The sequence below is a fragment of the Aethalodelphis obliquidens genome, unplaced genomic scaffold (assembly GCF_003676395.1).
Source record: "Aethalodelphis obliquidens isolate GAN/ISIS:26980383/991018 unplaced genomic scaffold, ASM367639v1 scaffold20, whole genome shotgun sequence".
In the NCBI taxonomy this organism is placed as follows: Eukaryota; Metazoa; Chordata; class Mammalia; order Artiodactyla; family Delphinidae; genus Aethalodelphis; species Aethalodelphis obliquidens.
Window position 1 is genome coordinate 1,649,294 of NW_020837964.1, and position 63,951 is coordinate 1,713,244.

At 51.3% G+C, this 63,951-nt stretch overlaps 2 protein-coding genes across 6 annotated transcripts in view; one reads left to right on the top strand and one right to left on the bottom strand.

Moving 5' to 3' along the window:
- The window catches only part of BANP (BTG3 associated nuclear protein), a 104,583-nt gene extending 82,719 nt beyond the window's left edge, over window positions 1-21,864 (bottom strand). For 2 of the 5 annotated variants that reach the window (XM_027119017.1, XM_027119013.1), the window contains exon 1: window positions 21,715-21,864. The gene's annotated coding sequence lies outside the window, so the exon portion shown is untranslated. Of the gene's footprint in view, window positions 1-2,682; window positions 2,799-21,714 lie in introns of those variants that run through there. The other 3 variants (XM_027119016.1, XM_027119011.1, XM_027119012.1) reach the window with 2 other exon arrangements.
- Window positions 21,865-31,207: 9,343 nt separating this feature from the next.
- CA5A (carbonic anhydrase 5A) lies at window positions 31,208-58,785 on the top strand. Its single transcript, XM_027119018.1, has 7 exons — window positions 31,208-31,368; window positions 33,146-33,343; window positions 46,786-46,904; window positions 49,042-49,137; window positions 49,267-49,329; window positions 54,397-54,552; window positions 58,368-58,785. The coding sequence occupies exons 1-7, from the start codon at window positions 31,212-31,214 to the stop codon at window positions 58,584-58,586; spliced, it is 1,008 nt and encodes a 335-aa protein (XP_026974819.1). The 5' UTR covers window positions 31,208-31,211; the 3' UTR covers window positions 58,587-58,785.
- The last annotated feature ends 5,166 nt before the right edge of the window (window positions 58,786-63,951 follow it).

The window sequence follows — 63,951 nt, forward strand, 5'->3', positions numbered from 1 at the left end:
TCATTAAACCGGGGGGGGGGGGGGGGGGGGGGGGGGAGGGGCGGCGTCAAAAAGGCCCCTATAAATTAAAGGAGACTTCAATGACAACAACAAACAGGCAAAACTATGATTTTCTCTATTTGTATTGTATTTAATAAAGAGGTTTTTCTTAAGGCAAAATTCAAACAAAGTGGAAAACACTTGTTACACATGCACCAAAGAGCTAATTTCCTTCTTTCACAGCAACAGAAAAAAGACCAATAAAGCTAATCAAAAGGAGGATAAGAATGAGAGTAAATTCACAGGGAAAAAAGTCGCAAAGCTTTTAAGCACGAGAAGACACGACCTCTCAATGCAAATTTCAACCAGCCGCTCAGTGTGACAGGCGTGCTAGAGGCCTGTCAGGACGCAGGCGCTCTTGTGCACATTTGATGGGAGCTTAGCTCTGAAGACCAATAGGCAACAGGCATCAAAGTGCTGCTGCCCGGCCCTGACCTTCCCACCAAGGAATCCTCCCAGCACAGAGAGTCACACGTTTGTGCAAATATCTACCCACCAGAGAAACAAAAAACCAAGGCATTGCTTTTAGCAGCAAAAGAATGGATGATGCAACCTGAATGCTCTTTTAAAAAAACAAGTCTGGCACAGCTGAACAATGAGAGACCAGGCAACAGTCTAGAACAGGGGTCCCCAACCCCCAGGCCACGGACTGATACCAGTCTGTGGCCTGTCAGGAACCGGGCCGCACAGCAGGAGGTACGTGGCGGGCGAGCGAGTGAAGCTTCGCCTGCCGCTCCCCATGGCCCCATCACGCACATTACCGCCTGAGCCATTCCCCCCACCATCTGTGCAAAACTTTGTCTTCCATGAAACCGGTCCCTGGTGCCGAAAAGGCTGGGGACTGCTGGTCTAGAAGGACCAGTCAGAGCTCTCTAAGGAACGACTCCCGAGATGCAGTATTACATGAACAAAAATGGGGCAGAATGTGTGCAACACACTTAAAAAAAAAAAAAAAAAGCTAGACATGCACACACTATCCCTGGGGCACGAAGATGAAAGGAAATTATATTTGCCTTTTTTTATCATGTACATTTATCAGCTTTTCAAAAGTAAAAATACTTTTTAAAAATGGTCAGACAACTAAATATTGAGGCGTCCACCGTGAGGAAATCCTCACCTCCGACCTCCCTCATGTGCAGTACGACTCTCAGCCCTGGCACCCGTTCGGCCTCACCCGCAGCCCCAGGACTCAGAGGCAGGCAGGACCTACAGCTGGGAGGGCCCAGCAGGCCTTACCGGGGTTATTCTAAACCTGGGTCCTCTGAAGGTGACCTCTGAGCAGATTAACTGTGGTTGGTACAAAGACCAAAGCCACTAGGGCCATAACTTGGTCTTTTTTCCAAACTAAGAACCAAAGCAAGGATTATTAAAGGGGTACAGTGGACTCCTTCATGAAGGCAGTGGCCCTCAGTTAGATAATACCACCTTTGAATTGATGGATTTAAAACGTTTTAGGGTCACACACTGCTTTCAGGATCTACTTTTTAAAAAATTACAGATCCTTTTCCAGGAAAAAAGCACAGACACAGTCCTGCCAAGTTTCAGCGCCTCATAATTACCAGAGACTGCTGGCTGCCTACCCCAGTACCTGCTCTCCCTGATGCTCAGTGTTACAAGAATCCGAATTCACAGGGCATGGGGCCACCAGAGAGCACAGCCGCTGCTGCAGCACACCGTGGCCACGTGACCCACTCTGGCCAATGGGGTGTGAGCGCAGACGCAGTGCGGGGCAGCTCCTGGACCCTTCCTCCTCCTTGCCCTCCTGCTGCTGGCCTCCTGGACTGCCTGCCTCGGACTTCCTTTACACCAAAGGAAAATCACCAACCACCTGCTCTAAAAACAACACATTTTGGAATCTGCAGCATGCAGCCAGGCTTAACCTCCGTGACTCACCCCATGAGCCATGGGCCACACGTCCCAGGTTAAATACCTGTCTCTCACAAATGGCTGGTGGAAAGTTCTCAGGTGCCCAACTTAAGCTTTTCCTGATTTCTAGAAGCTCCGTGAGTGACTTAAGAAAATACTCCGAGCTCACCATAAAATCCTGACTCCTACCCTCTTCCAAATGAGGACACCACACAATTATCTAAGCTGTTTACTCAAAATGACTCTACTGCCAGGATAAAGAGTCATTTAAAATTCTGCTAACAGTGAACGTTTGAACAGAAAAAAATTAGGGCAACAAGCCCAAGAAAACTGGAACAGAACGATGCATGTGGATGCCAGCTTGGCAAATGAAATTCGCCATTTCTCAGAAATCCTGGAGACAGTCCAGTCTTAATATCGTAAAGGAGCTGGACTGCGATTACTGTTCAATAATGTCTCTAAACAGCAATGACAACAAGCCTGTGAAGAGAGCGTCTTCCAGGGTGCTGGCGGAAAAAGAGCCCACCGACCCAGATCAACCACCCAAGGGCTCAGCCTCAGGGGGCTGGTAGAGTAAATGACCTGAGACACCGCAGTCACTCATGTGAATGGAAAGGTCTCCAGAACACAGTACTAACAGAAAGGCGTATGAGAGGAAAATTGCATGTATGTGTAGTCACGTGTCCGTGTGTGCAAATGCACACGAGATGCTCTGGAACGATACACACTGAACCAAGGTGACACAGGAGGGAAAGGGTACAGATAAAACAACCTGACCTTCATCCTTCATCCTTCTGGACTGCTGAGCTTTGGCTGCGCTGGGTCTTCGTTGCTGTGTGCAGGCTTCCTCTAGTTGCGGCGAGCAGGGCTACTCTTCATTGGGGTGTGTGGGCTTCTCACTGCAATGACTTCTCTTGTTGCGCAGCACAGGCTCTAGGCACACGGGCTTCAGTAGTTGTGGCTCGCGGGCTCTAGAGCGCAGGCTCAGTAGTTGTGGTGCATGGGCTTAGTTGCCCCGCGGCACGTGGGATCTTCCCGGACCAGGGCTTGAACCCGTGTCCCCTGCATTGGCAGGTGGATTCTTAACCACTGCGCCACCAGGGAAGCCCCTGGACTGTTGAACTTTCTATAAGTACGTATTACTTATTGTGCTTATTATTATTGATATTGTTTTTCTAAAACAGAGCAATAAGTACACGGATGAGGCCAAGCACATCAAATCTGGATAAAAATTAGGGAGCCTTCTTCAATCCTGACTTCAATCCACCTCCCAGCCTACAGCATGTGGGCATCCACAGCCACGACTACTCGCGCAGGTACGCCCTGCCGTGCCCTGCCCTGCAGTGCCCCTTCTCCTGGACCATGGGTCAGACTATCCCCTCTCCCTGCGGCTCAGCGCTGGACCTCTTCTCATCCGCACTGAAGTACCATCTATCTGCTGACGGCTCACAATCCACTTCACCTCCGACCTCTCCCAGGAACTCCAGATCTACGTGACAACCGGCCTCCAGGCCACTTCCCCGGAGTGTCTAGTCTCAACGTGAAGGAATCCAAACTGAACTCGTACCTCTCCACAACCAGCCGACACCTCCAGACTTCCCACCCCAGGTGCTCAGGCCAGAACCTTTGGGCCTTGGTTCTCCTCTCTCATCCGACCTATAGGCAGAATCTCCCACTGTCCTCACTCTGGCCTTGTCATTGCACATCTGGACCCACGCACTGGCCCCCACCTGGGTCTCCCTGCTCTGCCTTTGCCCCAGAATTACTGCCAATGTTTAAAAGCTACGGGATCATGTTAAAGCCCATCTCAGCATCACTGTCTGCTCAAAGCCCGTTGAAGGTTCCCCAATCATTCAAGGTGCGTGCCTGGCGCCCAGCACCAGCCAGCCTCTCTCCGCGCCCCTCAGGCTCCTCAGTCCGCCGTCTAAGGAGGCCGCCCCAGCTGGGCAGGCACACGCCAGCTCAGCCCTCACCCTCCGAAGTCCACCTGCCCCTCGGCCAGCCACTCCTCACCCGTCACACCCACCACCAGCACTCACGTCCCTGCTGCCCTTTCCTGCTTTATCACAAAGCCCTTATATCTAACCTACGACCCAGGCTAAACACCCATCTTGTTTAGCATCTGTCTCCCCTGCTGGAAGACGAGCTCCACTGGGCCGGAACTCTCACCATCTTGCTCGCTGCCCGGCTTGGGGCCTGGCACACCATGCACGTCCATGCCGTGGGTCTAGCGGGAGAGTCCAAGGGAGAGTCACCCCCCAGGGCAGAACTATGAAGGGCCGCACATCTGCTGACAAAGCGTGCAGGAAGGGCGGCAGAGTTCTCTACATCTGTGTTTTGATTTCAGTAAGGACTGTACCACAATTAAGTCACAAATCTGTTTAGCTTACAACTGTGAACTTCATGCAAATGACATGTTAGGTTTAACAGTGAAAATACAAGCTGCTCAGGGGTTGTGAGCAACAGACACGAGCAGCTGTTCATCAGCAGAAACACAGAACTATGTAAATATGTTATTTTTCTCTATTAAAAAGAAGCGTTGAAATAAAAAAAACACAGAACTGCACATTTAGTTTTAATTTTGCTCATTTTTAAATATTTCGGACACCTGTAAAATAAAACCACAAGGCCACTGAAACAGGAAAAAAAGAAAAGCCACTGTAATCGAGCACACGACTGAACTTCAGCAGACGTAACCAGGCAAAGCCCCGTGTGCCCACCCTGGGATTTTCTCAGTCACCACCGAACGACATCACACGGGTCATCTCATTAGGGATGTCACAACATATGGGGTTTTTAGGGCAGACACTCTGCACAGAGCTCTTTCTCCCATCAGCCCTTGAACAAGCGCCCCACTGAACCTGTCTGCAGGAGGCTGTCCCTGGGAGGCGCACACTACAGCCACTGTGTGACCTCCGACTCTGCTCTATCAGAACTACTTCCCAGCCGTCAGATCCCTGCAGGCGAGCCGTGTGAAGAGACGCGGCCCAGGTGCCGTGACGTCATGGGTGGAAGCGGGGGCATGCCTAGCTCACCGTGGAGGGGCCTCGGGAGTAGGCCATGCCAGGCTGACCTCCCTTTACAGATGCCAAATACACGGACTAAGACAGTCCTCGGAGGCGCAGGAGCGGCCCCGATGAGTACAAGGGACAGAAGACCCTGAAGACAAGTCTCGGAGAGCAATCGCACAGGAGACAGTGGGAACCGCCAGCACCCAGGCCCAACAGCATCCCCGTCCCACCAGATGGGGATGGGACGGGGCCCCAGCCACCGCCCCGCCTCTGGCACCAGCTTCACGTCCACCTGAGCAGCAAGGCCGAGTCCACACACCATAAAGACCAGAGTAGTAACCTCCACCCCCAGCAGGAAGCGGCCCAGTGGTGCCCAGTTAAAAAGCTCAACTTCCAGAAACAGGGCACCTCCAAGAAAATAAAGATCATTCCATTCAATCAGATCCATCTGGATATAGATGGAGCAATAAAATTAATTAAAAGCCAGTAGGAAGTAAGCAAAGAAATCAACTTTTATTAAACTGAGACATGTGAACAAGACTCAGCTTACTGATTTTCCCCAAGTCAGTGTGGCGTGGCAGGGGGATACTCAAAGGACAAATAGGGAAGAAAGAGAAAACATGACTATAAATGACCAGCCAGGTACTAGATCATCGGAAAGCACTGATTCTGAAGAAAATCCAGGCCACACTGTTTCTTCTTCAAAACAGCCCCCCTAAAAATGTTTAAGTTTGAAATTAGGAAAAGAAGGTCAAACTACCCTCAGATGGCAGGTCCTTCCCCTCTAAAGTTAACATGTTTGATTAAACTGGCCACTTCTATTCACCTTTTCCAAAATATATAAACCTCCTCAAATACAAACCACCAACGCAGGAAACGGAACTGGCCGGATTTAAATTGATCCCACAGCACCACTGTCCTACTTCAAGACACACTGGTCTCAGGACCCCCTTCCCCATCTGAAAGTTAGTGAGCTTGTACTCGTGGACGTGTATCTATCAATATCACCATCTCTGATATTAGAACAGAAAATGTGTGAATACTTTATTCATTTAAAAATTACAAAAATCCATACATTACATATTAACATACAAAACTTTTTTTTACCAAAAATAACTACTAGAGGGGCTTCCCTGGTGGCACAGTGGTTAAGAATCTGCCTGCCAGTGGAGGGGACACAGGTTCGATCCCTGGCCCGGGAAGATCCCACGTGCCGTGGAGTAACTAAGCCCATGCACCACAACTACTGAACCTGCGCTCTAGAGCCCGTGAGCCACAACTACTGAAGCCCGCGCACCTATAGCCCACAAGCCACAACTATGGAGCCTCTGCTCTACAGCCCGCTAGCCACAGCTACTGAGCCCGCGTGCCGCAACTACTAAAGCCCGTGCCACGTGCTCCACAACAAGAGAAGCCACGACAATGAGAAGCCCGCACACTGCAAGGAAGAGTAGCCCCAGCTCGCCACAACTAGAGAAAGCCCGCCTGCAGCAACGAAGACCCAACACAGCCAAAAATAAAAACAAATTAGTTAATTAATTTTTTAAAAATAACTACTAGAGTTTCCAAAACAACAGCAGTAAAATCTTAGCAAGAAGAGACACAGTTTTGCATTTTGACAAGTCTCTTTAATGTCAGACTTACTGGAAAACAACTGGGTTCTCATATCTATTACTGCATGAAAAAGAGGGCAGTGCGTCTGAACAGCCCGTTCAAGATAACTGCGGATATTCCTCTGTAATACAACACCAAACCTCAACAAGGCTTTATTTCTCCCCAAACGTGAGCTGCAATGTGGAATCTAAAACTGTACTGCTGAACTTTTTGTTACTTTATCACTTTAAAATCTGTCTTTAAATGGACATTTACCTGGGTCTGATTTGGTCATTCGGAAAAATACTGGTTCAGTGAGTTATGCAGACCTTCCGAATGTTGTTAATTACAGATTATCTAAAGCAACACATTCCTTAACATCAGCACTGATCTCATCAGAAAAGTCCTGGGGACTTCCCTGGCAGTACAGTAGTTAAGACTCAGCGCTTCCACTGCGGGGGCACGAGTTCGACCCGCGCTCAGGGAACTAGGATCCCGCATGCCGTGCGGCGCAGCCAAAAAAGTAAATTAATTAATTAATTTTTAAAAAGAAAAAGGGGGCTTCCCTGGTGGCACAGTGGTTGGGGGTCTGCCTGCCGATGCGGGGGACACGGGTTTGTGCCCCGGAGTGGCTGGGCCCGTGGTCCGGAGCCTGCGCTCCGCAACGGAAGAGGCCACAACAGTGAGAGGCCTGCGTACCGCAAAAAAAAAAAAAAAAAAAAAAAAAGAAAGAAAAAAGTCTTGAAGTCTTAGGAAGCTGCCAGGTTCACAGTGGCAGATACAAGCTTTCTGAAATTCCAATTCTACTTGGAAGTACAAATTTTACCACTGGCAATAGTGTTAGCTGCTTTCCTTGCAGTGACAGGCTAACTCTGTCCGTTTAGTAAGAAATACTGGTAATGTGTCAATTCTTCCATTATGGTGGTCCATGAAAAAAAGCGGCCAGTTCAGCTAGCAACCCAAGTAACTGCAGAAAGGCCCATCTTCCAGGCAACCTCCCAACTCCAAAACGCAGAAGTGCTTTCCACACACTTCCTGTTTTGTTACAGAGTATTAAAAAGGGGTGCACTCAGGGCTGAGATTTAACAAAATGAATGATTTCTACTGCTGCCCCAAGGACATTCTTAGAGGAGAATGGCTTTTCTGAACTGCACGGCAGTAAGGAATCCAGCAACAATGGTAGCTCGGGGACTCGGTCCAAATGTTAACAGGCAAAAAGAGGCAAATGACCTCTTGACAGTCATGAAAACTATTTTGACCTCAAATACCCACTGGGAATGTCTCAAGGACATCCCTGGGGTCTGTGGACCACAATGACAACCACTGCCTTCAGGAATTATATCTCTAGAAAGAAAGCATAAGAACCATATACACATTAAAATGAATTTCAGATAATGTCTGCTATAAAATGGAAACCATAAAAGCAATTAAAAGCAACTTTTACTTGATTTACCAACTGCCAATGATAAATGTAAATACAGTGCAGAGGCCTGCATATATCTCGCAATAAAAGTTTCAGTTTCTACGTAGATAATGCCCATATTTTAATTCTTCTCTGGTAGCTCCTAAATTGCTTACACTGTGAAGTATTATTCTGATAACATAAAGTACTAAATCTGCCAAAGATGCAGGACTGTAATAATGTACGGGGACTGTAGGCTTAAACACCTTAACCTTACTTCTTAGTTCTTTGACGAGCCTTACTGAGTGTCTATGGACTACGTATACAATTAATATCAACGACCTTACTGCATTTATTCATACATTCTTCAAAAAACAACCCCCGGGCTCTGTGCTAGACACACGCCGAAGGGAGCAGAGCTAGCCCTGCCCACAAGACACTTACTAAGGCAGTAAGTCGGAGCAGTGACACTGGGGGTATCCTGGGGATCGACTGCCTGCCAGGGCTGAGGGCAGACACGGGTGGGGGGCTGCAGCAGCTGCCTGGCTGGGAGGATCAGGGCACGCTGCCCAGAACCGGCGGAGAGCTGAGCAATCGGAGGACGAACGAAGGGGTCAGAGATGCCGGTCTACTGGCCAGACTCTTGAAAAGTCCACGGCATGAAACAAACTGGCAGAGGCTGCGGAGACCTGCCAGTGTAGGGAGGTCCAGGGGCGGGACAGGGAGAGGCAGCCACAAAGAATCTCAGGGGAAACTTGAGTATGGACCGTATCTTCAGTGACTCGGAATCACTGCTCCTGTTTGTAGGTGCAGTTATGTAAAACAATGTCCTTGCTCCCAGGACACAAGTGCTCAAGCACTGAGGGGTGAAATGAGGTGACCTCTGCAACTTACTATCAAACGCAGGAAAAAACAGAAACAACGCAACGTGCCAAAACATCGCCCCGTCGTGCACCTAGATGCAGGGTGTATACCTGTGTGTCCACCAGGCCCCTCTAGGAAGTGCCCCCTAGATTCCAGCGAGGAGGCAGCCAGGATCACAGATTCAGTCAACAAGCTCAGGTGAGCTCGGGGAACCAGCGCCCTGGAGGCGGACACCGTCCCGGCCACGGCCATGTACGACGTAATGGTGGAAAAACAGCCTGTACCACCTCTGCTACGTACCTACAAATCTCAGGCGACTGCAAAATAACTGTTTTAGAAAAAACAAAAATAATAAAACCCTCCAATCCACTCTGCCGCCCGCCAGCTGCCATCACGTCCCTCCAGAGCCAAACTCCTATAGCACATTCTGGAACTCTCGCCCACGCCCGTCCGCAAACACGATCCCTCCCCACACCCTTCAGGCCCCCAAACAAAACACTGGTTTCCAAACTCACCGTCGGACTGGACAAGAGCCCTGTGAACAATTCCCACCGGCCTCCCCGCTCAGCACTTCTCCTCGCTCAGAGCACCCTGGGGTCCTCCTCCTCCCCGGGGTTCACCCCTGGCCCCACCTACGCTGGGCCCTCCAGCGGCACTAGGTCTGAGCCTCACGCCGCGGCCCCCAGAGCCCCTTCTGGGAACCAGAGCCCAGAAGCACGTGTCCTGGGGGCACACGGCAGGCCCTTACAGGGAGTGACACCCATGCGCCCAAATCTCCACTGCCGCCCGGACCCCTCACCAGTGATTTCCCTGGTCCAGTACGTCAAACCACACTATGGCCATTTGACAATAAAATCCGCTCCCGCACTTCCAAAGCTGAACTCTGCCCCCATCCCTACTCTTTCCCAAGAGCACCGCCCAAGGAGATCCCACCAACCCCCCCAGAAAGAACCCTGCAACTCCTCTTTTAACTCTCTCTGCTGTCACCCCCAGCATCTGACCATCACCAGGCCCGGGGGCCCTGCCCACCTGCTCCTTCCCACCCAACTCCTCTCCCACTACACCTGCGCCGCTGGGCTCCGCTTCCTTGAACCCGTGAACCGGCTTCCCTGTCCCTGCCTCTGGTCCCTGGCGATTAGGTGTCATCTCTCTGTAACCCACCCTAAGGTGGAATCCACGGATCTGTCCCTTGGTCCCTCCCAAAGCCACACACGGTGAGGCGGGAAGCCAATCCCCTCCCAGCCATCCTGCAGATGAGTTCCAGGCTCATCCCTCCCAAAGGGCTGTCGTCACAGCGCCCGGCTTGGCATCACATCTAAACTCTACCCGCATTTCAGGCCTCTCCCAATCCGGCTCCTGCCTACCTAGATATGACCTCATTTTATTCACTCACTCACTAGACCAAGGGTTGGCCCCGTGGACCAATTCCAACCCTCCACCTGTACAGCCCATGAACCAAATCAAAAGAAGAACAGTATGTCCTGACATGAAATTACATTAAACTCAAACATCAGTGTTCACAAATAAAGTTTTATTGGAACACAGCCGCAACCAGCTGTCTGCACACTGGCTGGGGCTGCTCGGGGGCTGTCACAGCTTGTCCAGTGACTGACAGCCTCACTCTAATGTAAAAACCTCTGCTCTGTGCGCTGGATCATCATGTCACAAACACCCTGCTGGGCACATGGGAGCGACCCGTGAATCCTGGGCAAGTGAATAAAGAAACGACCTTGAGGTTCACGTGCTCCGTAAGCACAGATTCTCCTGAACTAGTCACTGGCCTGGCAGCTCCTTCAGTCCTTCAGCTACAGGGACAGAAGAGATCTTGGTTGTAATCATCTTCCCGTTATAAAAATAAAAAGGTAAAACATGAAACATTTGGAGACTACAGGCAATGCTCTCTCCTACACTTCACTTCACTTGTTGCTGTGTTTTTTACAGTTAACGTGGAAAACATTCAGAGACGTGAGGACAAATTAGATGACAGGTCAATTTTTTTTTACCTCTACAGAAGAAAGTTACGTCGCAAAGAGCCACAACACATCACGCTGAATTCAGGGTGAAATTTAAAATTTTTAGTCATTTTCCCACTTACATGTGCCCATATAAGAAATATTGGCCCTAAAATTATAAGAATTCAAACTCAACATTGCAAACTGTCTAAAACCATCTGATAGAATTTAAAATTGTCAATAAAATATCACTGAATAACAAATAATCTGCCAAACTTACAACACTATATAGCAACAGAATCTACCACAATTTACTTTCTGAGAAGTGCAGGAGAAAAGTCACCTCCCTGGAGAGAACAAGAGGCTATCTTAAGCCTGATGACTGTCAAGGGCGGCTGCTGGGCCAGCTGTGTGGAGTTCACACTGGAGGATTCCTCACAGTAGAAACACACATTTATCAAGGGTCCTTGCGTTTCTAACAAGTGTATACTTTACAACCATGCCCAAGCTTTTAACTAGCAAGTTGTACTATTTAAATCACCTCTAAGCTCCTGTCCAGTTCTCAAATTCTAAGATTCTGTGATGTAAGTTTATCACAGACAAAACTCTGACTACATGCAAATGTCTATCAATTAAATCTGCCCCATATAAACTGGTAAGCATAAAAAGATACAGGGCCTGGTGGGTGAAGCTGATGATAATAACAGTAATTATAGGCGCTACCATTCATTGGATCCTAAACACATCTTTGCATTATTTCACTGAGTCTTCACAACCTTGGATGTAGGTGCATCCCCGTTTTACAGAGATAGGCCCATCCCCTCACCATAAATATTTATTAAGGCAACATGAGACCGGAGAGCAGGTGGGGTGGCGGTAGGGGTAGGCATGGGGGGCAGGGCCTGGTCACTCGGTAACGCACTTTGCGTCGGGCTAACTAACCCCACTGCCATCCATCACCACATGTTCCCTTTGCCTCCCCTGAGAGCAGGGCTGTGCATCCATCCATCCTTCATTTCCCTCCAGAAACTGCAATCCGTTTAGCACTCATCTGCCCTTCCTGTTTATTCCCAGGAACTGCAAAGCTTGGAGAGGAGGGTGGTCAGCCGTCCAGGGTAAGGATGCCAGTGTCCTAATCATTTTCCACCTGGAAATTTCACAGAAACCAAATAATACTAACAACATGTGCCAAGATGTTAAGGAAAGCTGTACTCCTAGCCAGGAACATAAAAAAAGACGATGAACACCCAGCTCGAGCAGTCATTAAAACAAGTAATGAGGACAGGTGACAGATGCAGGGACCACTCCAGAGGTTTCTGACGCACAACTGACATCAGGCAAACACAGCCGCTCAGAGGCAGGGCCCATAACCAAGGAGAACAAAGTAATCTGATCTACAACAGAAAATGGACAAAAGTGTAAGGAGCCCGCCAAGGACGAGTCGCAGATGCTGGCTGACCCATGCATGGCGCTGGCATGGCTCGGTGGTGGCAGACACAGCCCACGCCACTGTCACCTCGGGGGCCGAGGAACCAAGTTCACAGTCTCCATTTTACTCAAGATCATAATTCTCAATGTGTAATTAAAACTTAGTCATGGGGACTTCCGTGTGGTGCAGTGGTTAAGAAACCGCCTGCCAATGCAGGGGACACAGGTTCAAGCCCTGGTCCGGGAAGATCCCACATGCCGCGGAGCAACTAAGCACGTGCACCACAACTACTGAGCCTGCGCTCCAGAGCCCACGAGCCACAACTACTAGCCTGCGTGCCACAACTACTGAAGCCTGCGCTCCTAGAGCCCATGCTCTGCAACAAGAGAAGCCACCGCACTGAGAGGCCTGCGCACCACAACGAGGAGTAGCCGCCGCTTGCCACAGCTAGAGAAAGCCAGCGCGCAGCAACGAAGACCCAACACAGCCAAAAATAAAGAAATTAACTAATTTTAAAAAAACAAAAAAACTTAGTCACGAAAAACAACATCCTAAAGATTAGAAACTGCACTTAGAACCCCAAAATTACTGGGCCTGATCTAAGACTGATGAAAAGTTCATGCGATTAAAATGTCCATGTAAAGCATGTATTTATAAAGATACTTTAATCTTTTCAAAGCCACATGCGTAGTCAAATGCCTTAATCAGACCAGAATGCCTCCCTCTTACTGCTCCAGAACCCCAGGAAGACGGTCTGAAACGTGATGAGGACTCTGAACTTCAGGCTGCAAATGGGCGAGGAGGCCCAAGTACCACGAACGCCATGTGCCAAGGGCCTCACACATGCTCAGATGTGCGCCCCACACCACCGCGGGAGGGACGCCGTGCGTGGCTACCCTGCACGCAGAGCAGACACTGCCAAGTCTGCCCCAAAGCCAAGCAGCCACAACACTGCTTTGAGTTGCACAGGTCCACCGATATGCAGATGTTTTTCAACAGTAAACATTTCGGTACTGCACAAGCTGCAGCTGGTTGAACCGAAGATGCAGAACCATGGATACGGAGGGCTGACTACAAGTTCTATTCAGATCTGCCACTACGTGCAGGGTTGCTGCCCCTGCCCCCCACACTGTTTAAGGGTCACCTGTACTTTTGTAAATAGATGGGTCCAGCACTGAACAGCAGAAGCCCTTAGGAAATAACCCTTCCCCAGCCCAACAGGACTATGTAGACTGGAGAGTGACCTTAAAGAACTTTTATAAACTTAGCAAATGACACCATGTAAGGTCATACTCATTTCGCATCCACAGCGCTAGCACATCATAAGCCCACCGCGTCCACACGTGCAACCAATAATCTGGGCAGACTTTAAACGCAGCCCGGCATTCTGCCTCTTACCTCTACTGTCAGTCTCTCCCATCCCTCTCCCAAACACAAGAGCAGAAGGAAATGATTATGCAAAGTGATTGCTGTCAACAATAAATACGCAGACTTTTGATGTCACTAAACTTGTAATTTGTAAGGAGTATGGTGCCAATTTATGATAATGTCGGTAAGGGCAAATGTTCTTAGGGAAAAATACATCCAAAGTTAATAAAGGAGTCCCTTTTTCTTTTGCTAAAAATGGACGTTATTGGGATAATTAATAAAATCTGAACTAGATCTGATGCTTAGATAACACAGCTGCATCGATGATAGATTCCTAATTTTGAAAATTGTACTGTGGTTATATAAGAGAAGGTCCTTGTTAATAGGAAACAGCCATTTAAGTGTTTAAGGTTAAAGGGACTTACTTCATAGTTTAAACTGTTCAGGAAAAACAATAGAAAAATATACACACACACAAACACAGAGAGTTGCAAAGAGAAAGGATAAAGCAAATATAAAATATTAGCATCTGAGACTCCAGGACAAGCCTACACCATAATTCTTTGTACTATTCTTGCAACTTCGAAGACTGAAAAAACCCAAATCCAATTCCTATGAAGAGATGCTGAGGCTATTCTTCCAAAGAACGGCAGTGAGGACGGACAGACGCGTTCTCATCTGAAGGTGCTTCGCTGACGCCAATTATACTTCGTGCAGATTTCCCCAAAATACACCCTGCTGACAACCCCAGGCTCCCTGAGTCAGCAGAGGAGCGCAGCCGCTGGCGGTGGAGCGGCCTGCAGGAAAGGGGCCCCGCGGGGGCGCCTCACCACCGCCTCCCTCTCGCCCAATTCCCCTGCTTGACTTCTTTCCCCAGCTTGCATGAGCACTTGCAGCCTCGACTCACACACTACGGTCTGAGGGGCAGGTCCAGCCAGCGGTTAGTTTTTGTAGATAAGTTTTATTGGGAAACAGCCCCGTCTATTCCGGCCTCTCCAAGGGCAGAGCTGAGTGGTTGGGACAGACCCCCAAAGCCAAAAATGTCTACTCATACAGCCCTTGACACAAAGTTTGTTCACTTCTGCCCTGCAGCCGAGCGTTTAACCACATCAGTGGCATCTCCAGACTCTAGAAACTGCCTGGAGACTAAGACGGGGGAAAAGAGACAGGAACTTTTGTTGAAGAGCAGTGATCGTGGCCTCCTGAGAGGCGCTCCAGGATGGGCTGGCTCTGCCGGCTCCACCTCCTGTTGGCCGGAAAGAGCGATTTCTGCTTCAGATTGTAGTGGATCCACAGAAATCCCAAAGAGGCAAAGCAGGCTTCCTGAGCTCTTGAATGATCCCTGGAGAACTCGGGAAGCAAGTTGAATTGAGTGTTTTTTGTTTGTTTTGGCTGCGTTGGGTCTTGTTGCTGCGCGCGGGCTTTCTCTAGTCGCGGGGAGCGGGGGCTACTCTTCGTTGCGGTGCGCGGGCTTCTCATTGCGGTGGCTTCTCTTGTCGTGGAGCACAGGCTCTAGGTGCGTGGGCTTCAATAGTTGTGGCACGCAGGCTCAGTAGTTGTGGTGCACGGGCTTAGCTGCTCCACGGCATGTGGGATCCTCCCAGACCAGGGCTCGAACCCGTGTCCCCTGCATTGGCAGGCAGATTCTGACCAGGGAAGCCCTGAGTGTTTTATTAACAGCTACGCACAGAGGGAACCCCAGGCAGTACACGTTTGCTTTCATCTTACTGCGCCCCTTCAGCTTTCTTTCTCCCAACACAGTAGGACTGCATTTTATACAAAGCTGAATTATGCAAATTTGTTATACAAATGTAAAATAACGTAATAAATATTAAACCATCGCTTCACAAAAAACGTGAAATTAGTTGAATCCTGCAAATCTGAAAAATCCACAAAATGTTTAATTTCAAAACTAGAAAGGCAGTTGACTGCAAACTATTGTTTGCCCACTGACAGCTGCAGCAATTCTTCACTGGTAAACAGGATGCCCAGCATTCTTTGTCAGATTCAGTCAAAACCGTGGGTGGAGTGAATGACTTGGCGTCTCCAGGGAAGCTCCCAGCATAAAAGGCAGCTTAACGCAGCACTCTGCTCCTGAGACCCACCCCTGGCTCCAGCCCACCAGTTCACAGGACAGGTCCCGTCCTGCCATCCACCTGCCAACGCAAGTGCAGGGCCACTCTTGGTGGTGACAGCTGGAACCGCAGCCTGAGTCATCCCACCCCACCCAGGAAGATCCAGGTGCCCGGGGGCTGTCACCACACTCAAGGGACACAGTTCACACCAAGAAGGAAATGCCAGCAGCACACGCACCAAGTTTTCACTGCCAGCTTTATCCAAACCCATTGCTACTTTAGAAAGGTTTAACTTTGCTTCAAGTCATTTGATGACTTTCCACCTTGAAGAAAAAGGAAAAATCACTAGAGACCAGAAGCAGCATTCTTTGCAGCACAGAACGTAAATCTTTATTACAGAAGGTTTGTCAGTACAGGGCTCTGCCCAAAGCCGCTCAGCGCAGTGCCGGCTTCCTGACACCACTCCGCCCGCCCCATCCCTACCTGGGCCCTTCCTGCCAACTCACTTTCTCCTTCAGAGCGTTACCTGCACTCATGTACTCTAAATGCTAACACAGGAGGACTTAGGGCAAGGAAAGGGTAGTCAGCTTCCACAGACCCTCCATCCCACCTATCTACCTTTTCAGTGATGTAATAAAACCTATTCTCATCTCTTCACCTTCTCTGGCCTTTTCTGGTGGATTTTATTCTTCCATCACTTATGCATTGTCAGCAATCCGACCCTATGGGTCACCAGTCATCACCACCACCATCCCCCCTCCCCAGCACGAGGGTCCTTATAAAGACAAAGCAAATCTTACTGGCCACCCCCCCACAGAGGCAGATGATCCAAAACATTTAATCAAATCAGACAGTTCTTGGCTATGGGTAGATGTGAAAGATGCAGAGAATTTAATTCAAAATAGGAATCAATTTCACGTGACTTCCACAATGCTTCGGGTGTACTCTCAGCTAGTGGCTTAGGAAGTTAAGGTTTCCATCGTGTTTTCATTCAAGAATACCCACAGGTTTCAAGCAATGGCAGGCTCTGGGTGGTCATCCCAAGCTCAGCTTCCTCTCAGACTTAGTCTGCAGCATTATGATGAGGGCGTGCACTGGGGGGGGGGGGGGGGGGGGTGACAAGGCGTCAAGAGCGATCCCCCTGCTCCCTGCCCTCTAGAACTGAAGAGGGCCCCCTCTCTTCCCAGGAGGCAGGCCGGGCACAGCCCCGATAGTGGACAGACAGAGTCAAAGGCAAGGCAGATGGCATAAAATGAGATCATTAGCTAAAGCTCTCGCTTTTAACTGGTTTCACAACCTACACAAAAGTGAGAAACCTAAGGGTTAAGTATTTTTAAAACTACTCTGAAAGGGAGGGATGATGCTAGGATTCTACTCTTCTGTGGACTTAGATGAGCTCCAGGTAGGATCCTGGAACAACAAAACCAGTGTAACTTTTTAAGAGCAAATTTCAACCATGTGATGCCGCCCCCCAACCCCCCCAGCGGCTCTCAAATTTGCCAAAAATAAACATTTCAGAATAGTTCAGGGCAATTGCAGTGAACAATTCATTATGCAATTGTTTTTATGACCATCATATATGTGAAGTCAGAGAACACAGTAACGACCTTTATTTCCCTCTCCTAAAGGGAGAACTTTTTACAGCTATTTCTAAGACATTCTCGTTGAGAACTTTAATAGGTATTTTCCCCCAGAAGTCTTTTCTTCAAAATGAGAAAATGCTTATTTTTTCCAGATTTAAATAGCTAAAGTGGTAAAGTTAAATGACATTTTAAAGTCAGTCGCCATTGTCATGTAATATGTATACTTAACTGTACAGCTGAAGTTTTCAGAATTTATAGCGTAGATGAAGGTCATAAGGAAAAACTAAGGCTCGTAAGCTGTAAGTGGTGTTACCAATAAGCCATTTAGGCAAGCTCACTAGACCCTGTGCCAGGGACACCCATTTACCGATCCACCAAACAAGGCTTGTGGTTCTTTATCTTTTCTCCTTGACAACCATCTAACACAGGAAGTATTTCTTCAGCAAAGTGCATATGCTACACCTGGAAGTCCTTTAAAGTGCAAATTCTGAACCGTTCCCTACCTTTCAACACCTGGGGTACTTCTGCGGCGCGCTAGTCAAGATTTGGGCACATGTGCCTCAACGTGGGTTTCGTCACGGTTAGACTTTGGGTATGCATTTCTGTCTCAGTGCACATCAAGAAACATGATATCATTATGTCTTATTACTGGTGATGCTGAGATGCTATCTGCCAGGTTTTTCCACTGTGAAGTTACTATTTTTCGCTTGTAATTTATAAACATCTTGGGAGAGATACTTTGGGGCTGTGTAAATATCACAGATTGGAAGAGACTTAAGGAGACGTGACAACTAAATGCAGAGAGGGATCCCGGATTAGCTCCTGAAACAGAAAAAAGACATTAGTGGAAAGCTGATGAAGTTCAGCAAAGTCTGCAGTTCAATTAACAGTACTGTGACGATGTTAATTTTCTGATTTTTATAAGAATATTTGATAATCTAAGATGTCAGCATTAAAGGAAGTGGGTGACAGGCATAGGGTAGCTCTCTAAACTATTTTTGCAATTTTTCTGTTAAGTCTAAAGTTCCTTCAAAAGGAAAAGTTTACTGGGACCTCCCTGGTGGAGCAGTGGTTAAGAATCCACCTGCCAATGCAGGGGACACAGGTTCGATCCCTGGTCCAGGAAAATCCCACATGCCACAGAGCAACTAAGCCCATGCGCCACAACTACTGAGCCCGTGCGCCACAACTACTGAGCCTGCGCACCACAACTACTGAAGCCCGTGCGCTTAGACCCCGTGATCTGCCACAAAAGAAGCCACCACAATAAGAAGCCCACGCACTGCAACAAAGAGCAGCCCCCGCTAACCGCAACTAGGGAAAGTCCGCGCGCAGCAACGAAGACCCAACGCAGCCAAAAATAAACAAATAAAATATAAAAAAAAATTTTTAAAAAGGAAAAGTTTACAAAGCTCCAGATTCTGATTCCGTATGTTGGACAGGGCCTGAGAGTCTGCTTTTCTCTCAAAAGCCCAGTGATGGTTATGCTGTGGTCCTTGCTGTGGAGCACTCCACTAGCAAGGCCCTGGAAAACACAACTGATGTATTTCACTACTCACAACTTTCAGAGGACAATCAAGTAAATGCACCAAGATTACACTTTGAGCACTGTAATCACTGCTTACCTAGAGGCAATCCTTAAACTTCGGCCCAGTGACACAGAGAGAAGCTCACTGCAGAGTCTAAAATCACAATCTTTGCTCTAACGCTGTCTGTGCTTGGCCTTCCCCAGACGAGCCTGGCACCCTGCAAGGCTGCGGAGCCAGAACGGCCAGCAGGAACGCACACCACCCGCCCACAACTGCAACGCAGCGGCGGCCATGGGGACCGTGATCTGGCCATCCATCCCACTGCTGGTGGGCAACCATCACCAAGGCCACTGGGAGGCAGGAGAGCAGAGCAATGAGAACAGACCCTGGACTACCTACTCACAGAAAGCGACTGGCCCCACAGGTGAGCTCTGCTCATCCCATTAAAATGACTTTTCATATCGTATAATAAACCCACAAGAAAGAATATAAGACAACAGGCAAGAGATGTGGCAGATTTCTGGCAGACCAAGAGGATTTAATGGGGGGAAAAGGAAATAGCAATGTGGAGCACACAGGAGTGGATACAACCAAAGGAGGGCTCTAAGCCTGTGGATGGCGAGGACCCCATACCCAGGATCCTCGGGCGAGGGCGAGGGCTGTGGCTGCCCACAGAAGTCAGATCCCTATACAGAAGAGCTGCACTACGGCCCTCCCGACACCAGATGGAGCAGCCCCAAACCAAAGGGGTCTTCCTTACGCTGAAAGGCCCATAGAACACCTGTCTTCTGGCATTTGAGGTCCCAGCACAATAAATAGTTCCCAAACACCTGAAGGGAAACCCGCACATTTTCAAAGTCAGCCCCACAGGGGACTTCCCTGGCGTTCCAGTGCTTAGGATCCCACGCTCTCACTACAGTGGGCCCGGGGTTCAGTCCCTGGTTGGGGAACTAAGATCCCTCAGGCCGCGCAAATGCGGCCAAAAAAAAAAAAAAAAAAAAAAAAAATTCAGCCCCACAGACCCTGATTTCTCTGCCTGCTTCCTCCTGCCTTAGACAAGAATAATTACCAATACTTGAAGAGTACTTGCCACACAAAGTAAGAAGCCAATCTTTTTAAAAAGAAGAAAACAACAAGTGACACTAGAGGAAACAAGAAATCAGAGAACAAGAGAACTGAACAAATCCTTAAGAGTATATCCTCAAAGCCAAGGACACAATGCATTCACCAGACAATACGTTATTACGAAAAAAGAACAAGTCAGTCCTCAGAAATTAAAACTCTGTAGAAATAAAAAAAATTTAAATAGGACTGGAAGATAAATGGAAGCCCTATCCCAGCAACAAGAATAAAACGACACAGGAAGAGGATAAACACGGGAGATTCAGAGAATTAATCCAAGATGTCCATCATCAAACTAACAGCAACTCCTAAAACAGAAGAGTAAAAGCAGACCAGACGAAATTCTCAAATGATACAAGAGCATTTCCAATTCCAGAGCCGAAGGACACGTCCCCAAAGTCAAAGAGCACTCGTGGTGGGACTCGACACTTTCGGGGCATTCTAGAAATGGCTGAACACCAACGAGGATCCTCACGAGTTACCCAAAAGGAATAAGGCTCCTTGGCAGGAAGTTTTCATTGAAATAAAGAAAGCCAAGATTAAAACGTGAGACCTGAACAAACTCAGATGTATAGTAAAAGAAAACATCAGGATGGTACCTGGGCTGGTCTAAAGAGTAATCAGTCCACATGAGAAAAAGGTTGGAGAGATCCAACACCATCCTTGAGAATTTAAAACGAGGTAAAGAATCAGTGGGAACAGAAAGTGCAAAGAAAAAGAAAGGCCGTCACAAACAATAGGAAAAAAAAAGGCTGTATAGAGGGAAAATGTATTAGCTGGCAGTGAAGCAATATCTGCTCGACAGGGATAGAAGAGGTGAGATAAGATACGAAAAGCTAACTCATCCTGTCATAACAGCAAGTCAAGAACGTATAAAACCAATACAATGCCAGCTTATTATTTAGAGCTATGGAGAACTTCAAGAAACAACAAAAAGATATCAAAGAATTTGAGGAGCGGAACTGAGAAGTGGGGCAGGGGCTTTGCTTTTCATGTTAAGTTTTCCACGGACATTTTATTGGGTACAATTCTTTATTAAGATATCAAGTATGTGTGCAGCTCTTTAAGAACATGGACTTGAGACAGATCGCGTTCAAACCTGGCTGTGTGTCCCGGACAAGTCCCTCACCCTCCGTGAGCCTCAGTCACCTCCCTGTCCACCTGCCTGGACCGCTGTGCTGAGAAACGCTGCAAACGCTCGGCGGGCCCGGCCGCAGCACAGGACCCGCACATGACAGCCGTTTGCTACAAATTAACGCCAGTGGTGACAGAAGCCCACGTCCCAAGAACACACGCTTATTTTAATTGCCAGACAAAGGAGAACTGGAGCTGAATCCACGGAGTTAACGTTACAGGCGGTTCAGGCGTTCCGAGCACCGACTAGTGGTCCCCACGGACGTCCCCCTCACTCGGGCCCGCCCCGGGTGAACCTGCCGCCTCCCGCACTTCCGCTCCGCAGCCGCGGTCCCCGCGCCCGCAGCCTCCGGCTTCCCGGGGCCTCTCGGAGGGGCTGCGCCGCAGCAGCAGCGCGACCCCGCCCCGCCCGCCCCGCGGCCGGACGCCGCTCGTGAGGGGCAGGTCCCGGACGAGAGGCCCGCGCCGGCCGCCGGCACCGCGCCGGCGGGGGCGGGGGGAGGGGCGGCCGGAGCCGGGCGCTGAGGTGCGGCGGCCCGGTGGCTGACAGGGCTGACGCGGGGGCGCGCAGGGCGGCGGGCCGTTGCGGCCGGTCCCTCGTCGGGGGGGCGGGGGCGGCGGCGCGGGCGCGGCGGCCGGAGGAGGGCGCAGGGAGGAGGGAGGAGGGGAGATCTCGCTCTCGCTCTCGCTCTCGCCCCGCGGGAAGGGGGAGGCGGAGACGCGACCGGCTGCGGGAGCTGCAATTACCGTGTGGGCTGCGGAATTCTCGTGGTGTTTGTCGAGGAGATGCGATAATGGCGTCCGTCCTCGCGAGAGAAGCCGCCGCTCTGCGCAGGCGCTGCGAGTCCCTCCCTGCGGCCCTCTGCCTTGCACCGTCTGCGCAGGCTCCCTGGGCGGGCGCGCCGGCCGGGGGGCGGGGCGTAGGGGAGGGGCCTGCCGCTCGGGGCCTCTCGCGCGCCCTTCGCTGGCGCTGGTGACCGCCGGGCATGCGCACGCGTCGTGCTCCCGCGCCACAGTTTAGGCCGCTAGGCTTCTTTCTTCCCCGTCGCGCGCTCGGGCTCCTCGCTAGCCCCTGAGAAGTCGCATCGCTGGACCGTTGGAGAATTTGCATTTTCTTTGAGGCCTAATGAATAGGAATTAGCTCCCCGACGACTACATATCCCGGAGGGCCCTGCGCGAGCTTCGAGCAATGCATTCTGGGACTCGTGGTTCCTGCGTCTGCGCCAAGCCTGCCGGTACTTGTGGTCCCTCCGCCCTCTGGTCGCCCGACTGCGCCCGCGCATGGAATGGTGGGACTTGTAGTTCAGATGCCGCGGTCGGCTGCTCCCGGCGAGGCTCTAGCTACTGCTCTGGCCGTGTTCCCCCGAGTAACAGCGGGTGTTCAGGAGACCCTAGGGCCGTAACAGGCTCGAGGGCACACTCCTGGAAAAATATATATTAATTACACGTGGTGTATATTTTATATGTAATTGATGTTATGTATCGTGTATAATATAGGGACTGTTATATATGAAAAACATAGTATGAAAAAAAAAAAAAAGAAAAACATAGTATGAATTTGGCTGTATTTATAGAGCATAAAAGTGCGTTTGTGGGTACTCGTAGGAAAAAAATTCCCAAACTATAGGCAGTTCCCAGAAATGTTATTCCTGCTTACTGGTATTGCTGGGATTACCACTGCTTTTTCATTTTTCTTCTCGCCTCTGTTTTCTGAGTTGTTTACAACGAGCTAAAATTCCTTTGATCCTCCAAACACGAAACGGTGGGGCTATTTTCATTCGGAAAGGAAAACGCTGTACCGTTAGTTTCCTGCCCACTTCTCTTTCGCCAATAATAAAACCGTAGTCAGGGCAGTAACCAGCTGTGCGGCCTTGGGCAACCTTGTTGCGTTAGGGGGTCTTCAAGAAATAGCCTTCGGGGGTCTCCTGAGACTGGTCCCTGGAGTCCTCTGCAGGAAAAGTGCCCTAAAGAAATTCCAAAGAACCACAGAAGGTCAGCGCTTGGAAGATCCTGATAATGAAATGAGATCTGTCCTGTTCAGAGGTGAGGAACAGTCCAGAGAGATTGGAAACATTGCTCAGCAAGGTTACATAGCTGGAAAGAGATGAAAGCGGGGTCTGGAAGCCAAAGCACCTGGGTCTGGAGTCCAGAGTCCGTTTGCAGTGGGAAAAGGGTTTCTGAAGCCAACCTCAAAAGTCCCGGGAGAGCCGTGCTTTCTGTCCCCACTTCTGTCTCAATTACAACCAGTCTGAACACATAACTCTGAAATTCTTGACAAGGATTCATGAATATCTGACGAGAAAGCAGATGAACGTAGGGTGATGTTTTTCATACTGTTTCAGAACATCACCAAGTCCTCATCTGCCGCTCCCTTCCAGGCATGGCTTTGCCTGCTCCTTCCTTTCCAGGCCACTGCTAAGTCATCGGACGTCATTTTTAAGCTGATCAAAATGACAGTTGTGCTTAAGCTGGAGTGCTTGACTTTTCTGTTTCTGATGTTTCACGTTTATTTACTTTTCACTTTGCTGCCCAGGAAGCTGGAATAGACGAAGGTGTGCAGTACTGACAGCTGATTAACCATGGTTTAAAAGAAATTAAATAGCTAGAAATCAGCAAAGACAACTGCCTACCAATGAAAGTTGACTTCCCTACCACAGGGGACTCTTCTCCTTGCCATCAATCCTTACAAGAATACAATCCAGGGAATTCCCCGGTGGTCCATGGTTAGGACTCCACACTTTCACTGCTGAGGGCCAGGGTTCAATCCCGGGTTGGGGAGCTAAGATCCCACGAGCCACACAGTGCAGCCAAAAATATATATATATATAAAGAATCCAATCCAAGTTCCTGGAGTTAACTAGGCTGAAGTCTCATCACTGGGGGCTTTATGGAAAGACAGGGAGGTGCACGCTGGCCTGGATGACACCAGACATGGGGGACCACGTGGATGTGTGTGCAGCAGGCGTTTGCAAAGATCTCAAAGGCCGCTTCTTCAAAACCGTGCAGGGCCCACTTCAGGCACACCCCGGAATCCTTAGAGGGTCCTGTTCCTGAAGATGCACCCAGCATGGAGAAGAGTGAGTTATTTGTGAAGCCCTCAGTTGCCCAGGAAAAGCCTAGAAAACAGTACAACTCCATAGAGCAGGGCTGTGAGAGCAGGCCTGACGTGGGCTTGGTTGGAGTCCAAGCTCCCTGTGGCAAGTTGGCCGTCTCCTCTGGGAACTGGCGTTTCAGACTCAGAGCTCGTGAGGGTATTGGGAGGATTCGATGGAGCAGAGTTTGTAAAGGATTTAGCGGAGGGTCTAACTCAGGAAATGATCATATTACCGTGTGTTTAATTACCTTGCCTTGGCCAGGCACTTCTTATAATCCCTTCTCATTGTGAAGAACATGAATTTCAGAGAGGTTAAGCAACGCGCCCAGGGTCACACAGCCATGGCAGTGCTAGAGCTTTGAGGAGGAGGGCCGTGAGCTATGGCGGGAAAGGTACTTAGCATGTGGGATATGCGGGTCCTTTTTGGCCAGGGGACAAGTTTTGTTTCCATCCTAAAATAACGGGAAGCCTTTACAAGGTGTGAGGCAAGGGTGGATATGATGAGATTTGCATTTTCAAAACTCACTCTGGCGGGAGTGTTGGAAAATGAGTTGGGGTGGGGAGGAGGGGTCCTGAGTGGACTTGGGGAGAGTGGTTGAGGCTGTGGTGGGGGTTCAGGCAAGAGACGGCGGAGGCCTGAACCAGGGTGGTCACAGTGGAGACGGAGAGGCGGGGGGACCGAATCAGGAGATTCCGAGGGGTGACGTCAACGGGACAGGAGCACGAATCCGACCCTGGGGCAGGGGTGAGGGAGGGGGGCCTCTGGATGCCTCCTGGGCCTGCAGATGTACAACTGGGTGGACGGATATGCTATTCCCTGAGACTGCACTGAACAGTGTCTCTTTGTGCCCCGTCCACCCAGGGGACCTCTCGTGTAGTTCCTCCCCCATCCCAGACACCTGGAAGAGACCTGGTTTGGGGGTGAACCGGAGTCCTGGGGACAGAGCTCAGAGGATGATTCAGGGGGAGTGGGAGAGAGCAGCAGCCTGCAGCCCCACCGCTGCTGGCGGGGATTCCACCCAGGCCAGGAGAGACCACTGCCACACGTTCCGGGCCGCCGAGAAATGTAAGGAAGTACCATCAGTAGAGGTTCCCTTAATGTAGAATTAACCATTAACCATTGTGAGGTGTGCAATTCAGTGGCACCAGGTGCATTCACGACGTTGTGCAACCGACACTACCTTGCTCCCGAACCTTTCCATCACCCTTTACCCGTCGTTCCCCTTCCTTCCTCCCCCCTCCCCCCAGCTCCTGGCAACCGTCCGTCTGCATATGTGCCTGTTCCGGACATTTCGTATCAATGGCATCACACGATATGTGGCCTTTTGTGACTGGCTTCCTCCCCGTAGCGTGACGTTTTCAAGGTTTATCCATGTCGTAGTGTGTGTCAGCATTTTGCTCCTTTTTTTTTTTTTAGTAAACTTTATTTTTTAGAGAAGTTTTCAGTTCACAGCAAAATTGAGCAAAAATGTATAGATTTCCCACATACCCTGTGGCACCTCTCCAACTTACCCCGCATCAGCATCACCTCTCGACCCAGAGTGGCGCATGTGTCACAGTCGATGACCCTGCACGGACACACCACCATCACCCCGGTCCAAAGTCTACATTAGGACTCACTCTTGGTGTTGAACGTTCTATGGGTTTGGACAAATGACGTGTATCCACCTTTATAGTCTCCTGCAGAGTAGTTTCACTGCCCTGTAAACCCTGCGCTCCACCTGTCCACCCCTCCCTCCCCCCAACCCCTGGCCACCCCTGATCTTTTCACTGTCTCCATAGTTTACCTTTCCTAGAATGTCACAGACTTGGAATCATGCAGTCTGCAGCCTTTTCAGATTGGCTTCTGTCACTTAGTCATATGCATTTACGATTCCTCCGTGTCTTCTCATGGCTCAACGGATCATTTCTTTTAAACACTGAATACTATTCCACTGCCTGGATGTCTCACAGTTTATTCATCCCGTCACCTACTGAAGGACATCTTGGTTGCTTCCGAGTTTCCGCAGTTACGAATAAAGCTATAAACATCCATGTGCGGGTTTGTATGTGGACATAAGTTTTCAGCCCCTTTGAGTAAACACCAAGGGGCCCAATTGCTAGCTCACATGATAAGAGGATGGTTAGTTTTGTAAGAAACTGCCCACCGTCTTCCAAAGGGGCTGCTCCACCGCATTCTGACCGGCAATGAATGAGAGTTCCTGCTTCCTCACGCCCTCGCCAGCGTTTGGTGTTGTCAGTTTCTGGATTTGCGCCATTTCTAATAGGTGTGTAGTGGTATCTCATTGTTGTCTCATTGTTCCCTGATGACATAGGACGTGGGGCATCTCTGCAGATGCTTGTTTGCCATCTGTCTATCTTCTTTGGTGAGGGGTCTGGTCAGGTCTTTGGCCCACTTTTTAATCATGTTGTTTGCTTCCTTAGTGTTGAGTTTAAGGGTTCTTTGTATATTTTGGATAACAGTTCTTTATCCGGTGCATCTTTTGCAAATAGTTTCTCCTTCTGTGACTTGTCTTCTCCTTTTCTCGACAGTGTATTTCACAGAGTAAAAGTTTTAAATTTTATTGAAGTCTAGTTTATCGTTATTTCTTTCACGGATCATGTCTTTGATGTTGTATCTAGAAAGTCATTGGCAAGCCAGAGGTCATGTAGGTTTTCTCCTGTGTTGTCTTCTAGGAATTTTACAGTTTTGAATTTGCGTTTAGGTCTGTGGTCCATTTTGAGTTAATTTTTATGACAGGTATAAGGTCTGTGTCTAGACTGACTTTTTTGCATGTAGACCTCCAGTTGCTCCATGACCATTTGAGCACTGCCTCTGCCACTTCCTAGCAAGGGGACTTAGTCATGTCACTGCTCTCAGCTTTGGTTACGTCGTCTGTAAGATGGAAACTAAGGTAGGACCCTTTGGAATACAGAAAAAAAAAAATTCAATGAACTTAATAAAAGGAACTTACTGATTCACGTAAGTGAAAAGTTTGGAAGTGGACTTCAGGGTATAGGAACAGGAATTGCTTGGCTGAAACAATGTCATTTTCTCTGCGTGTGTCTGTCTCTGTCTCTTTCTGTCTCTGTCTCTCCCTCCCCTCCCTTTCCATCTCTGGGCTCAATTTTCTCTCCATTCTTGGGCAGGATCTCAAAAAGTGTTCCCAGCAACTGCAAACAGTGCATATGTGAGCAGTTTCGTAATCCCCAGGGAGAGTCAGTGCTTCTCTCCCCATAATCGCAGCAGTTCCCAGGGCTAACACTGACTGGCCAGTTCAGGTTCCCTGTGAACCACTTTCCCTCCAATTGGCCAAGCCTCAGGTACATGGCGGGGTGGGGTGGGGGCTGCCGGCTGGTTGGGGAGAGGGAGTGTCCCAGGGAAAACCCAGGTGCTGTTACCAAAGGAGAGGGACCAGGCGTGGGGCAGACATCACAGCATTTGCCCCAACACAGGTCTCCCTGGGCTCTTGTGACCCGGAGGAGTAGCCGAGCGTGAGCTGTGACGTTGACACCAGCATCCGTCCAGCGGAGTGGAGGCTCTTTTCTCCCAGCAGCTGTTGAGCACACTTTCCGGAAGAAGAGGCTGAGTGCGTCTCAAGGGAGGAGGAACCGATTCCCTTGGGCTCCCAGGCAGCCCTGATTCATTGCTTTTCATTTGTCCCAGGCCGCAGTGCAGTGAAGCCAGGCAGGTGATGACCGGGGCAGCACTGCTTGTTTAACGTCCATGTAAAGACAAAATTTCGGCTACAAAGCATCCCCTCAGGCTCTTCAGATCGGGAATCAGCAGATCTGTAAAATCAATAAAAGTGTCTGCCGAAAATCATGGTATAAAAAATCCAGTGGAGAAGCCGAAGAAATTACTGTGAATAACACATGCAGAAACTTCCGTGAGTTTTCAAGATTTTTGCCCAATGTGAGTTTTTCTTTCTTTCTTTCTTTCCTTCTTTCTTTCTTTTTTTTAACTAGAATATAATTTTTTATGAATAGCGCATGTATCTTTTGGGATCTTAAAGTACTTTGGAGAGCATTTGGTTGCATTTAGGAGTGAATTTGAATTTCTATCATACAAGAATACAGCACTGGGAGTTCCCTGGTGGTCCAGTTAAGACTCCGCACTCCCACTGTAGGGGGCGCGGGTTCCATCGATCCCTGGTCGGGGGGCTAAGGTCCCACATGCTGTGTGGCGCAGCCAGAAAGAAAATAGAAAGCAAAAAAAGAAGAAGAAAGCGTTATTTGCAAAGAGTAATGCCAAGAAATTCGAAGGGTCTTATAGAAAGGGGGGCTCCAAACTTCTTGATCACACACTCATTTCAGCAAAAAGATTTTGAGTCTGCCCCTCCGATGCATGTGTATTTATGTATGAATTAGATCCATGTATCAGATACTAATGTACTGTGTATTCTATGAAACATATGAAAAATAGGAATTATAAAAGGTGAGAGAGGAAATAAAAATAGAAATTCCAGTCTTTTCCTCCTGCCCTTTGACGGATGTGATTGGGGAGGCCTAGCAGGTCCAAAATCTGATGGGGTGGGTCAGCGAGCTGGACACCCAGGAGAGTGGTTCGGGGCCCAAAGGCAGAACGCCTGCTTTTCCAGGGGGAATCGGTCTTCGTTCTGTTAAAGCTTTCAACTGATTGGACGAGGACCACCCATTACGGCAGGTAATCGACTTTACTCCAAGTCCACTGATTTCCGTGTTAATCACACCCAGAATAACCCACCTATCCTGAAACATCCAGAGTAACATTTGACCCAGTATCTGGGCACCACGGCTCGGCCAAGTTGACACAAAATTCACCATCACAAATCCACGCGAGGAGCTTGCAATCCCCGAAGAGAATTGCAGGTCATGTGAAGCTCACTAATTACTGCGTGTTTTACGGGCAAAAGGAAATAGTCACAAATTAGAAGATGTTGAGTTGAATAAAGTGAGGCTCTGCGGCTCACAACGTAAGGTGAGCGTGTGAGCAGGACTCAGCACAGGCTCTTGGGCGAGCAGCACCACGTGGATCGGCAGTGTCAGTGCATTTCTCCTTTGACCCACAGACATCAGACCTAGGAATTCCATTCGGAGATGTTCAGTGCAGTGTCATTTATAAGACAAAAAAAATAGTCCATCTGTAGGGAGAGTGATTTGATAAATTATGGTATATCTTGTTGTGGCCTCTCCCGTTGTGGAGCACAGCCTCCAGACGCGCAGGCTCAGCGGCCATGGCTCATGGGTCCAGCCGCTCCGTGGCATGTGGGATCCTCCCAGACCGGGGCATGAACCCGTGTCCCCTGCATCGGCAGGCGGACTCTCAACCACTGCGCCACCAGGGAAGCCCTTATATGTTTTTTTAATGGCAGAGAGTTCAGCTCCTACCGTAACAGCAATTGAATTGACGTCTGAGCCAGCCATGAGGATGTCTGGGACGAGCTGGGTTGGTGGTACTTTGTAAGTGAAGCAGGGCCCTGCCATGTGGCTGCAGGGAGCAGGGAGACCCCAGACCCACAGAGACAGCCAGTGAGGTGGTCTCCCTAAAGTAGGGAAGCTGAAGGCAGCAGGGCAGCCCGCCCACAGTGCTGAGGACATGCCCCTAAGAGCCAAGGGGGTCCTCGGGGTGTCAGCTGATAGACTTGTGATGCCAGGACCTGCTCCTTCAGGGCTCAGCCAGCGCCTGCAACTTGGCGCTCGGCAGCGGGTAATGGAAGTGGTACCATCTAAGCACTTTCTTTGCATCAGTTCATTACCACTGATAATGAACACGACAACATAACAGAGTACGTGCTAGTATTTCTCCACTTTACAGATGAGGAAACCGAGGCAAAAGTCAATGAATGAAAGAAAGAAAGAATGAATGAATGAAGCCACCCAAGGGCTGGTACATTTCTAAAATGACTCCATGGGAAGAAAAGCGTATATATTCCAGAGTTGGTTTTTTTTTTTTTTTTTGCGGTGCGCGGGTCTCTCATTGTTGTGGCCTCTCCCGTTGCAGAGCACAGGCTCCGGACGTGCAGGCTCACGGCCATGGCTCACGGGCCCAGCCGCTCCGCGGCATGTGGGATCCTCCCGGACCGGGGCACGAACCCGTGTCCCCTGCATCGGCAGGCGGACTCTCAACCACTGCGCCACCAGGGAAGCCCCACAGTTGGTTTTTGTGGCTTGCAACCCAGGCAATCAAACTCCCAGGCCCGTCAGAGAATTGGATGGAAGCTGCAGACCAAACTGTGCATCCCATCAGCGGGATTCTCGGGCCCTCGCGAGCCCACAAGTAGACTCAGTGTTCAGGACCCCTGTCCTGTGGGGTTTCCAGATCTAAGAATCCAGGATTCCAGGATCAATGATGCTATCCCTACTCCCTTGATGCTTATACTTTCAACCTCCCCGCCCCCAAATGTACACACCTTTCCATCCGAACCCGATGTCTCCATTTCCCAGGTAGGAAGTCTCTGGGGGAGTAAACTGCTGTAGAGTCCAGAGCAGGTGTTTTGTTTTCTGGCATCTGCAGTACAAGCTGTGTAGCTGAGGTGACCGTCTAATTGATTGTCCAAATGAGGATAGTTTGCGCACGAAAGGGCCACATTCACATTTATGTTGAGGCAGGAGGCAAAGCCTAGGGGCATCCCGGGCCAACCAGGACACGCTACTTTGGGCAGAGCGAATTCCTATCAGATGGTGTCTGTTTTGTGGAGAGGTGACGGGCTGCTTCCCAGGAGCCCCGGGCAGAAGGGCCACTTGCTCCCCTGTAGGTACACGCAGTGTGGCTCCGTGCCTGGTCTCGAGTGCCCCAAGGCTGGAGGGCTGCGCAGCCCTGAGCCAGGGTCACGCCCAAGATCAAGGACTTCGCTCTGGTCTCTTTGTTCCTGTCTGCTCCCTGGCCTGGCAGCGAGCTCTCTGCAAGCTCCCCTCACTCCCTGGTACCCTCACTCCGCTGTTTACCGGGTCAAAGCACAGTGACCCGAGGGACTGGCCACAGCGAGCGCCCTTGTCCCAGTGCACCCACCCCGAAGCCAAACCCCGTGGCATCCAAGAAGCCGGGTTGAAGTTTAACCATCAGGGCTTTGGATGAGTTTTTACAGAAGAGGTGTGTCCACCCCACTCCTCGGCCGTCTAGATTGAAGTGAGGGCAGTCAGTGAGGACAACCTCCCTCCGGTTATCGGGTCCCCGGGGAACAGAATCAAGATGCTCAGGCTCCTGGGGTCAGGCAGGGGTCATCCGAAAGCCTCGGGTCTCTCCGTCCTGGTCAAGCAGATGTGCGGGACCCTCCGCAATCACCCGCTGACGCTGGAGCGATGGTGCTCTCAGGGCGCCTGTGCACAGACAAAGAGGAATGATGCTTGTAAGTAGAGCTTCCAGATGCAACTTGCTGTTTGTCTCATTTTATGGTGTATTTCAAAATGGGAGACGGTCCGGAGCCGGACAGCTTGGCTTCAGATTTCCACGTTGTCTTTCCCATGGGAGACGTGGGCCAGTCCTTAAGCTCAGATTCCCAGGGCCATCAGGAAGGCGAGATGCTCAGAGCAAGGCAGGTAGCAAGGGCCCCCCCAAGACGAGCTGTTATTACAGCCCCCACGGAACAAGCCATGCTGCCAGTCATTAGGGCTCCAAACACCAGCAGAGAACATCTCAGCAAACATGGTAAATAGGTCGGCAGCCAGCTCGGTCCAGAGACTGCCCTGTGTCAGCCTTGTCCCGGTGGCGGTGTCCTTGGTGCTCTGTGCCCTTGGACTCATCCCTCCCTCTCTCTGGGCCTCAGATTCTTCCTCTGTCAGATACAGGGGCTGCATGGACAACTAAGTTCACCTCTGACGTCAGTATTCCACACTTTCCAGGTTTCGGTGGTTGGAAGAGCCTGGGCTTCGGAGTCAGTCTCCGGGGGTGTGTGCACTGGTGACTTTTGTCAGAGGTGAGAGCTGGTGGGTTGCTTCACCTCCCCAAGCCTCAGTCTCCTCGTCTGTAAAATGGGGTGATGAAATGCCACCCAGGGCCACCTGAAGATGAAACGACGTGAGCACAAAGCCTGGCACACACCGGGCTCTCGGCAAACACTCTTAGCTCTTCCCAATTAATCCGTTGGTCCACACCTGAGGCTGATGCCAAAATCCCCGTCTTTCCGCTGTTCTAAGCCTCTCGTTTCATGCTCCCACCAGCGCTGTGTGATAAGTACCATCGTAATCCGCCTTTTACAGGTGATGAAACTGAGGCTCAGAGAGGTTAAGAAACTTGCCGAGGGGCACAGAGCCACAGAGTGGTGGGGCCAGGACTCCGGTCCACGTGGCCTGATGCTCTTCATGGTCACGGAGTATAAAGGAGGGGACAGGTGCTGAGAGACAGTTGTGAAGACGTCCACAGTGAAGTGAAGAAAACCGAGGTGAAGACCCACTTCGTACTGAGCAGTACTTTTGCTTTTTCGGAAAACTCTGTGTATGTTTCTGTGAGCTTGGAGGAAAGCGCCAGAGGCTGTGCTCTAAACCAGCCAGAGGCAGCTGCCTCTGGGAATCGGGGTGCGCGGGTCTTTCTACATGAGTGCAGACCCTTCTCTATGGTTTGAAACTTGCAAGGAGTCTGGGTGGGGCCTGAGGTTCTGCATTTCTAGCAAGCCCCCGGGGGGCTGCTGGTCCGCGGACCCCACCTTGCGTGCTGGGTAACTGAAAGAGCGGGGGTTGGGAGTGACAAGACCTCTATTCCAGACCCTTCCACGCAGGGTCTGCTGTGGGTCCTGGGACTCTGGTTTCCTGCTCTCTGAGACCTGTAGCAGCCCCCCAGTCCACAGTCCTCCACCGCCTGCCTCCCCGGGGCTGGGCTGGACCCCCAGGCATGACTCCCTGTGACCACGCTGTGACAATGACCACAGATGAGAACCAACTCGGCGCAGCGCAAGAGCGGGAAGGAATCGGTTCCTGGGCGTGGTCCGCGGAGGAGGTGGCGCGAGGGCCCCGCCCACCGGGGGCGGCGTTAAGAGGCCGAGGGTCTGGTGGCCCCAGGCTCCACGTTGGGCCAGGTTCCCCCGTGCTGGCTCCTCTGGGACCGCGTTTGCAGGTTTCTGTCGCCCCCTCTGAGGCTGCAACGGCGCCCACGCACCATCAGGGGCTCCTCTTCCCTCTCTCTGCCCCCAGTGCATGCCTTCTGGAAGGGCCCGGCCTCGGTGCCAAGGGGGGCTCGGCAGTCCCCCATCAACATCCGCTGGAAGGACAGCGTCTACGACCCCCGGCTGAAGCCCCTCAGGGTCTCCTACGACTCGGCGGCCTGCCTCTACGTCTGGAACACCGGCTACCTCTTCCAGGTGGAATTCGACGACTCCACCGAGGGGTCAGGTGAGCCTGAGCTGGGGTCGGGGCCCTTTGCTCCTGTCACTCCGGAGAGTGGGTCACGGGGTCGGCAGAGAAGCGGACGAGGCACGGAGAACGGCCGAGGCTGGCGGTGGGGACGGGCAGAGTGATGTTCACCTTAAAGCCGGTGATGCCGACCAGCTACGTCACACGTCACTGGGGACAAAACTCTGAACGGTGAGGGCCTCCCTGGGGGGTTACATTCCAGGGGCTGGAAGGCAGAAACAGTGAGCTAATAAAACGTACACTGCACTCAGAGGGGAAAAGCAGAGTGGGGTGGAGGAGAGAGTCTCCGAGGTGAGGAGTTCTGGAAGGAACGGAGGAAGGATGGTGGCCGGGCGTCCGGAGCCTGGGAACCTCGCTGGTCCTCGCTCAGAGTGAGACGGGGCAGTGACCTGGCTGATGTCCAGCTGCTACAGGAGGAAGAGGGGAGGGGAAAGTGGGGAGTAGGGACGAGCCTGAGCCTGGCTGGGGGTGTTGCCAGTGGCGGAGGGCTGCAGGGCCGGTGGGCAGGGAGGCGGGTCCCGGCGTCCTGCCGAGGGCTGTACTCGCACCATCTCGTTAAAGCCTCACTGGCGGGAACCCTCACCCGTGCCGGGTGGATACTCTACAGGTTTGGGAAGTTTCCTTCCACTTCTCTTTTACTTGTGGGGACTGGCTGCCGGATTCCATCTGGTGTTTTTTCAATTTTTTCTGTTCTGCCTCTGAGAGTCGGGAATTTGCAACGGGCGGGGGGTGCCTACGTGACCAGCCCCCACTGAGAACCTTGGGCACCGAGTCTCCTATGGGCAACCCTGGTGGGCTGCACTCCACACGTGTTGTCACAGCTCGTTGCTGGGTTTCAGGGTGTGGCTTATGACACCACCAGAGAGGACTCTGGAAACCTGGTCTCCTCCAGACACTCCCTCTCCCTCTGCCGTTGTTGCTCTTGCATCCTTTCGCCGTGGTGAGTCTTAGCCGTGCATATGACTCTACGCTGAGTCCTGGGAGTTTCAGGGAACCACAGAACCTGGGGACGCCAGACACAGCCCCCAAACCCAGGTCCTCTCCAGGAAAGCCCTCGATCCACTTCCTCCCATATGCCCAGTCGTCTTGTTCACTAACCCGTGGCCCCAGTGAGGATGTAAACTCCACGAGGGCAGGATCACTCCTCCTGGACACCGCAGGTGCTCGGTAAACTGGTGGATGAATAATGAATGTAAAGTTAAAGGTAGAAACGAGTCAGGCAGAGGGACTGGACGGCAGCTGAGGCCCAGCCTGAGCCGCCCCAACTCTGATGGACCAATGGCTGCAGCATGGCATGGAGAGCCCTTTTTCCCTGTGACAGGCCCTGTGAGGTGCTTCACGCACACCGTGGCTCAGAGTTTCCAGGGGTCTCTTTCCTCATCTCACAGGTAAGAAGGAGCCCATGTTTCCTGAGCACAGCCTACGTGCCTGGAATGACTCTCACAGTATCCCTCAGGGTTGCTTCTCATGTAGGGCTTGCCAAAGGCAAGTGGACAGGAACCCCAACTCTGGTTGACGCAAACCAAAGCATCTTCTTGGAAGGATAAGATTACCTCAAAGAAGAGAAGGGAAAGTTGGATGTTAACCAGATCTTTTTTTTTTTTTTTAAGATTTATTATTTATTTATTTATTTTTGGCTGCGTGGGGTCTAAGCTGTGGCACGTGGGATCGTTTGGCACGCAGGCTTCTCTCTAGTTGTGGCGTGCGGGTTTTTCTCTCTGTAGTTGTGGCGCGCAGGCTCCAGGGCATTTGGGCTCTGTGGTTTGCAGCATGTGGGCTGTAGCTGAGGCCTGTGAGGTCAGTAGTTGTGGCGCGTGGGCTTAGTTGCCCCTCAACATGTGGGATCTTAGTTCCCTGACCAGGGATCAAACCCACGTCCCCTGCATTGTAAGGTGGACTCTTTACCACTGGGCCACCAGGGAAGCCCCTAACCACGTCTTTAAAAGCACAGGGACCAGGCCAGCTCAGGGATCTGGGGAGCAAAGGTTTATGCATTTATGTACTTAGCATGCCAACTTTTTTTCTGCCTTTGTTGATCTGTTCCAAGCCCAAATTCCCAAGGAGCAACTAAAATTGTCCTTTCAGGTTTAATACGGTTTATATTAATTTTTTTTAAATTTTACACAGCAACTTATAAGATTGAATAAAGAATAATAGTTCCTGGACTTTTAATTGGTTGGCTAATAGTTGTGTGAATATACTAGTCATTTTGAGAAAAACAGATTTGGATGTAGATGCGTTCCTATCGAATCTATACTCTTCCTATATAATTTTTATGTGTAGTCAAGGGTCTTACGGACATTGTTACCGAATGCAAGTTCATGTGCCCGACAGACAATGAGGCCAGACAGTACCGAAATGTCGCAGTGTGGAGCAGAGAAAGGTTTATTGCAGGGCCAGGCAAGGAGACAGGTGGCTCGTGCCCCTCAAAAAACCCCAAACTCCCTGAAGAGTTTCAGCACAGCTTGTTTAAAGGCCAGGAAAGGGAGGGGCGTCCCAGGGGATGTGATGAGCTGGTGCGCCATTTTCTGATGGGTTGATGGCTCTGGGAGGTCCCGGGGCTATGTGCTCAGGATCATCAATTAGTTCATTTCTTCCTCATTTAGTGGTGGTTTTTAGCATGTGAAAAACTCAGGAAATATGCATGAGATACTATTATCTGGGTACTTCAGAGAGGAGGTATAGCAGAGGATCTAGGGGAGAGGTCTGTCCCAGGAAGGCCCCATAGGGTCCTTCTCAGTTACGATATCTCTGTAACAAGTTCATTTTCCTTTAAAACAAAAAATGTGAAAAACTTCGAAGGTTACTTTGGACTTTTGTATGTGTAGGGTTAAGATACGTTTGACAAACTAATTCAGAGTCCCAGGGGAAGAGGATTGGTGGCTGAGCTTGGAGTCACCCTGCCCCTCGTCGGCGGAACACCCAGCACCCTGACCAAGATCCCCACCAAGATCACACACCCAGGGACGTGTTGGTCCAGGGGAAATCGTGGCGCTGTTTCTAGAAGGGGGAAGGTATGCTGGACAGACAGACATGCAAACACTCCCTTTCAAAAGAACCCCGGTTGGATGAACAACAGCCCGGCACAGACAGATGCCGCTATGGAGGGTATGAGCATCCTCATTCTTCTCTTTTTTTTTAAAGATTTATTTTATTATTTAATTTATTTTTGGCCGCGTCGGGTCTTAGTTGTGGCACGCGGGATCTTTCGTTGCGGCGCGTGGGCTTCTCTCTAGTGGTGACGTGTGGGTCTTCTCTTCTCTAGTTGGGGTGCGTGGGCTCCAGGGCACGTGGGCTCTGTAGCTTGCGGCACACAGGCTCTCTAGTTGAGGCGCTCGGGCTCAGTAGCTGAGGCGAGTGGGCTTGGTTGCCCCGAGGCATGTGGGATCTTAGTTCCCTGACCAGGGATTGAACCCGCGTCCCCTGCATTGGAAGGCAGATGCTTTACCACTGGACCATCAGGGAAGTCCCCATCCTCATTCTATGTAAGGAGGAACGGAGGTTGCAGGTGGGGCGGGGAGAGTGACGGTGGAGGGGAGGCGGGGGGCGTCCGGTTCAGGCCCAACTCCTGCTGATTCTAAAGCCCACGTCGCATTGCTGCGTCAACCGTGCACTGACATGTCCAGGCACAGCCGGGTCAGAATCCTCCCTCCTGCGGCTCTGCCTCCTTCTGGGGGGATTTGTTGCAGGCGGGGGCTTCCCAAATGGGGCGACAAGGGCGGGCTGCGGCACGGGCCCGCTTCCCAGTAGGGCGGCGCTAAGGGCGGCGCCTCTGTCCCCACCATCGCCGTGTTGGCCCCAGGCTGATGGCCGTCGCCCAGCTCCGGTCGCTCGTGTGGGGTGAGGCCATCACAGTGACAGGCTGAGCCCGCCTGGAGCAGGAGAGGACCGAGAGGGGAGGACCCCAGGGGTACGGTCCCCAGGAGAGAGGCACGCTCCCCGTGCTCTCCTGGGAGCTCCCACCTGGCGGTTGAACCTGAGCTGACCCCGGCATCCCCCAATCCCGGTCGTTTTCAGATTCAAGGCCTTTGCGCCCTGTTGCAGCCAGGCCTCTGTGCCGACCAGGTCCTGACCCCCGCGTTTTCGCTCCTCCAGCACGTTCTCAGTCGGGTTCCAAGGGCCCCTCCCCGCCCTGCCACAGACCCAGCGAATTCTCTGGGTGTCTCTCCCTGGCCGTATAAATTATTTGGATAATCCCCCTGGGGCTCACGTCCACACAGGCCAATCTGGTTTTACTTTACTTGTCATTTTCCCCAAAGCCCAGTTTCCTCTTTCTTTCTCTCCTGCTCAGTTTCACATGCCCCACCCACCCACGCCCATCTCCAGCCTCTAGCCGCCTCTGTTCAGATTCTCTGTCTTCTTTGTTCACCTCCAATGGAAATTGGAAGGTGCCGGGAGCAAAGGAAATGGAAAATGCAGCTGAAAGACGGGAAGAACTAAGAATAAGTTTTGCAGTAAGAAAATGAGAATCGTGAGACACTCCCATAATTTTTATTTTTAAATTCATTGACAGAAACGGAAAGCCTTGGCGGCAGGAAGGGAAGTGGGTGGAGAAGGTGCGCGGTGCAGAAGTAACTTTGCACAGTATGTGAGCACTTTGGTCAGGCCACACCAACAGGTGAGCGCAGGAAGGCTGAGCAAACCAGATCGGGGAACTGAGGACGTTAGGGTTCCAGCGGGTGAGGGATAGGAGAGCTCAGAGATGAAGGCCGGTCGGCAGCAACGACGTGAACAACAGAGGCGAAGGCAGCGGCTCTTTCCGAGGAATGTGAGACTGAAGGGCAGGGAAGGAAGGGCTGGCAGAGGGTAGGAAGCAAGAAGGGACATAGCGCCGGCTCCAGACAGACCCCGTGGTCACACCCCGCAAACCCGTCACAGACGGGGCCCCCTTGTCCCAGCACCCGAGCGGTCCTTTTCCCAAGGAGTGACAGTGCCGTTTCCACCCGATGGGCAGTGTAGGTGCAGAAAGTGGGGTGGAAGGTCAAGGACCAAAGGCCCCAGATAGATCCTGCTGTTCCTTGAGGAGACGCCTGTGTTCTCTGAGCCAGGTCCTAGGTTACCACGAGCAGTGATGTCGTTACTGCTGCCAGGTGCTTTTGAGCGCCCGTTACACGACAAATCAATGTGCAAATCAGGGTACTTTTTTTTTGCGGTACGCGGGCCTCTCACTGTTGCGGCCCCTCCCGTTGCGGAGCACAGGCTCCGGACGCGCAGGCGCAGCGGCCATGGCTCACGGGCCCAGCCGCTCCGCGGCATGTGGGATCTTCCCGGACCGGGGCACGAACCCGCGTCCCCTGCGTCGGCAGGCGGACTCTCAACCACTGCGCCACCAGGGAAGCCCCAGGGTACACTTTTTTTTTTTTTTTTCAGGGTACACTTTTGAAGGCATTTCATTCTCACAGTAACTCCAAGAGATGGGTTAATATGCCCATACATGGGAAGAGGACATCCGTTTCCAACATTCAGATCAGGGCTTTTTCCAAATCCCACTCCCTCCCCGCCATCCACAGAAAAGAAAAGAAGCTGGGAGTCCAGGTCTTGCTGGCACTGTAGTGCCTGAGTCCCAGGAGCTCAGATGTTGCTCCCCCCGCCCACTTAGCCGCATGGACTGCGGGAGCCGCCTTCCCTGCTAGACCCTCCTCCTCTGGGGGCGGCTCATCTTCCTCCTGAAGGGCTCAGGGGGCGGGGAGGACGGTATGGTGGTCAGGGCCCAGCTCTGCAGCAGAAAGAGCTTATCAGCCTGGTAGTATAAGCTCGTTCCCTAACCTCTCTGACCCTCAGTCTCCTCTGTCCACTGAGGTCGGACACCCACCCACCTTCTTCTAATAAGAGGCCCGAGGGAAGCACTTACCTCTGAGCCAGGAGAAGTGAGCGTTTCAGTGATAGCTTAGCTTCACCTGCTGGGGCCCCTCCCAAATAAGACAGAACAAGACACAGCTGTGCCCCTCTCAGGCCTCCCACTGGAGGGAACCCAGCGCCGGCCAGGCCCGGCCCGGCTTCCTCTGACTACGGAGGACTCTGTGGTTGGTGACCCCATCCATCGGCCGAAGGAGGAAAAATGGAAACTCCAAGCCTGGAGCTGTGAGCAGCCTTCCCGAAGGGTCACTCACTCTCAAGGACCCAGTGGGCACAGAGGTCACGGGGGGGCCAACACCAAAGTGGATTTTAAGCCGTTTGTAAAGGGGGGGCCAATAATGGCCTTTCAGCCTCTAAATGACAACTAATAAGGACGCCCAGCGCCACCGGGACAGGGTCCTGAGCGTGAGCTTCACGGAGTCGGCAGCGGGTGTACACAGCAGGGCCCGGTGAGCGGCCTTCGCTCCTGGAGTGAACGCGTAACTGCAGGTCAGTATGATTTTAAAGTTCACAGACTTCACGTCCATCCGTTGGGGAATCTTCACCCAAGAAAACTGACTCCAGCACGAAAGCCAAAAGGGAGACGCCGGAAGAGTTTGGGGGTCCCTGCTGGAAAGGCGGGCTGGAGGTGGGGCCGGGAGGTGGTCGTGAACGTGGCAGCAGAACTGCTTTCCATCTCCCAGGACCCTGCATCATCCCACGCAGGGCCCAGGGCCCGGGGGACCCTTCCCCCACGGGTCAGGCGGGGGGCCTGCAGTGGGCGTGAGCTGGTGCCTCCCAGACAATGCAAGGGGGTGGCAGAGGGGGATGCATTCCGGGAGGGAGTCCTGTGCCGTCAGGAAGGTGACTGGGGCCGCTCCGTCCACGCTTGTTTCCTGGGACAGTTTTCACTGCAAATTCGTTCATTGGCATTCTGATTCTTAAAACCGTATAGTTTTCATCTTCATTCCTGGTATATCCGCCGTTTCTTCCCTCAGGTTCTGGGCGTGGGTATCTTGGAGGGCAGAGGTGTGATTTGGAGGTTGGGTGGAGTGTGCTTCCCCTCACCCAATCTGTGGAAATGATAATCCCACCCAGGAAAACACGCCTCCCCCGACGGCCCCTGAATCCATGTCAATCCCTCCCCGACCCCACACCCCAGCCAGGCCAAAGTCACCAGTGCATCGCACCTTCCCTCCCCCGGCCTGGCTTCAACTGCTGCTCCCTTATGGACACAGGGTCCTCGTGACCAGCCCGGCAGCTTCCCTCTCGTCCTCCCTCTCTGCATCTCCCTAAACCACCAGCTCTTCTGCCCCGGAAAGGGGGCTGCCAGTCTTGCGGGGCAAGCCTGAGGCCCGTCTGGTGCCAACACACCCCTACCACTCCTGGGGGCTCATCAGCGTCGTGGGCAGCTGTCTGAAGAAACACCCCACTTACCGGCATCGGTGGGGAGGTGGAAGGTGGACGCTCGTAGGACCGTGTGACATCCCTACCCGCCGTCGCACCCAGTGTGGTGACCCCGTTCTCCCTCCGTCCATTGCCAGGAGTGCCCCTCACCACTGCTTCCGCAAAACCACCCAGGAATTAGCCATTCCTGCTCCATGCAAGGAGCTAGGATTGTAGATCTGCAATACAGCCGCGCAGTAAGCACCCTGCTGTGCCTGGTGGCGCGTTAGGTCCCAGGACCTCCCCAGACGCAGTCTCTGCTCTCAAGGAGATCTCAAGTTAGGAAATGCAGGAAAAGGTGCGTTGAAGGATAGACTACGTCAGGGACGGGGATGCAAGTGTCGCCTCCAGACCCCACCTCTCTAGGCAGACATCCATTTCTAAAGACTGGAACATTCAAAGTCTGCTGGCTCCCCTACGTGGCCACTGCCGGCACCTGCCCCTGTGCCCTCCGACCCGTCTCCCTGCTGACCTTGCGCTCCCGCCACTGGGGGCCTTCGCAGGTCCATCACAGTGGCCTGCTCTGTCCCTCCAGGCCTCTCTGCCTGTTGTCCCTTCCCGCCTACAGCCGGCCCTCCTCTGCCCTCTTACGGCTCAGCTGAACCCCTACTTCCTCGGGGAGGCCCTCTCTGATGCCCCGCACCCCTCAGATCCCCCTAGAGCACCCCGTCCTTGCCCACATGTCCACGACTCACCGCCTGCCTGCCCCTGGGAAGTCCATGCTCCGGGAGGGGCAGGGCTGCCCCGTGTCACCCTCTCCACGCCCAACATTTAGCCGCGGCTGTGGCACATCGTAGGAACTCAGTGAATATTTGTTGAATGAATGCATGGTTTTTCCTCTTTACGCTTTGTGGCTGGCCGAGCCCCTTCTAAAGGACACTCTCTTAAGATACATTTATCCCTCAAAGTCTTTACGCGCAGGTCCTGTCTTGGGAGTAATGGTGGCTATTTCCGGTGACTGCAGACCTCTGCTGGGATGATGAGATGGTGATCATGATGTAATAATAACCAGAATACGGTCGTAATAACAGAAGGTCCTACCACTGGTTGAGCTCCTCCTGGGTGCCAGGGGCCGTGCTAGGGGGCGTTTGGTAAGCACTCGCCACATTCTCATGGGCCTGGGGGCATCATTATCGTTTTACAGACTTCAGGCCTGAGGTCCAGAGAGATAGGACCACCGTGTGGGACACGCCGCCTGAAACCAGGATCTGTGCTCACGTGTGCCTGGCTTCAAACCCAGAGCCGATGTGTGGTGGTCCCAGAGGTTAGCTCCCCAAAAGCAATCTGACCTCCTTCATTTCTGGATTTTGGGGTACTGCGGGTGGGGTCGTGCCCCTCAGGCACCACCAGTGCACTGGCCGCCAGCTGTGGCTCCCGCTTTCCTGGAGAGAATGACAAAGACCTCCCTAATCCAGAGAACGCACGGAGAGCCTTTGCGCTTGTGCGTAGAGTGTCGGAGGGAACGTTGGTTAAATCCTGGAGGGGCACCAAGAACAGGCTGCTCCTCGGCACCATCGAGTCATTTGCAGTTTGGATTAATTAGAACATGTCAACCTGCTCTTGGACTTATTTTAAGCCCTAAGACAACCATGCCTGCCAACAGCCTGCTTATCCTGGTCAAAGCACCAAACTACAAGTTGACGGCTGTTATCAGCGGCTGTTGTGAGGACAGAGACAGTAGGATCTGGGCTTGCAGTCAGCCTCCAACATCTCTGTCCTCGGAGATGCAATTCCCCAGTTACACGTCGTGACACACCTGCTCCCAGAGACTGCCAGGGGGATGCGTGGCCTCTGGTCTGTGAACAGCCCTGCGGACGGCAGAGTCTGGGGGCTGGTGAGCTAAAGGCCCCCTTGTCACTAATTGGGCTCACCTGTTTTCTTTCTCTTTCTTTGTTTTAAAAATTAATTAATTAATTAATATATATATATTTTTGGCTGCGTTGGGTCTTTGTTGCTGCGCGCGGGCTTTCTCTAGTTGCCGCGAGCGGGGGCTACTCTTCGTTGTGGTGCGCGGGCTTCTCATTGCAGTGGCTTCTGTTGTTGGGGAGCACGGGCTCTAGGCGTGCAGGCTTCAGTAGTTGTGGCGCACGGGCTCAGTAGTTGTGGCTCGCGGGCTCTAGAGCACAGGCTCAGTAGTTGTGGTGCATGGGCTTAGTTGCTCCGCAGCACGTGGGATCTTCCTGGACCAGGGCTCGAACCCGGGTCCCCTGCATTGGCAGGTGAATTCTTAACCACTGCGCCACCAGGGAAGGGAATGACTCTGACGCTGGTCATTATGAAAGGTCACAGATTATTTTATCCGGGGCAGCCGCCTTAAGCTGGACTCCTAACTTTCCTGGCGGGAAAAGGCGAGCGTTTGGCTTGAACCCTGCCACGAAAGTCGAGGGGCTGGACCCAAGCAGGCCTGGGGTGGAGTTGCTGGGGGACCTGGGGCAGGTGATGGACCCCTCTGAGTCTCAGTTTCCTCATCTCAAAATTGGGCCAGTAGTAGCTGCTTGCAGGGTCACTGTGAGGGGCGGTCCCTGGGGAAGGTAGGGTGCTTTGCACGATGCCTAGCGTGTAGCGGGCACTGGGTGAACGCTGGCTTGTCAGTTAGTACACTCAGAGCTCATGCTGACGGTCCACAAGGCGCTGGCGATCACGGGCACCGACAGATGTGGGTGCACAGTGCCGGGGACGCAGGAGTTGCTGACCCGTGAGAGCAGATGAGACCCTGTACTCATCCCGTCGCACAGACGTGCCATGGCTGCCGGCTTTCGTCCTTTGGGTGCTTCCAGAATACCGGGCATTCTGCTGAGAACTTTGCATTGAATCCTGGCAACGTCCCATGGAGTAGGTGCTAGGACCCTCCCCATTTTACAGGCGGGGAAACTGAGGCTGGGAACAGTTTAGTAACCGGACCGAGATCGCCGCGTTCGGAGGCGATGGCGCCAGCACCGACCCAGAGCGCACCCCCGACCACCTGCAGAAACGGGGCACCGTTCTCCGGTTTTTCAGCAGAGACGCTGGCACTCGGCTAGTGGCTGTCTTTGCCCATCCATCTCATTTTAGAGACGTCGTTCCAGAGAGTCTTCTGTCCCTGACTTGAAAGATGCTCGAGATGTGCAAGTCTGATGCCCGAGCTTGTACCCAAGCAGCTCCTGTACAGTTGACGCTGTTTCTCTCCTGAAATGCCTTTGAAGGAGGGAGGCTGAGGGCATCACAGTGCCCGGTTCCGGGTGCACCACCGACCGGCCGCAGGGCGCCACTGCAGCCCAGCCTGTGGCACCAGGGCTCCTCTGGCCACGCCTCCCCTCCCTCTTCACTTCCCCCCTGAGATGCTCGAGCTGTGCTTTCCTCCTTATCTGCATCTGCAGGTCACAGAGCTGGCGAGGGGCAGCAGCCTGCGGGTTTTGCTGTGAGTTTGCTTGGTCCCAGCTCAAGCAAAGCCCCCGCCCGCTTACGTACGACCAGGTGTCAGCCTGCAGCCGGAAGGAGAGGCCCCACCGAGAGGAACCTTCCTCCCTGCAGGCCCGATTCCAAAGCTGACCTCCGTCCACATTCTCTTCCTTCAACGGGCAGCTGTCTTTGGGAAGAAGACAGGAGGGAGTCCCCCTGCGAGAGGCTGCTTCTCGGAGAATTCTGGGGGCAGCTGGATGCGGGGAGAGCGTGGGGCCCTGGTCCCTGGGCTCCAGGCCTGCCCTGAGGGTGACCCTGGGAAAGTCTTCACCTGCCGGAGGCGGGGGCGATGCTCGTGCCCGGCCCCCTCCCCTCCCCTGCTCTGTTGGTGGCCACAGTTGGGAGTGGTTTTTCTACGAGGTTATTTTTGGCGGGGTCTGCCCGACACCCAGCTGGTGGTGGGGTTTTGCCTCGTGCAGTTGGTGTCGCTCTTTCTGGAGACGTTGTGTGGTGTCTACACATCAGAGTCCTCAGATGCTTGAGCTGGGAGGGACCACCAGGACCACCTAGCTAGGAATCCTTGCTTTGTTATTACATGAAGGAGAGCCCAGTCCCCGAAAAGTTACGTGGCGTGTGGTCACCACCATCATTGTCATCACCGTCTGACTGCACTTTATGAGGCCATCCTGCCAGCACTGCTCATTTCACAGGTGGGACAGCTGAGGCTCTGATAGGCTGATCCACTTGCTCGAGGTCACACAGCAAACGCACTAGTCAGTGCATTCTGGCGGTTCCAGGTGTCTGCTGGCCAGGGCTCCCACCTCCCCGTCCAGCATGATACACAGTGCCAGACAGGAGTGGCACAAAGATGGCACTGCTGGTGTTTCAAGCTTCTGTAATTTCCTCAGATGATGTTTTGTACTCCAGGCACGGGTTTGGGCGTCAGACCTGGCTTCGAATCCTGGCTCCCGTGCCCGGGATCACTGACAACCTCTTTAGCCTCTCTTAGTAAATTCAAAAACAACACAAAACTACAGAGGTCAGTAGGCTCATGTATCCTCACCCCTCAAAGGAAAACAATCACCCCCTTGTATTCTCATTCACAGAAAATCCAGTAAAGTCTTGTGATTTGAACCCAACAGGGAGGTTTTCTATCCACCTCAGCTTCTTGCCTGCAGAATGGCTCCTCCACACCCGTGGACTCAGACTTCGTGATTTACTCAGATTTTTTAGACTTGCGGGGGGATGAGATACTTCTCTGTGTGTTTTTCAAGTGAGATATAATTTGTGGGTGTTCAGGAGAATAAAGCCATAGAGCCTCATGACGAGATGCCCGTAACGACATTCTAGACCAACGCTTTCAAGTGAAGACAGACAGCGGGAAGCTTCATGACTTGATCGAGGGCAGAATAATGGGCTGAATCTGTTTTTCCAGTTTACAGTTCACTGCTTTCTGCTACCAGTACCTTCAATGGCAAAAACAAAGCAGAAGCACCCCTACCAGTCGTATTTGACCCTTTCAGCAGCGTCCGTCACGTCACTAAGTGTCGTCCCTGCTTTTGCCGCATGGAGGAGCTGATGCAAGCAACGCCCACCCCTCCCCCCACCCCGGGAACTCACGCCGTCGCTGTGCCAGTGTCCTCCAGCCCTGTCCGAGGATCCCAATGTCACACTACGCTCACCTCGAATACAAGCGGATGTCCAACCGTTACCATTATGTTTGTAGCACTTGGTGGTGGAAATCTGTTAGCAAAGTGCAGCTGAAGACCGGAAGACCGGCTAAACCCTGTGCGTCAGGGCCCCCCAGGAGCTCATTCAAATGCAGGCTCCCACCCATGGCCCTGGACCTCTTGGGACAGCGCCCATGATCCCACAGTTCAGAGCAGGTGCTCAGGGATGATGAGCCTGTGTGCGTCACGCTAACAGCTCTTGGGGATGCCTCACCAGGAATTCAGGGTGACTTAGAAAGTGGTCATACAGTGAGGCTAGACCGAGCAGGGGCTGCCTGGAGATCAGCCCTGGTGGGAAATGTTACACCTTATTATTATTTTTTAATATTTATATATTTTTAAAATTTGGTTGCACCAGGTCTTTTCTGCAGCAGGTGGGCTCCTTAGTTGCAGCATGCAGCCTCCTTAGTTGTGGCATGTGAACTCTTCGTTGCGGCATGCATGTGGGATCTAGTTCCCTGACCAGGGATTGAACCCGGGCCCCCTGCATTGGGAGCGCGGAGTCTTAACCGCTGCGCCACCAGGGAAGTCCCCAAAATGTAGTACCTTATATCTCAGAATCTGTTTATTTAAACGTCTTGCTCATTACCTATTAGCTTATGAAATTATTTGGTGATAGAATTTTATCTGCTCTTCTTTCATTCGAAAGACATCTCTTTTTTCTTTTCTTTCTTTCTTTCTTTTTTTTTTTTAATTAAAGGAAGGTCTGGAAATCTTATAGGACCCGCACGGCACGCATCTCCGAAATGGTTTTTCTTTGCCTTCTCGCCGCCTGCAATTGGCTGAGGCCCCTACTGCCACCAGGTGGCGGCACTGGCATCTGCATCACTCAGGTGTTTCCTGTGCGCTGCCGGGGGCCCGCCGGGACCGGGTGATGGGGTCAGGTGACAGGGCAGACAAGGCCCCACGTTTCAGTTTGCGGTTTCAGCGGAACATCAGTCTCTTGAGAGCAAAATGGAGTAAGCCCAATGGAGTCAGTGTCACAGTCGAGCAGCTAGACTAACACACTGTTTCCACTGCTTCACCTTCCAGGGATCAGCGGCGGCCCCTTGGAGAACCACTACAGACTAAAACAGTTCCACTTCCACTGGGGAGCAGTGAACGAGTGGGGCTCAGAGCACACGGTGGACGATCACGTGTACCCGGCAGAGGTTCGTAGCAGCTGATGTGTGGGGACTTCCCGTATGCCAGGTTCGATGTCAGGTGATCAAGCATCCTGGTTGCTCAGCATGGATTTCCTGGGACACGGGACCCTTAGTGCTCAAACCAGAACCACTGGCCACCCCACGCATTCAACCTTACAACTCTCCTAAGGGGAGGGTACTGTTAGCGCTTTCAGCGAACAGGAGAAGAGACAGGCTCTGAGTGGAATTGTAACTTGCCGAAGTCAGGCAGCTGGGATTTAGGAGCAGCGTCTGTGCTCTTAGCTCTCGCTCAGCCACGCGCTTGCTGCTGGTCGATGAGAGGCGAGAAGCTTCCTGTCCTTCGAGGCATTCAAGATCTTATACTGAGAACAGAAAATCTTTACAGTAGAAATTATCTTAAGACAAAGTGATATTTGCAACATTTCCAAGTGGGAGTCAGTAAAGAAAAGGAGTAGAGATGAAGGTCAGGAATTGGATTTGGGTGGTTATGGAGTGGGAAGTAGTGCCTTACTGGTGTCCCCCAATATTTTATTACGAAATGTTTCCAACTTACCAAAAAAATGAAAGAACTGTATAGTGAGAACCCGTGAGGTTACCACCCAGATCCTGTGATTGACGTGTGCCAAATTCACTCTGGCACCTCTGTCCACCCACCAGCCACCTGGATTTTAGAGGTATTTCAAGTTCTGGACTGTTCTTGTCACTACTGTTACGGAAGTAATACCATGGTTAAAATAGACCGACAGTCCAGTCAAACCAGAAGGGGAAAATCACTGCGATCGCACGGCCAGAGGTGGCCTCTGGGGACAGTTGGTAATTAGGGAGTTCCATTGATTGTAAGAATTACACACATTTTGACAAATATGACCAAAATGAAGGAACAGAAGCTTGCAACACACTTGCTTCCAGTGAACCTCATTCCTCTTAGTAACTGTGCACCTGTACCTCGGTTTCTGGTGAGCAGCTCTTGCAATAGAGGAGCCTGCTGCCCCCCAATAGAGGGGGCAGAGCTTGGAACCCACCAGGGGCTGTCCGTGAGCCAGGTGGGCGGGGGCTGCCCGACTGTCCCGGCCGTGCCTCCGGCCCATGTTGGAGCGGGCCTTTTCCTGTGGGGTTTGGGAGGCCAGGCCAGCCCCACAGGTGGGGGTCCATGAAAGAGGAAGGCTGTGGGCGGGACCTCAGGCCCAGCTGTCCCTACTTCTGGAAGACCACACGTGACAGTGGGTGGGGGGTTGAGGTGAGCTACGGGAGGGCAGGGGGAGGCCACGCCACACTCACGGTCCCTGGTGTGCGTGGCCAGGAGCACTGAGACTTGCTGACAGGTGCCACCTGGAGCCACGTGGACCCCACCCCCCTGGCAGGGCCGCCCGGGCCCTGGAGTCCCGCAGCCACGCGGGGGAGGGTCTTGCTGACCACGAGAGGCTGGAGGACTTTCTGGGCCGAGTCCTTGTGGACTCACGACCTGGGTCACCGTTCAGAAAGGCCTCCACCACCACGCGTGCTGGAGCAGCACCTGCGGACAGACACCCAGGCCCCTTCCTGGTTCTGAGCCAAACGCAGCATCGGCCCACGTGCCCTCACAGAGAACCCAGGGGTCCTGGTGCTGCCTCTTACTCACCAGGGCCCAGGAAAGCCCGTTCCGCCAGCCTGTTTCCCCGCTGATTTAAATCCTTGTCATCTGGTCCGTAGCGATGCTGATTTGGGACTTAGGAAAACCAGCGGAGGGTGTGTGAAGAAAGGACATAGGTGAAGTTCAGAGGAGGGTGACAGATGGAGAAAAATGCCATTTGGGGGGCGTACGTAGGTTCAAAATGATCCGTTGTCTATCTGAAACCCAGATTTAACTGAGAGTCCCATATCTGACCTGGCAGCCCTCATTCAGGGCTATCCGAGCAGCAGCAAACAATCCCACCACCCACTTCTGTTTGACAAACTTAAAGCGAGCCTCCCTCCTCTCCCCTAGAAATGCCGAGGCCCTGCTTTCTGGGGTTCGCGCGAGCTTTGGCTGGGGGAACCGGCCTGCAGCCGCGGATTCATTAAAAGCATAACTCGGGCACGTGTCAGCCACACGGAGGGAGGAGCGGCGAGTTAAGCTCTCTCGGCTCCGTGGTGATGGAGGGAATTCTCTTCTTCTGGGTTCCAGCTGCATCTAGTTCACTGGAACGCTGTGAAATACCAAAACTACACAGAAGCCGTGATGGGAGAGGACGGCTTGGCGGTGGTAGGCGTGTTTTTAAAGGTAAGCCTGCTGGGGCGCAGCTCTCCTCGTCAGATCTGCTCTCTAAACAAGGTCAGCTTAGAGTGACGTGTGCTTGTCACCCTGTCCCCTGCCCTGTCACGTGACGGCTCGGCGTGCCGCGCTGTGCAGCTGGGGGCCCGCCATGAGGCGCTGCAGAAGCTGGTGGCAGTCTTGCCGGACATAAAACACAAGGTAAGCTACGTATTTTGAAATCAACATAATTGGAAAAGCGACATTGCTTAGAGTGATGACTACTTCACCAAAAAAATAGCCAAAAAAAGGAACCAGTTGGGTGGAAAGAGCGTTGCAGAGAGGGTCTGAGTCCAGTTCTGGAACTGGGACTCCCTGGAGCTGATTCCAGGTGTGTCTCGAGTTGGCTCACCGACTTCGAGGTGTTCCTGCAATTCTCGGGCCCTCCCTCCTCAGCGTAATGGGGTTTCCCAACATTCGGCCATTCAGGCAGCATCCTGGAGGTTTTTGCCTGTCTACCCACCTGGGGTACTATTAGTTACTTAGTACTTTTTATGAAAGTGATCCACTTTTTAAAAATCTTTAGCCTTGTCCCAGGCAAGAGCATCCGTTTGCAATAATGTTTGTTTTAAAACCAATTGAAATGTGGACTTCCCTGGTAGCACAGGGGTTAAGAATCCACCTGCCAATGCAGGGGACACGGGTTCGAGCCCCGGTCTGGGAAGATGCCACGGGGCAACTAAGCCCGTGCGCCACAACTACTGAGCCTGTGCTCTAGAGCCCGCGAGCCACAGCTACTGATCCCACGTGCTGTAACTACTGAAGCCCACGTGCCTACAGCCCGTGCTCCACAAGAGAAGCCACCGCAATGAGAAGGCCGTGCACCGTGACGAAGCGTAGCCCCTGCTCGCCGCAACTAGAGAGAGCCCGCGCGCAGCAACGAAGAACCAACGCAGCCAAAAATAAATAAATATTTTAAAAATAATAAAAAATATAAAACCAATTGAAATAAATTCTCAACTATCGACATTTAAGAATGTCCACCTGCAAGCCACCTGGTATCCTTAGGGTCAGCCCCATCCTGGGAGAACAGGGAGATGGGGCAAGGGGTCCTGCAGACGCACCCATCCTGCCCAGCTCCCCTGCACACCTGGCTGCACTTAGCATAACTCCGAAAGACAGCAAGGCCAGCAAGGTAGCTTTTCTCCAGTATCAGCTGAGAGAGGGCTTTGATGGCGAAATGGAAATTCCTGAAAACTGCAGTTTATTTGTTCAGCACCAAACAAAAGAATTCCGAGGGCAGGAGTCACCCGTGGTCCTTGGACGTGGGGACGGGTGGGTCTCCGACCTGTCTTAACAATGGCGAGAGCGGCTCCAGATGGGAGATGGGGGCCAGCCCTTCCTCGGCAGCCTCACAGGGGCTGTTTGATCTGTGTGGCACCCGCCCCTTGATGTTGACCTCCTGGGACCAGACCAGATCACCGCCCCCGTTGCCCCGTCTGCCAGCTCAGGAACTCAGCAAGGTCTAGGTGCTGGGAGCATTCATCTCCCTGGTCCACAGCCAGAGTAAACCTGGACATTTCCCTGGTGGCAGCCACCCCCTCAGGGCATGGTCTCCACCGCTTGGTGGGAAAGAAAGAGCTGCTATGAGGTGCTATGTGCTAAGGGGTCTCTTTGCTTCCCCGAAGGCTCTGGGCAAACTTGCAGGAGGAACGGTGTTGGCAGGGGATGGAGGAAGCTGCTGGGCCCAGTTCTGGTCCTGATGCTGCTCCCTGGGCCTCAGTTTCCCCACCAGAAGAATAAGAGTTAGAATCTGAAGAGAGTAAGGTCCCGCCTCAGCGGGCAGGGGTCTGTGTCCCGTGGGCCGGGAGGGTGAGCGGCTCAAGTCATTTGTCACAGTCTGTGCTCCTTCCTGGGTTCCCCCGATGTCTGGGTTGATTTTTAAAATGTTCAGCCTTTGGAGGCACCTCTGTGGTGTCCAGCTCTGTGGGATGGGACAGACATCCCGTAGCATCTGGGTTTGCCACCATCTAATCACGTGGCTTTCGGAAGCGCTTATCTTTCTTTCTTTATCATGAAACAGACGTAAAGGCTGGTTCTGAAAATCCAAGGTGAGAGCCTCAGAGGACGTCTGGCACGTCAGTGCCTATGGGGCTGGCGTCGGGGGGCAGGAGGGGCATTTACCTGTCGCCGCACACCCGCAGGTACTTTCTGCATCTTGTCCCATGTGCGTATGTGACCTGTGTCCTTCAAGAGTTGAGTAGACCACACGGTGGAATATTAATCAGCCATAAAAAGGAATGGAGCTCTGACACCTGCTACAACAGAGACGGCTTTTGAAGGCATCATTCTGAGTGAAAGAAGCCAGACGCAGATGATTCCATTTCTAAGAAACTTCCAGAATGTGCAGATGGGTGGGGCCTGTGGCAGGGTGAGGGCAGGTGGGTGGGTTAGGGGGAATGACGGCTAAAGAGTGTTTACTGGGGCTCTCTTCTTCTGGAGTTCTGTTCTGAGGTCACGAACATGTTCTAGAAGCGGCAGTGCTGAGGGTTCGCGTGGCCGTCTGTGAATATACGAACAGCCACAGAATCTGCACTTCAGGTGGGCGGGCGCCACACTTTGGGAAGCGTGTTTCAGTCATGCCGTTTTAAGCCGTCAACTAGACACTGGTGACAGGTGGAGCCCGGCACGAGGTGCTTGGCGACCATCTGGCAGAGAGTCAAGGTACCCGCTTCCAGCTGCCAGAAACTTAAACACCACCTCCCCGTGGCTGAGCGGTGAGTCAGCGACCGGGGACAAGCCGTCAGCGGCTCCTTGCTTTTGCCTTTGAGGGCCGGGGGGAGGGGCACCCAGCAGCAGGGAGCCTCCTTCCTCGGGGACCCGAGAACAGGTGCCTCGTGCTGACTGCCTCCCAGCTTGCCCCGCACGCGGCTGGGCCCCTGGTTCAGGCTCCGCTCCGGCTGGGCACTGGTTGGTGTCCTGCTTCTCCCAGGGCTGCCCCCTCAGCCTTTCAGCTCGCTAACTTCACGGGGGGGCGGGTGGAGGCCCCGTCCTGGGCCCGTCCACCCGAGGGACCTCTCTGAGCCTTTCCCCTCTGAGCAGAAGCTGTCCAGGAGCTTTGCTTCCACCGAGGCAGAGACCAGCCAAGAGGCCCTGCTTTCTGTCCACAGCATCCAGAGAGCAGCCCCCCAGCCCCTGCCTCTGTCGGTGGGTTTCTACGGGGGTCCCCAGCCCTGGGCAGAAGCAGGGTGTCCCCACCTCCCCCCTCCCATCTCTCTCGTTTTATTAAAAAATAAATTTATTTATTTATTATTTATTTTTTGGCTGTGTTGGGTCTTTGTTGCTGTGCCTGGGTTTTCTCTAGTTGTGGCGAGAGGGGGCTACTCTTCATTCATGTGCGCGGGCTTTGCATTGCGGTGGCTTCTCTTGTTGTGAGGCACGGGCTCTAGGTGTGCGGGCTTCCGTAGTTGTGGTACATGGGCTCAGTAGTTGTGGCTCACGGGCTCTAGAGAGCAGGCTCAGTAGTTGTGGCGCACGGGCCTAGTTGCTCCGCGGCATGTGGGATCTTCCCGGACCAGGGCTCGAACCCGTGTCTCCTGCATTGGCAGGTGGATTCTCAACCAGTGCGCCACCAGGGAACCCCCCCGCATCTCTTTTAATCACTTCCGCGTCTCGTGCTCATTCCAGCCCTGCGGCCTCTCTGCTGATCCCCCAGCCCATCAAGCCAGACCCTGCCTCGGGGCCTTTGCACTGGCCGTTGCTGCGGAGAAATCTCCTCCCCTTCACCTCCTCCGTGTCTTTGTTCAGACGTCACCTTCCCAGGGAGGCCTTCAGGGCCACCCCTCCTAAAACACCAGCCTGTACTCGCCACATCTCTTACTTCACTGCCCTACCTTATTTTTCCCCATCACATTTACCACTGTGTAAACTACTAGATGTTCTACTTATTTGTTCCGGGTGCCGTCTGCTCTCCTCCAGTAAAGTGAGTTCCACGAAAGTGGGTAGTTTGTCTGTCCTGTAGCCCCAGCACCTCAGATAGAGTCAGGTTTACTGTGGGTGCTTGAGAATAGCTCTGAGTGAGTGAGTGATGGTGGGACCCCATCAGGGTCATGAGGAGCTGAGAGGCAGGTTTCTCCCTATGCTCCTCTAGAGCATGGAAATGAAGCAAACCTGGGTTCTGAACATGGGGCTCCCAAGCAGGACACGTGCTGACGGAGCAGCCTGGAGAGCTGGGCTGACCCAGTCCATCAGTCCCACCCCTCGCTGATGAGAAGGAAAATTCTGGCACGAGTCAGGGAATTCGGCCAGTGCAGGGCGTCCCCCTGCGCGTTTGTAATTGCCATGGCTCTCACGCTGGGGAGGTCTGCCAAAGAGAGGATCAGCTGTCTTAAAAGTGTAATGTTTTCTGGTGCAGCCGCTATAGAAAACAGTGTGGTGGTCCCTCAAAAAATTAAACATAGAATTACCGTGGGATCCAGCATTTCGACTTCTGGGTGTATCCCCCAAATCATTAAAAGCAGGGTCTCGAAGAGATGTTTGCACACCCATGTTCATAGCAGCTTATTCACAACAGCCAAGAGGTGGAAGCCACCCAAGTGTCCATCGGTGGCTGATGGATAAACTAAATGCGGTCCGTCCACACAGTGGAATATTACTCAGTCTTAAAAAGGGGGGAGATTCTGACCTAGGCTACAACATGGATGGACCTTGAAGATATTGTGCTGAGTGAGATACGCCAGTCACAAAAGGACAGATCCTGTATTATTCCATTTATACGAGGTCCCTAGAGGAGTTAGATCCATACAGACAGAAAGTAGAAGGGCGGGTGCTGGGGGCCGGGGGGAGGAGATGTGGAGCTGGTATTTAATGGGGACAGAGCCTCAGTTTGGGAAGATGAGAAAATTCTGGAGACGGATGTGGTGATGTTTGCACAACAATGTGAAGGTACTTAACACCACTGAACTGTATATTTTAAAATGGTTAAAATGGTAAATTGTATGCTGTGTATGTTATTTGATGTCAGCTTTTAAAAGTGTGATATTTTCACAGCCAAGGTATACAAAAATGAGTAGCCTTAAAAGAAAAACTACAAGCCTGCGGTGGGCCTCCCTGCTCAGCGTGGAAGGGCCACATTCTCTTGTTACGGTTTCCAAACGTGACAACCGCGACCACAGCCTTTATCTCGGAGACATGCTCCCCTCCAGGCCACATCGCTGAGATAAAGCCAAGCGTGGCGCCCCCTCCCCGGCCTCCTCCACCCACCTGAGAGCCTGCGGTCTCCTCCCCCAGGATGCGCGGGCGGCCCTGGGCCCCTTCCAGCCCTCCTGCCTGCTGCCCGCCTGCCGGGACTACTGGACGTATCCGGGCTCCCTGACCACGCCTCCGCTCTCTGAGTCGGTCACCTGGATCATCCACAAGAAGCCCACTGAGGTGGCTCAGGACCAGGTGAGTGGCGCCTGTATCCAGCGCACAGAACTGCACGGGAATTCCTCCGGTTTGGTGGCTTTGCTAAGATAGCGTGAACAAGCATCCTGGAGTTTCGTGCTTTGGTACCTTATAGATGTTCCTGCACAAGAAGAATCTTCCAGTTGAAACAGGAGCTCTTGGGGAGTGAACAGAAGTTCCCCATATCACAGGTCTTCTGACCTTGAGATATTGGTGGTGAGAGGGAGACAGAGACAGAGACAAACAGGGAGACAGAGACAGAGAGACAGAGAAAATCAGAGAGACAGAGATAGAAAGAGACAGACAGAGACACAGAGAGACAGGGAGGGAAGGTGGGGTGAAGGGAGGGAACTGAGGCGGGACAGTTATATTCAGCACCTTCTAATCTTAGTGGTCAGCCTCAGACATGGAGAGTCTCCCCGATGAAAAATGCTTGGACAAGGCCAGTACTTGCTCTTTGGTCTTCGTTGGGGTAAGGCGACTTTAAAGAACAGAAGTGACATAATTGGGACACGGGTCCTTGCCCATATTGGGACCTCCGTGGGTGTTTTAGATGAATAACTTAACTAAGAAAGGGATGTCATAGATAAATGCTGGAGAGCCGTGAAAGAAGTGGGGTCACTGAGGGAGAAGAGAAGCTTTTAGAGTCTGTTCTGCTTCTTTGGCTGATAGAGCAGTAGGAAATCAAGACCGCAGAGGGTTTTCTCTCATGCTGTGCTAAGAAGTTATGGAACTATAAGTGCCCAGAGAAAATTCCAGAAGGATTGTATTAGTCAGCTATTGCTACAAAATGCTGTGTAACAAACCACCCCAAAACTCAATGACTAATAATAAGCATTTATTTTCCTGCTCAAGGGTCTCTGGGAGCTGGGAGAATCTGTTTTAGGCCATCGTTAGGGGTTGGGTTGGGTCCAGTGTCTCTCATGCTTCTTGGACCAGTGGCCACCCAGGGCTGGATTTCATGGCATGTGACAGAAATGCAAAAGACAAGCCAAACCGCACATGCACATTTACAGCGTCTGCTTGCATCACGCCCGCTCACATCCTGTTGGTCAAAGCAAGTTATGATGGCCAGGCCAACGCCAGTGGGGCAGGGAGGAGGTGAGTGTCTATTTGCTGAGCAATGCCCTAAGCTGTCACACAGATGTGCACCTAAAAGTTAATCCTGGTTGTCCTATGGTCACAGATCTGCAGTGGTTCTTATTTTCTTTCTCATCCTTATTTAAGTATTCTATTTTTTCTAAAATAAGTAGATATTACTTATATACTTTTTAAAAAGTTAAAGTATCTTTTTCTCTGGAAATCTCCAGAATCTAGAGGAAGTCTGTCTAGGGCACAGTTTAGGGATGACAGATAAGCAGCAAGCATGCTCCACTGTCCCATCCTCTGCCCAGGACAGACATTTCTAATCGATCACAGCAGCATTCATCACCTCGCCTTCAGCTCTGTGTTTTCTGAGGGCTCTTGATGAGTCCTTGGAAGTCCTTCCAGCCTTTCAGTTCTGTGAAACAGCCTCTAATTTTATTTTATTTTTTAAAATGAATTTCTCTGTTTTATTTATTTATTTTTGGCTGCATTGGGTCCTTGTTGCTGCGCGCGGGCTTTCTCTAGTTGCGGTGAGTGGGGCTACTCTTCGTTGCGGTGCACGGGCTTCTCATTACAGTGGCTTCTCTTGTTGCGGGGCATGGGCTCTAGGCGTGTGGGCCTCAGTAGTTGTGGCACGCAGGCTCAGTAGTTGTGGCGCACGGGCCTAGCTGCTCCGCGGCATGTGGGATCCTCCCAGACCAGGGCTCAAACCTGTGTCCCCTGCATTGGCAGGCAGATTTCCAACCACTGTGCCACCAGGGAAGTCCGCAGCCTCTAATTTTAAAGTCATGGGATGGGGCTTCCCTGGTGGCACAGTGGTTAAGAATCCGCCTGCCAATGCAGGGGACACGGGTTAGAGCCCTGGTCTGGGATGATCCCACATGCCATGGAGCAGCTAGGCCCGTGCACCACAGCTCCTGAGCCTGCACTCTAGAGCCTGCGAGCCACAACTACTGAAGCCCATGCGCCTAGAGCCTGTGCTCCACAACAAGAGAAACCACCACAATGAGAAGCCCACGCACCTCAACTAGAGAAAGCCTGCATGAAGCAACGAAGACCCAATGCAGCCAAAAATAAATAAATAAAATAAATAAATTTTAAAAATAAAATAAAGTCATGGGATGATGCTATTTGTTTTGAAAGGCTGAAGGTGGAATGTGGGTGCACGTCACCCACCCTTCCCCCAAACCAGAACTGTTACAGACGTGGTTGAAAATGTCCCTTGCTGGGACTTCCCTGGTGGCACAGTGGTTAAGAATCCGCCTGCCAATGCAGGGGACACGGGTTCCAGCCCTGGTCTGGGAAGATCCCACATGCCCCGGAGCAACTACCGAGCCTGCTCTCTACAGCCCGCGAGCCACAACTACTGAGCCCGTTTGCCACAACTTCTGAAGCCCACGCACCTAGAGCTCATGCTCCACCACAAGAGAAGCCACTGCCATGAGAAGCCCGCGCACTGCAAGGAAGAGTAGCCCCCACTTACCACAACTAGAGAAAGCCCGTGTACAACAACGAAGACCCAATGCAGCCAAAAACAAAAATTAATTAATTTTTTAAAAGGCTTTAAAAAAACACATTAATTTAATAAAAAAAAAAGAAAAGAAAATGGCTCTTGTCACCAAGACCCCTCTGTCACTCAACAAATGCATAATAAACACTTATTAGATGTCAGATGTTGTAGCAGGAGAAGGTGGGCAAGCAGGAGGGATGGAGGGGTGACAGAGCAGTGACCATAGTCTCTGTGCACTGCTACCCAGCAGGAAAATAGAAACGTAAGTCAATAGTTATAAGGCAGAGTGGTGGGTGAGTATTACACCAAAATCCAGAGCAGAGCCCCCAACCCTCCCAGGGGGCTGGAGAGGTAGTGTGTGCACCCCCTGGACGGCAGGGACAGGCCTGCCAAGCAGGCTTTTCTGAGAGGCAACAAGTGGTGAAAACAGGTGCACACGCGTGGGCACACCATGCTTGAGTGCCTGGAAGAGCATGGTCCACACCCTACACAACGCCAGGAGGCTCTCCCTCAGCCATGCAGACCTGACTTGCTCAATAGGTGGTCACTATGCAGGTATAATCCCAGTTCTGGGTTTAATTAAGCATGAAAGCTATTCTCACAGAGCACATAGTATATTCCGAGAACAGATGTGATGATACATAAAAAATGGTCTCTTAGTTCCTGGAGTGCAAAGTGAATCAAATGTTACATTAGCATTTATAGTATATAAACTAGTTATCTATTGCCGTGTAACAAATAGCTCCAAAATTTAGTGGCTTAGTAAAACAATAATCATTTATTATCTCGCAGGGTTGCTGTGGGTCAGAATTCAGGTGGTTCTGGCTGAGGATCTATCTCTTGTGGAGTTGCAGTCAGATGTCAGCTGCAGTTATTTGAAAGCTGGGGCTGGAGGATTCATTCCCAACCTGGCTGGCAAGTTGTACTGGCTGTTGGCTGGGAGCCTCAGTTGCTCTCCACGTGGGCCTCTCCAGAGGGCTGCTTGTGAGTCATTGCAGCACGGCGGCTGCCTTCCCCAGAGCAGGTGGTCCAGGAGGCCAAGGTGGAAGCTGCCATGCCTTTTCTGACCCAGATTGGGGTCACCTCCACCATGTTGCATTGGTCATACAGGGCCATCCCTGATTCAGGGATGCAAGGGGACCACACACGACACAAGGGACATGGGAGCTGGTTCACGCCCCAGCTGCAGCCAGATTACTCTGCTTGCTCTCCGTTCCAGCTGGCCGCGTTTCGCTCACTCATGTTTACTGCACTTGGTGAAGAAGAGAAGACGATGGTGAACAACTACCGCCCACTGCAGCCCCTGATGAAGCGGGAGGTCCGTTCATCCTTCCAGCCACTGACGACGGTGCAGGATCCTAAATTCACTACATCCAAGCTAACGGGTAGACCTGACTTTAACAGGAGAAAGTATTGTTTCCCAGGCTTCGTGTACTGATCATATGTAACCTCTGAAATTAAAAATGGAGAAAGAGGTCGCAGTTTTAGTCAGTGTACTTTGCAGTTGCAAGGAAAAGAATCACTTCAAAGAAGCTTAAGCAGGAATCTTTCTGTGGTCCAGTGGGTAAGACTCCACGCTCCCAATACAGGTGGCCTGGGTTCGATCCCTGGTCGGGGAACTAGATCCCACATGCATGCTGCACTAAGAGTCTGTCTGCCTGCCGCAACTAAAGATTCCACGTGCCAAAGCAAAGATCCTGAGTGCCGCAACTAAGACCTGGTGCAGCCAAAATAAATAAATATTTTTTTTTAAAAAAAAGAAGCTTAAGCACAATAGGGAATGGAAATCTGGGACACGGACTATCTCAAGGGACCCACAGCAGTGCACAGAACTTAGGGGCCAAGTGAGCTGCACTGACTGGGGTCATCCACCCAGCCCTCTCTCAGATCCATGGTGTCCTCTCTCCAGACGGCCACGCCCTGGCAACACAGACTGGGACTAACGTCTTTTCTTCCCAATTCCAAATTCCTGGTGTATCAGTGTCCGGGGGCTGCTGTAAAATGACCACAAACTGGGGGTGGGGGGAAAAGAGCAGAATGTATCTTCCTTCCCACAGTTCTGAGACTGGAAGTCTTGAGACCAGGTGCCAGCATGGCTGGGTTCTGGGAGGGTCTTGGCTTTTTGCTGTGTCCTTCAGTGGCCTTTTTTTGGTTCACAGAGAGAGTTCTCTCCCTTCCCCTTATAAGGCCACCAATCCTATTGGATTAGGACCCCACCCTTATGACCTCACTTAACCTTAATCACTTCCTAAAAACCCCATTTCCAAAGACAGCCACAGTGGGGGCTTCGAGCTTCAACATGTGAATTGGGGAGGGGGACACAATTCAGCCCATAACAGCCACAAACTGGGGGGCTTAAAACAACAGAAATTTATTGAATCACAGTCTGGAGGCCAGAAATCCAAATTCGAGGTGTCAGCAGGGCTGCTTCCTTCCGGAGCCATTCTCCAGGGGAGAATCTGTTTCCTTGCCTTTTCCAGCTTCCAGAGGCATCTGCTTTCTTGGCTGGTGGCCCCTCCCTCCATCTTCAAGGCCAAGGAGTTTTCCAAAGTGGCCGCTCAGGACATGCTACCATTTAACTGTGGTCCTTCTTGGGGGGGCGGAGTGTAATGGTTTCTCACGGCGGGGTCTTTTTAATTGTGGTAAAATACACATAACATAACATTACCATCTTAACCACAGCTCAGTGGTATAAAGTGCATTCACACTGTGTTGATACCATCCGCCTCCAGAAGCTTCTCACCTTAAACTGTCCCCATTAAACACTAACACCCCATTTCCTCCCCCGCCCCGCCCCCAATCCTTGGCATCTACCATCCTACGTTCTGTCTCTTAAGATTTTGACTGCTCTAGGAACCAGGCGGTATTTGTCTTTTTGTGACGGGCTTATTTCACTGAGCATAATGTCCTCAGGTTTCATCCATGTGGTAGCAGGTGTCAGAATTTCCTCCCCTTTTAAGGCTGAATAATATCCTAATTGATCATGGTATTTTTATTTTCACAGCATTAAACACATTCCCCTCTGGTAGAACAATCGCGTCATCTTCCAACATTACCTGACTGTCAGAAAAACACGGAAAAAACAGCCCAGAAAAGAAAGCAAATACTCATGTGCCTACCCAGGTACAGTGATAAACTCCATTTCTTTGGGGGAGATAAAGAATAAACAGAATTATTATAGTCCACAAAAAACATCTAAGACCAAAGGGACCCTGTATTACGGATGTGGTTTATTTTGACAGAGGTTCATAGTTTTTTTTTCCAATCACAGAACTTCCTGTCGTATCAACAATTTACTGTCTGGCTTTGGGCTATTCAATGTTCTGGCACCTACTACAGAGAAAGCAATCCGAAACTTCCTTATACACGTTTTTCCTGGAAAAGTACAACTGCTCACCGCTGCCCATCAAATGACAATGCTGACCGAACGCAGCACAACAAGCTTTCATGTCGGCTTACATGGGACACAGAGTCAAACGAGAGAGTTTGGGTGCATGGGTGACTGGTTTGAGCACAGCTGCCCCAGTGGGAGCAGAGCCCTGGGTGGGTGGGTGACTACAACCGCTGCAGACCCGTGGGATCCAGGAGGGAAAGAGACATTTTAAAGTTGGGTTTGGAGCCCAAATTGTTTCTTGTCTTTTGGGAAAATGTAGCCAGCCTTGAGTCTCAAGTGAAGTGGGCTTTAGCCCGTAGGGAGTTTCCTGCAACCACCAGAACAAAGGGCCACGAATTAGGGCCCTCTTGCCTCCCTCTCATGAGGACCCTCTGAGGATACTGGGCCCCCCAGATGCCAGGATCATTTCCCATCTCGAAATGCTTAACTTAATCATACCTGCAAAGTCCCTTTGCCGTGGGAGGCCACACATCCACAGGTCACGGGATCAGGATGTGGACACTCTCTGATGGTGGAACGTTCTAGAACTCCACCGTCCTCCAGGGCAGCCCTTGGACACACATGGCCATTGCGCACTTGAACTGTGTTCAGTGCAATTGAGGGACTGAATTTTCTTTTTTTTTCTTTTTTTTGAATTTTATTTTCCTTATTTTATTTTTTTTTTATACAGCAGGTTCCTATTAGTTCTCTATTTTGTACATATTAGTGTACACATGTCAATCCCAATCTCCCAATTCATCCCACCACCACCACCCTCCCCCGCTTTCCCCACTTGGTGTCCATACGTTTGTTCTCTACATCTGTGTCTCTGTTTCTGCCTTGCAAACCGGTTCATCTGTACCATTTTTCTAGATTCCACATATATGCGTTAATATACGATATTTGTTTTTCTCTTTCTTCGCTCTGTATGATAGTCTCTAGGTCCATCCATGTCCAATTTTGTTACTTTTAATGGCTGAGTAATGTTCCATTGTATATATGAACCACATCTTCTCCATCCATTCATCTGTCAATGGGCATCTAGGTTGCTTCCATGACCTGGCTATTGTAAATAGTGCTGCGGTGAACATTGGAGTGCATATGTCTTTTTGAATTATGGTTTTCTCTGGGTATATGCCCAGTAGTGGGATTGCCGGGTCATATGGTAATTCTACCTTTTGTTTTTTAAGGAACCTCCATACTGTTCTCCATAGTGGCTGTATCAGTTTACATTCCCACCACCAGTGCAAGAGGGTTCCCTCTTCTACACACTCTCTCCAGCATTTGTTGTTTGTAGATTTTCTGATGATGGCCATTGTACCTGGTGTGAGGTGATACCTCATTGTAGTTTTGATTTGCATTTCTTTAATAATTAGAGAAATAATAATTAGTGATGTTGACCAGCTTTTCATGTGCCTCTTGACCATCTGTATGTTTCCTTTGGAGAAATGTCTGTTTAGGTCTTCTGCCCATTTTTAAAAATTAATTAATTGATTGATGGATTGATTGATTTTTTGGCTGCATTGGGTCTTTCTTGCTGTGCACAGGCTTTCTCTAGTTGCGGCAAGTGGGGGCTACTCTTCGTTGCGGTGCACGGGCTTCTCATAGCGGTGGCTTCTCTTGTTGTGGAGCATGGGCTCTAGGCACATGGGATCCAGTAGTTGTGGCTCGTGGGCTCTAGAGCGCAGGCTCAGTAGTTGTGGCTCATGGGCTTAGTTGCTCCGCGGCATGTGGGATCCTCCCGCACCAGGGCTCAAACCCATGTCCCCTGCAATGGCAGGCAGACTCCCAACAACTGCGCCACCAGGGAAGTCCCTTCTGCCCATTTTTTGATGGGGTTGTTCGTTTTTTTAATTCTGAGCTGCGTGAGCTGCTTATATATTTTGGAGATCAATCCTTTGTCCGTTGATTCGTTTGCAAATATTTTCTCCCATTCTGAGGGTTGTCTTTTCGCCTTGTTTATGGTTTCCTTTGCTGTGCAATAGCTTTGAAGTTTCATTAGGTCCCATTTGTTTATTTTTATTTCCATTACTCTAGGGGGTGGGTCAAAAAAGATCTTGCTGTGATTTATGTCAAAGGGTGTTCTTCCTATGTTTTATAGTGTCCAGTCTTACATTTAGGTCTTTAATCCATTTTGAGTTTATTTTTGTGTATGATGTTAGGGAGTGTTCTAATTTCATTCTTTTACATGTAGCTGTCCAGTTTTCCCAGCACCACTTACTGAAGAGACTGTCTTTTTTCCATTGTATATCCTTGCCTCCCTTATCAAAGATAAGGTGACCATATGTGTGTGGGTTTATCTCTGGGCTTTCTATCCTGTTCCACTGATCTATATTTGTGATCTATATTTGTGCCAGTACCATCTTGTCTTGATTACTGTAGCTTTGTAGTATAGTCTGAAGTCAGGGAGTCTGATCCCTCCAGCTCCGTTTTTTTTCCCTCAAGACTGCTTTGGCTATTCAGGGTCTTTTGTGTCTCCATACAAATTTTAAGATTTTTTGTTCTAGTTCCGTAAAAGATGCCATTGGTAATTTGATAGGGATTGCATTGAATCTGTAGATTGCTTTGGGTAGTATAGACATTTTCACAGTATTGATTCTTCCAATCCAAGAACATGGTATATCTCTCCATCTGTTTGTGTCATCTCTGATTTCTTTCATCAGTGTCTTATAGTTTTCTGAGTACAGGTCTTTTACCTCCTTAGGTAGGTTTATTCCTAGGTATTTTATTCTTTTTGTTGCAATGGTGAATGGGATTGTTTCCTTAATTTCTCTTTCTGATCTTTCATTGTTAGTGTATAGGAATGCAAGAGATTTCTGTGCATTAATTTTGTATCCTGCAACTTTACCAGATTCATTGGTTAGCTCTAGTAGTTTTCTGGTGGCATCTTTAGGGTTCTCTATGTATAGTATCATGTCATCTGCAAAGAGTGACAGTTTTACTTCTTCTTTTCCAATTTGTATTCCTCTTATATCTTTTTCTTCTCTGATTGCTGTGGCTAGGACTTCCAAAACTATGTTGAATAATAGTGGCGAAAGGGGGCATCCTTGTCTTGTTCCTGATCTTAGAGGAAATGCTTTCAGCTTTTCACCTTGAGAATGATGTTTGCTGTGGGTTTGTCATTTATGGCCTTTATTATGTTGAGGTAGGTTCCCTCTATGCCCACTCTCTGCAGAGTTTTTATCATAAATGGGTGTTGAATTTTGTCAAAAGCTTTTTCTGCATCTATTGAGATGATCGTGTGGTTTTTCTCCTTCAATCTGTTAATATGGTGGATCATGTTGATTGATTTGTGTATGTTGAAGAATCCTTGCCTCCCTGGGATAATTTCCACTTGATCATGGTATATGATACTTTTAATGTGTTGTTGGATTCTGTTTGCTAGTATTTTGTTGAGGATTTTTTTTTTTTTTTTTTTTTTTTTTTTGGT

What these genes read in the sequence shown, in the direction of transcription:
- CA5A (XM_027119018.1), top strand. Translation starts at nt 31,212, where the DNA reads ATGCTCAGGCTCCTGGGGTCAGGCAGGGGTCATCCGAAAGCCTCGGGT. An exon ending in GACAAAGAGGAATGATGCTT is followed by an intron (nt 31,369 to 33,145) that starts GTAAGTAGAGCT and finishes CTCTGCCCCCAG; the next exon opens with TGCATGCCTTCTGGAAGGGC. An exon ending in CGACTCCACCGAGGGGTCAG is followed by an intron (nt 33,344 to 46,785) that starts GTGAGCCTGAGC and finishes TTCACCTTCCAG; the next exon opens with GGATCAGCGGCGGCCCCTTG.